This window comes from Ascaphus truei, chromosome 10 (assembly GCF_040206685.1).
Source record: "Ascaphus truei isolate aAscTru1 chromosome 10, aAscTru1.hap1, whole genome shotgun sequence".
In the NCBI taxonomy this organism is placed as follows: domain Eukaryota; kingdom Metazoa; phylum Chordata; class Amphibia; order Anura; family Ascaphidae; genus Ascaphus; species Ascaphus truei.
The window spans coordinates 35,867,335-35,932,130 of record NC_134492.1 but is presented as its reverse complement, the minus strand read 5'-3'; the positions used below and the strand labels follow the sequence as shown (position 1 = coordinate 35,932,130).

The following is a 64,796-nucleotide window of genomic DNA, read 5'->3' as shown; positions in this document are numbered from 1 at the left end:
CCGTGATTAAGGGGCCATTAGATTGTATAATGTATTGTGTTCTTTCTGGCAACGGACGACATGGACAAGGACGCCCTTCATGGTGGCAGGGGTAAGTAGAAAGGTTTACTTTATTTATGCTGCCTGGCTAATGTTTGATTTTATAATGGGCAAATGAGCTATAATCCATAGCTGGATAGTAGTAATTGTGCCCATTACTGTTTTGTATGTGTTGGGGGGAAGGGGGAGGTGTATTTATTGCAATGTATTCCACATTTTTTTTTTGCAACAGGATTGGTACCGCAGGACAGCAGGGACCCCCGAGGACCCCTAGACACCCATGAGTACCACTCGGGGACCCCTGGACACTCACGGGACCACCCAGCCTCTGGCATCAGTCCTGTGCAGAAAAAAATACAAATGTTTTTATGTGAGGGCACAGGGTGTGGGTGGGTTGTGTATTGGTGGGTAGTACATATTGTAATGTTTATTGGGGGCAGAAGGGGTGAGTGAAGGACCATGTACCCCCTTCTCTCACCCCCTCAATAAACCTGCTATTGTGCCTTAACCCCTTCATTGCCTTAGCGGCTATCTGCTAAGGTAATGAATCTGCTTTAATGAAACTGTATTAATAGTGTTCGGGAGCAGGGGGTCTCCTGAGCTGAAGCGCTTTGATTTCTGCCTCAGGGACCCCCTGCTTCCCGAGTTGCAGGCCCTGGTATGGGACATCAGGTGCCAGTTTCGCCACCATTTTTAAATCGTCTGCGTCACGTGACCAGGGGATTTAAATAATGAAGGAGATAAAAATTACATTAAAGCAGCTTCATTTCCATAGCGGACAGCCGCTACGGTAAAGAATTTGCTCAATTTGTTTTTTAATACTACTGTATTGTAGCAGGGGGTCCCCAGAGCAGAACCCCGTTAATTTGAGGTCCAGGGATCCCTTGCTTCCCGAGATACAGGACCCTTTATGGGGTGCCGGTATCTCCTATGCATTTAAATGTCCCGCGTCACGTGACCGTGGGAATAAAATGCATAGGAGATACCGGCATCCCATAAAGGCGCCTGTATCTCGGGAAGCAGGGGGTCCCCCGACCTCAAATCAACGCGGTTCTGCTCCGGGGACCCGCTGCTACAATACAGTAGTATTACATTTTATATTTAAAACTTTTGATCTATTTCGAGATTTGCGCAGAGAGAGGCGGCTCTCTCTCTCTCTCTGCAGCAGAAAGAAATCGCCGGGTGAGTCCTTTTCAGAGGGGCGATCACCACGTCGCCGGCAACTCGACAGTTTTGCAAATGTTGCCATCACAGGTATTCGGGGCTTTCTACATACCGTGATTGTAACGCTGTAAAAACTGGCGATTTAAACAGCCCGGCGATTTTTCTTTTTGGCGCTTAGTGCATAGGCCCCTATGCACCTAGGCGCCTGCTGTGATTCCTGTTTGCAGTTCTGCCGGTCTTTGATCCCTGCCTTTGGACTACTCAGTCACCCTCCACTGAATCCGGAACTGGACCGCACTATTCATACTTGTTTAGGATCCACATCCTGGGTATGGGTCGGTCTATACTCGCCACCTCTGCCTAGTGGGTCTGTCTCCTGGACAACAACTAGCAACATACACAAACGTAACAATGGGCCCCCTTTGTTAAATGCTGCACTTCACAATATCTTTGTAATGCTAAAGGTTATTTGCTCTATTTTAGTACTGTCTGGATTGTGACGGTAGGAGTACTGTAGCATGCATCACAAAATAAAGGTGAAGTCCAGCTAGCTACCCCTAAAACCGTGTAAACTGTATGTCTCAGTAATATTTAATTCAGCCAGATGTATTTAATATCTGGGGGAGAACAGGGAATGTATAAATTTAACCCATGTATGTAAGAAGGTATTTCAAGCACGGTATTCCCTGTAAATGCAAACCCCCAGTCTAGAGAGCAAGCCATACAACGTAAGTGATTTGTAATCTATGTATATGTACTGCAATGTATTTGGGAGGGTCAGCCCTGCAAAGTGTAAATTAGGTTATGTGACTGTAAGTATAATTTCTATGGAAAGAGACTCAGCAATTCACTTAGCTGAGCTGTTCCATGGAAATGATATGCTCAGGACAAAGATGGGATGGCTGAGGTGCCAAGACGTATGGTGAGTGGGGAAGGGCAGCCGATCAGACCTGGAAGTAGAGTCCATTGTATTCTGAAGCGCCTACCCAGCGGGAGGTAGACACTGGCTAATAGAATCAGTGGCCGGGTCTGAACCCCGCAGGCAATGTTTCTCTTGGACAGTTTCTCCCCGAGTCTTGTGTCCCTAAGCCTGCTCCCCTCCTCCCATTGTCTGTTTGCTTGCCGGTTCGCGCTGGGATTGGCTGACAGCCCGGCTCAATGTTAAAGATAGCCCACGGGAACTATGTATGGAACCAGGCGGCACAGCAGCTTAGATTCACCCAGCTTCAGCAGCAGATTGTGTTGAGTAGGATCCTGAGAGATCCCCCTTGCCTGATGGAGCTACAACCGGCGGACTAATTGGGCAGTGATTATCTTAAATTTCTTTCACATGGTTATTTCACTACATATACTGGACATTATCAGACTTTCATATGCCAGTCACTTGAAAAAGTCCTCTGAGAAGGACGAAACGTCGTATTTGGTGCTATTTTGATAATGAAATCTTTTGAAAATCCGCATTGTGCCCTGGATCATCAATTTTCACTATCTCAGGATTTATTGGCAGTTTGCCCTGAACCAGGAGCACCGGTTGTTGCAAGTATATATTATACCTTATTGTACTGGTGTGCAGCTTTACCATCTTCTGTTCTTAATAAATAGGCCTGACATAGTTCTCCCAAAAAGATGTTTGTGGTGTTTGTTAGGAATGTAGCTGGAAAATGCATGACGCCTATTTTATATTTGTTGGATCTGAACTGCTGCCTATACAGAGATTTGTCTGGCTGACGTGGATAGACAAAGCCCAATTAAGACTTACAGTAATTTGTCAAAGTGTCCCTTTACTTCCAGAAGCTCACTATATATAATATATATATATATATATATATATATATATATATATATATATATATATACATACATACATACATACATACATACATACATACATACATATATATATATATATATATATACATATACACATGTAACGGCTGGACCCCCCTTGTCTGACCCACCCAATCTCACATTGGCCCGTGTGGTCTAACCGGTCCCCATTACAAGGTCGTGTGTGGTGGTGCACCTGCAAGTAACAGGACTCCTGAGTCTCCCGCTTGGTGAAATAGAGGATATCATCAGGACAGGTATCTGAGGTAGTGGTTACGAGTCCAACTTACTTCACGTGCAGTGCCTCCACCTCATCAGGATCTATGCTTCCGCAGGGAGATGGTCCTGGTGAGGAACTCCTTCTCGGTGGTGACTGCCACTGTTGAGTAATCTCCCACTCACACAGTGGGGGTTTCTTTGAACAAGGCATCTTTATTATAGATTTGGATGTAGCAGACTGCCCCATGCAGCTGCCGGCTCTAGCCGCACATCTCTCCGTGCTGTCCCTTTGCCAGGTACGCCCTCCCGTATTGAAGTGGGATTCCCTTTCTCCTGGGGAGATCACCACTGCACCAGGTCCCTGGACACAGTGTGGCTTAGACAGACTTGATTGGTCACTCTGCTACCCTAGTTACAGCACTAGGGTCACAAAAGTATTCCTCCAACCGCTTCACACAACTGCTGGCTAACACTTGCAACTACTTTGCCAGCCTTGCAACAACACCAACTGACAGTGTTGTGCCCTTTATACTTCAGGGGGCAGGCGCATCTCTGATGTCACTTTCCAGGGACCCAGAGCACACAGCCACTCCCTTCCTTACACAGGGCACCACACCAGGGTGTGAGGGAAAACCTCCATAACTACTGCTGGCAGGCCTGTACTTACCAGGACTTACTGCCAACAGGGAAGATGTATGCAGTCATTATTATGCATGGCTACACACATATATATATATCTATAAAAACACAGAAAAAACAGGCGCACTCATAGCGTAAAATTGTATAACAATAAAGTTTATGGAATGAAGGATTTAAAAATACACACTCACAATCATAGCTGAATATAAAGCCTTTTTGAGTAAAACTCAGCCCGTCAGACGCAGGAACCCAGTATGGAGGACTTCGATGTGATGTCCGTGGTATGTCCTACTGCAGTAGCCCCTCTGTGTCCTTGCAGGGACCGAAGAGCACGAGGGACGCCGCCTTCCCCTTGCTCCGGCGTCACACAGTGAGTTCTCTGATCCAAATCTCGTGAGAACTCGGTGACGTCAGTGAGTTTCAACCGGAGAGAGTTCACAATGGAAAACGGTCTGGACGGCTGGGCGGCTGAGATAAATGCTATCAGCACAGCAAAAATATGCTGTAGCACATGAGTGAATGTAATAGAGATAAAAACTGGACAGTAACCTCCACAGCACTCTCTACGCGTTTCGTCTCGAACGAGACTTCATCAGGAGTTGTATAGCATTAGCTATATATTTTTTATCTGTTCCACTGTGCATAGTATAGTTTTACATATATGTTTTAGACTAGAGGGTATATATATAGTGTTTTAGGTTGGCGCCAATTTTTTCTTTTGTTGTGTTACATATATATATATATATATATACATATATACACATATATATATACATATATACACACACACACATACACACAGTATATATATATATACTGTATATATATATTCATATACAAAAGGCTTAGCTTGTGTATATGTACACAGCTACACACCACTTAGCAATGTGTTTTTGGACCCTCTGGTTGGGAAGGATAATAGCCAGTCCTGTTTCTATCTCAATGTGTACAGGTTCTTCATAGAGCTCATCCTGATTTTTGGAGGCATTAAGGCACCCCACAAATTATTTTGAAACTGAGTGCCTAATTGCATGGTATAACAGGATTTTAGGTTCTAAGCAAACATCAGCGTGGCTCCTTTGACCATGCATCTCTTAATTATATTTGCATTAAAAATGTATGAAAGGATTTTACTGCACGGAACCAAATTAAACCCCCCGACAAATGACAGACACTGAGCAGCTGCTCTGTTCAACTCCGCTATCGAAAAAATACCGTCTGGAGCCTCTTCTTGCCAAGACATGAGAATAAACATAACTTGGACCTGGTGGAAGAGAATAGAAACAGAACTGTCTGAAAAGCTCGTCTGAGTTTCCCCCTTTAGTTCTTGTACTGGAGGGGCTCATCCCCAGTTTCCTTCAGCAGGCAGGTCCGGATCAGTACCTCTGTCACGGCATAAGGGTCGCAGTTGGCTGAAGGACGGCGGTCCTCAAAGTAACCTTTCTGCTCCTGCCCCACAGTGCGGGGAATGCGGATGCTTGTATTGCGGTTCGCCACGCCGGCGGAAAACTCGTTGATATTGCAGGTTGCGTGGAAGCCGGTGAGACGGCGTTTGTTGTCTGAACCCCCTTTGGGGTCGTAGATTCGGATGTGGTACTCGTGACGCTTGCCTAAAAGCTCAATGGCTTCCTCTATGTGCCTGGAAAAATGAATCTCTGATTAACACAACAGTTTTTTTTCATCCCTTTAAGCAATTTCTATCCTCCCTTCACTTTACCCCCACTGTTTGCGCTTCCATCATTTTCTCTATTTCTTGTCAATTTTTTTTTTAATTCTCTCTCCCCTCCATTTTTTTCACTTCTACATTCATTCATATTTTCCACCTCTTCTCCAATCTACCTACCTTTCTCTTCCTCTTGTCATTTACGCTTTCTGTCCCTCTCCTTATTTCACTAATTTCTCTAATGTCACATTATATCCAGTTTTCTTGCATTCTACAGTACTTTCTCTCTTTTGTCTCTCTGGCTTTGTTTCCATGTCTCTCTCTCTCCCTGGTGTCCCTTCTCCCCTTGTGTTCTTGTTCCACTCACTTGAGGCCTCCCTCCTCACGCATGGGCTTGGTACTGAAGTTTGTGTGGCACCCGGCTCCATTCCAGTTTCCAGTGACGGGTTTGGGGTCGAATGAGACAACAATCCCGAAGTCCTCACAGACGCGATGCAGAATAAAGCGAGCGATCCAGAGGTGGTCCCCCATATTAATACCTTCGCATGGTCCCACCTGGAACTCCCACTATTAAGGAAACACCGTTTATAACAGTCCTTGCAATATAGTACTTGGTCACAGCGTAAGGTTTCCCATGACAATGTCAGTCATAGTAAGCTTTCCTAAGCAGTGACTTGTTATAGCTTGTGTTCCCCCTGTCAGGGTCAAAGTCCACTTGGGAAATAGCAACCTTGTGTCAAGGTGCTGCTAAGTGCCCAAATACCTTGGCTACTCCCCCAGCAGTTCAGTATTGTTACCTGTGCTGGCATAACTTCGGCATTGGTTCCTGCAATCTTTAAGCCGGCATAGAGGCATGCCCGATAATGAGCCTCCACAATATCCCGGCCGTATGCCTTATCTGCACCTACTCCACAGTAATATGGACCTGAAGGGAAACAGAGGTGTTAGGCATTGAGAGAGACAGAAAGAAGGAGTGAAAACAGTATAGATAAATAGGAGGGGAGCAAGTACTTATTATTATTATTATATGATAGACTTTGTATTTTTATGAATTTTTGGAACATAATAGTGTTCTTTTCAGCTTTGCCACAGAGGTACTGTTTTTTTTTCTCATTGAGGGATATGGTAATTTATTTAATTAACCATCTCCAGTGTTTTAACAATATTCCTTTTTTCTTTCCCCTTTTCTTATTATATATGATATTCTCACATTACTGTTTTGTGTTTCTCTGTAGCCATTAGTGCTTTGTGTTAGGTGGTGCCTTGATTATCTATATGAGAGAGATAGCTAGTGCTTTTTTTCTCTCATTTTTAAGCCTGATTATACAACAGATGGGTCCGTGGTGACGCACCAATTGTGTGTAACCAATCCGATGACAGGCGCCACCATATAGGAATCACTTGGTGCATATACCAGTTACTCTTTGACAAAGTCCTAGTTACAGGACGAAATGCGTCAGAGTTTCCTTGTGGCATTTTTGTAAATGTTTAGTGCACATTAAAAGCTACTTTTTAAAATTCATTGATTGCGCTCTATCCTTACCCATTCGGACGGCTGTGAACCGCCATACCTGCTGTTTTTTTCATTTGGATCTCCCGGGCTGGAGCACGCCGACACTCCACATGGATTAAGCCTCGGGATTACAGCGTTGGATCGGCGGCATCGACGTGTCAAGTTTGTGAGTACTACACCTTCAGGGGCTTATGGGGTGTGCATAGGACGCCAGGATTTGTGAGGGTAGTGGCCGGAGTAGTATTCATTACTGGGAGTGTCTCTCATTGTACCCTTGCTCCCTACCACTTTTTAGCCCCCCTCCTGAGGCTAAACCCATATTGCACGCAGCAAGCCCTTTTAATACGGTTATTGTTACTGTATATGGAGTTGATCTGTGGCAGGACTTATACAATTATATTTCATCGTTACAGTGCCTTTGCATGTTATTTTGGAGCACCGGTTTTCAAAGTTCATTCTCCACTCTACACTTGCTGCCAAGGGGACCTGCAATGCATTGCACGGCAGGGTTAAATAAATGAAAAGAGAGGGTAGAAGGGGATGTTAATACTAGATATACAAACCAAAGGAAGTAACATTAGATTACAATCAATCTAACTGTTTAGTCACTTGTTTGTCCTGGACATACCTTGGGGTTCTGGGAAGCCATTGGACGGCCAACCGAAGGGCTGTCCATCCATCCCCAGCAGTGTGTATTCTTGCTCCATCCCAAACCACGGTTGCTCATTGGATACCATGCTCATTATCTGATTACATGTGTGCCGCAGGTTCGTTTCTAGGGAGGGAAGAGTCAGGGGAGAGGTTTTAAATGTATCCAGATGCCTTGTGTTTCTCTGTTAAGTTAAATATCATTAAAGAAGGACTTTATGTGTTAAATCACCAGTTCACATACACACAAGACAGCAGTCAACACAGCCACAAAAATAATTCCATGAACATTTAATACATATACCTGGAAAACAGCACAGAGCAATTTCTTGCACTGACCTGCATGATTTCTTTAATTATATTACATGCTTTTCCTCAACAAACACAGATTGTCACACGAATATATCAACACAAATTTTGTAATGATTACAAATATTAATTATTCAAAATTATAAAGTAATTTTTTATTTATTTAGGAATAACTACATGGTTAGAGCATTGGACTTCAGGTACTAATAGGGCTGGGTAAAAATACAGCATGCCCGCCCTGGTCTATGGCAGGCTTCATAAAAGTTAAGGGCAGCATAAGGGCAAATCATACTGCCTGATTCTCCTGACTATCTTAATTGTTGCGTGTGTCCACAGGCGAGACAATGTAGAAGCTAGCTACAGCTTACACTTGGATAACTTTGACCTCTCTCGAACACAGCATAGTATATAAAAGCCGATACTAAGGAGAGTAGAGTGTAGGACTAGGACGGAGGGGAGGGTGGTGGTTGTGCCTGCAGGAAATGAGAGCAAATGCCTATATAAAAGCAGAGCATTGGGTGCAATCAGCTGCACAGAAAAAGGAGGAGTTGCTGATGCGCTACTGCACCTCCTACATCTGTAGTTTGCTGCAGCAGAGGGTGGAAAACCTAGTCCATCGAATGACAAACACAGGCTTACACTTGTATCATGGAGAAATATGTTTTTCTTGTACTTTCTTCTTACAACCCAATGCTCGCGACTAAAGAACAAATCTTATTTAAGAATGAAATGGTGGTACAAGGCCTGACCTGCTGTCTTTCGATTGTATTTTAGCACTTCACAGAGCACCAGTTTGTTGGGGTCCTTCCGGAAGGGGTCTCTAAACATGGCGATGGGTATCAGGAACATGTCACTGTTTGACCCCTGTGATTGGTATGTGCCGGCGCCACCAAAGTTCCACTCGGGTAGATCTGCACAGGGTTAGAGCCACATTGTATGGGAGGGAATATCTATTAGAAAGGGGTGGTCTTCATTTAAATTAAATGACTTTTTGAAGTGAAACGTCTTTTCTGACACCTACAAAAATGTCGCTGGCACAAATGACCTTCATGGTGACGGAAGTGACGTCACTGTGAGCAAAAGAGACTGTGCGCATGCGCAGGAGTAGCAGCAACCCTGGCACACTTTTGGAGTTGGAGACACACACACCGAGAGAGACACACACACAGTGACACAGAGAGAGTGACACACACACAGTAAAAGAGACACACACACAGAGAGACACACAGTCAGAGACACACACACAAAGATACACGCGCATACACACAGATTCACAGAATTCACAGTTAGTATAAATATACATATGCAAATAGCTAAAACAGGGGGGGGGGGGGGGGCGAGCACGCGCATTCTAAGTCAAACTTCTTTGCGTTTTGTCACTGAAATTGGGTTTTTGATTGTTTTTTATTAAAAACATCACCATCACAAATACAACTTCTGTGACCAAACAGTGACAAAAGACAAGAAGTTTCACGTAAAATGCACGTTCTCGGCACGCCCATTTTTTTATTGAGGGGGTATGTGTGTGTATTTGATATTCTAAGGAAAAATTTTATTTTGGGAAAGTGAGTTCTGATCATTCTTCTAAATAGCTTAAAGTAAGGTGCGTTTAAGACGGAGACGTTTCTCAAAGTAAATTTTGTTTATTAGCACAGCAAACAATTAGGATAATAGTACCGTGTTGCCTCAGCGTGAAGAGAGCAAACACCTGGGCAAGGCAACTGATTTCTCCTTAAACACTGCATTGTATACCTGAAGGAATCAGTACTTCTACTTCATTCTTACATCATGCATACAGGCATACCCCGCATTAACGTACACAATGGGACCGGAGAATGTATGTAACTATGTAACACAGGCATACCCCGCATTAACGTACTCAATGGGACCGGAGAATGTATGTAACTATGTAACACAGGCATACCCCGCATTAACGTACTCAATGGGACCGGAGAATGTATGTAACTATGTAACACAGGCATACCCCGCATTAACGTACACAATGGGACCGGAGAATGTATGTAACTATGTAACACAGGCATACCCCGCATTAACGTACTCAATGGGACCGGAGAATGTATGTAACTATGTAACACAGGCATACCCCGCATTAACGTACTCAATGGGACCGGAGAATGTATGTAACTATGTAACACAGGCATACCCCGCATTAACGTACTCAATGGGACCGGAGAATGTATGTAACTATGTAACACAGGCATACCCCGCATTAACGTACACAATGGGACCGGAGAATGTATGTAACTATGTAACACAGGCATACCCCGCATTAATGTACTCAATGGGACCGGAGAATGTATGTAACTATGTAACACAGGCATACCCCGCATTAACGTACTCAATGGGACCGGAGAATGTATGTAACTATGTAACACAGGCATACCCCGCATTAACGTACACAATGGAACCGGAGAATGTATGTTAAGCAAAATTTACTTAAAGTGAAGCACTACCACCACTTATCGATGCATGTACTGTACTGCAAATGTCATATACGTGCATAACTGATGTAAATAAAGCATTTGTAACAGGCTCTATAGTCTCCCCGCTTGCGCACAGCTTTGGTACAGGTAGGGAGCTGGTATTGCTGTTGAGGACGTGCTGACAGGCGCATGCGCGAGCTGCCATTTACCTACTGGGCGATATGTACTTACTCGCGAGTGTACTTAAAACGAGTGTCCTTAAACCGGGGTATGCCTGTACTCCATTTCCCCCCACCCTAGCTATACTTTTCAGCATTTTCCAGTTATCTCCTTTCTGTGGCTTAGTGTAGGGGATGGGTATTTGATGTGTTTTAGCAGACTTGGGTTAGTCAACATAAACATGTTGCAAAAGTCTAATCTTCAGGGAAGGTCAATTGTACATAGACCTAATTCAATTCTTCATTGTTGCCTGCAGCTGTATTTTTCTGGAGGTTGTTAAAATAATCTTGCTGACCTTCTTCAAACTAACCCTATTCTGCATTCAAACCTGAACCCATCCCTTGCAGGTTAATGCTTGCACAGTTTAATTATTTTATTCAGTCGCTATGGTGGTCTCTTTTGGGGGGTATTATAGTTCAAAGTCCAACATAGCTTTAGGTTACTGGGGCACATAAGCCAACAGTTGGGAGATATAGTCTTCCTAAACTTGCTAGTCAGATATGGTATAGCTGTATATTTGGGGGTATAGGAGGTTATGTTTCTAACAGGGAAAATAAAGGGGAGAAAGAGGGGTGAAGTCACACCTTCGATGGTCTTGGGCTCGTTGTCCAGAGTGCGAGTCTTGCAGCGCAGACACTGCCCTGTCCCGTCAATCCAGATATACATGGCCTGGACCTTCTCTCCCTGTGGCAGATCCAGGTACATCTGCTTTACCGCCTTACTCAGCTGTGCGCTGGCTGAGGTCGCCATGTTTGTACAGAGAGAGGACACTACGGAGTAAAGAACACAGAAAAGGAAAGATTACATTGCCAAACACTAAAACATGCACTTTAAACTATAAGCATAAGGTCCCTACTTACACATTCTTAATGTACAGCAGACATGCCCAGCAAGGGAGGTGTGACATCAAAACAAATATGTTATAAATAGACAAAAATGTTAGAGGAAAATATAAAATACAATTCACCAAGTATGTGTGTGTGTGTGTGTGTGTGTGTGTGTGTGTCTATATATATATATAATATATATATATCAACTGTAAATATTACTGTATGTTCATTTGCATGTCTTAGACAGGTCTGCAACCCTGTCTTTCCCCATTATCGCCCAGCATACAGCGCTTCCACTGCAGCAAGGGATTGTGGGAAATGACATGCAAATGAGCACTCAGCGCCACCTTTTGTCTCAAGCTCGTATTACACAAGCAAATCCTCAAGCCAAGATATATATCTATCTTAATATATAAAATCGAAAGGTTGGTACTAGCTGCGGTGAATCTGATTGGTCCTCAGCCTCTGGCCAATCAGATTGGTGGCTCTATGACGTCACCCGGCTCTATGACCACCCAACTCTCTCTCCCTCTCCCTCCCCCCCACCAGCTCGCGGACGGAGGGGAAGCGCGGCGCGGCCCTCCTGCCCCAGCCGCGAATGCTCACTTCCCTCCCTCCCCGGCGGGGGGACAGGCAGTGGGCAGGCAGCCTCCGGAAGGACCCCCTTCCTCCTGCAGCTGCCCCCGGTAAGAAGGCGGCGCACAGCGGACAGGCGGGGGGTGGTATTCAGTCAGGAGAGAGGGGGGGGGGAGTTAGTCAGGAGAGAGGGGGGGAGGGAGTCAGGAGAGAGGGGGGGAGGGAGTCAGGAGAGAGGGGGGGGGAGAGAGGGAGTCAGGAGAGAGGGGGGGAGAGAGGGAGTCAGGAGAGGGGGGGAGAGGGAGTCAGGAGAGAGGGGGGGAGAGAGGGAGTCAGGAGAGAGGGGGGGAGAGGGAGTCAGGAGAGAGGGGGGGAGAGAGGGAGTCAGGAGAGAGAGGGGGGGGAGGGAGTCAGGAGAGAAGGGGGGGAAGCCTGAACAGCTGTGAAGAGGGGGGAAGGGAGTTGAGAGGGAGGATGGGGGAGGCAGAACATTACATCACGGGCAACGCCAGGTATATCAGCTAGTATATATATATATATATATATATATATATATATATATATATATATATATATATATATATATATAGACCATACGATACCGGTTGCAACACGACATCAAGGGACAGCACACAGGTAAGTAAATCATACATTTTCTATATTTGATAGAAGACACAAAAACCGACGTTTCGGTCCCCCAGTGGGACCTTTCTCAAGGTGGTGCAATTGACTGCAGTGCACAATACATATATATACCGCAAACCCCAGTGCAATTCAACAAAACCAATCACAGTTAATAAGCCTCACCTGCCTATGTGACATGCATCCACAGTATCAGCAGGTAAAGAGCAGCCATTTTGAATATATTAACTCTATATTTGTTTACCTGATATGTGTTTAGGCATGCGCAAAAGGCTCAGGAATTGCATAATGTTACAGCTCAGAGACTGCATAAGTCTACCGGACCCAGCCATATCTTGGATAACCGGAGAGAGTGCGCATGGGCTAAACTGATCTGGAGCTGATAACTGGATAGATTAACTATTTTAGGGACGTGCAAAATACACATTGTCACTGCAAGTGAAGCGAAACATGTGAAACACCTGATGTGCTCACCGTAAATGTGCAAAAAAAATGTGAGGGAATAAAACATATATACACACGTGTGGATGACGTGGCTGACTGGAATCTAGGTCAGTATATAAATGCTGAAAGCACTCAGCCATATAACGCCTAATGCATAGTGTAAGAAATAATAATGCAATGATGACTCTATGCATCCTGTCAGGAAGCGACACCTTAAATACCAACATAAATACATAATGCAGACACTGTCACATAGAGAAACTGGTAATAAATTAGAATAAATGCTGTGTCACACTCTCAGCAAACATTGCCACAGGTGGCTCTTGACTAAAAGGGACCTGAGGTATCTGACACACTGTAATGCACCAAATACGTATGGTTAATGCAACAGCATACATAGAAAGTGAAACAGTGCATCAAAGCATAATAATTTGCACAAACAAAAAAGTCAGTATATAAATGCTGAAAGCACTCAGCCATAGAACGCATAATGCGTAGTGTAAGAAATGATAATGCATTGATTACTATGTATCTTTTCAGGAGCGACACCTTAAATACCAACATAAACACATAATGCAGACACTGTCACATGGAGAAACCAGTGATAAATTGAAGGCACCTCTGGTGGTGCTGGGGGAAAGTGCTGGGACTGCCGGCGCCTCACTCCTGCCTCCTCCCTCTACCCAATATGCCTGGGGATCATGGTGGGGCTGCTGGGTGATCATGGTGGGGCTGCTGGGGGAAGTGCTAAGGCATTGTGGTGGGGATCGTGGTTGAGCTGCTGGGGGAAGTGCTGGGGCATCGTGGTGGGGATTGTCGTGGGGCTACTGGTGGATTAAAAGGTTTTTCTGAATGCCTTGAACATATATTTCCTGTACTCTGACTCATAGGGGACTGTGTATATATATTTACACACATACATACACACATACTGTATACATACATATATACATATAAATATAATATATCATATAATAATATAATAAACACTTACCCCTTGTGCTTGTCTGATGCATTAAACCCCTGCTACGCATTTTCTTTACTAGAGAGTGTGGGTTAAGATGCATAGCCAGTAAACCCACCCACAGTCAGCCATTTCGACCTTAATGGGTCTCCTCAATGTGGGGTTGGTTATACTGGCTTTGCAAAATTAAGCAGGGATAGGTTTCACTTAGTTAAGTTATTGTGGGTAAAAAAAGTGACAAAAACCCTCCACAGTAAAGCATATAGCAAATGGAAATATTACTGTATGCTCATTTGCATGTCTTAGACAGGTCTGCAACCCTGCCTTACACCATTATCACCGGGCAAACAGCACTTCCACTGCAGCATATATAATCATATCTATTGGCATTATATGCACGGATACAGTATATGGATTGGAGTCTCTCAATAAATTTTAATTGCTCTCTACTACCATCTTGTGTCATTTTAGCCAATTACATTGTGTATATATAATTTACTGAACTTCAATTATTTCTGGTGTGTGAATTTTTCAAAACATTTTATAATGATCTAAAAAGTTTTTTATTGTGTCCATTAATGGTTAGCATTATGTTTTATATGTTAATAATGATTGTGTAAAGCTGTTATAGCAACTTTCAATATTGGAGATGGACTTGTGACATCATAAAGCAATGGGTATACAAAGAAGCTTTACACATGACATCCCATAATCCCAGAGGAAGCTCAATCACTGAGTGAAACGTGTTGGATTGATGCCAGTAATCTTTGGTCCCCTGGTGTCCTTCAGCTTTGCGCACTTTCTGTCCGTCCTCCTCCACTGCACAAGCACCATCTGGGTTCCGAGTGACGCTGCGTACTGAGGTCACGTTTCCAAGCAGCCGATGCGAAGGAGTGGAGCCAAGCGGCAGAGGTTTTTCTACGCACAGAAAGACACCGGGCTAACTGGCGAGATACCGCTGCGAACTCTGGCTAGAAGCCAGGAAACATTGCGGACTTTCAGCGAACTTCATACCAAGGGCCAGGAGGGATTTAATACCATACCTCTCCTGGGTGATACTACCTTGATGCCAATATTCATTCTTCGTTTGTGAGTTGCCATTTTTGTCAATACAATCTATGTTATTTGATGGTGTCACACTATTGTGTTTTTTTCCCTTTTTCTCCCTCTTCCTTTTTGCAAGTCCATGCAGTGTTGTGGATCCAGAGGTTCAAACTTATACTATGTAAGCCATTCCTCCCTATTTTTCACTTATTGAATCACTCCACACTCTCCTGATATCTGTTTGCACTCCCAATTTTGTGTTGTTTTTCTATCAGGGGAAGGGCCTGAAATGATTGACCTCTGCCTAACAAATTACACTATTCTCTGCTCGCGACTGCTCCAAATCTTAAAAGCTTATTCTTAGATAAAGTGCCCACTAGTGGGCAGGGTCACAGACAGATTTCCTGGGGCCCAGGACTAGAGTTATGACCAGTCCCCTCCCCGTGTTGGTGGTCTTGCGAGACACCTCCCACCCCCCCCCCCATTTCACACCTTGCAAGCCCCTTCTATTTCCCTCCCTCTTCACATGTATTTCTCTCCCCTCCATCTCACCTCTCCCCCCTCCTTCAATTACCCCACTCTCACTCAATCCCTGCCCCCCGCCTCACATGTATTTCTTGCCCCTGCGTCCCATTCTTACTCCCTCCCTCGCTCCTCTCACTCGCTATGGAACGGGACAGAAAAACAGCTGAAAGATTTCATTGATAGGCTTGACACTAATGATATCAACTTGACACTTACGTATCAGGTTGATATCAAAAACAATGGCGGCTATGCACTAAGCAGTGATAAGTCATTTTAAGAGCGCAAAGTGCTTTTAGAACGTGAAGTTCCGCCGAGCGCTATGCACTAAGCCGCGCAAACAGGCACTTTGCGCTCTAAAATTGGCTTTTTCTTGAAATTTTTTCAAAGTCCAACTTTGCTCGTAAGATCAGCTGTTTGCGCTGAATCCTGCCCTTCTGCGGGATTCACTAAGCAACGCAAACTGATCGTACGTGAAAGTTGCGCTGAATAAAGCTCACCAGCTAAAGGCAGGTGATAAAAAAAGCTGGACTTAGAAAAAATTATTTGTTTACCTTTTTGCAGGCGCAAAACCAATACAACAGGCCGGCAGGTGTCCCCGGCTGACCCCGCAGGGGTCTCCGAGGGAGGCTGGGGGTCGCGAGGGTGTCCCCAGCTGACCTCGCGGCCGTCCCGGGGTCCCCGCGGGAGTCCTGGGGTACCCGCGGGCCTGCGGTACCAATGTTGTGCCAACAAAAATACTAAACAATTTTTCTAACTAAATACACCCCCCTAACACATACAGTACAATAATGTGCAAAATAACTATTATCCAGATATGGATAATAGATTGTTTGCCCGTTATTAAACACTGCATTAGCATACCTAAATAAAGTCAATAAAAACAGTAGCCAGCTAATCCAATCAATACAAGCAGTAACAACATCAACAATTATTTAATTAAACCATTAACCAATTAAACCAATTAATTCCTAAACCAACTCAAAATGAATAGTAACACTAACCAATCAAACCAATTAATTACAACAACATTAATGAATGTTAACATTAAAAGACAAATAAATACATTCAAACAATCTCTGAAAGAACCATAAAACGCATTAGCTAACATAATACAACATTAACTACAAACGAACACCAATCGCAAACATTTTATTACATTAAGCATTAAAAAAACAAACAATGACATCCACATAAGAAACTGAGATTAAAAAAAACAACAGCAATACCAAGCCAGAAATGCCCCCCAAATATTGTAATAATAATATATTAATCTGTACCCTAAAGTGGTACAGATTTCAGTCAATGTGCTGGCTTCGTGACGTCATCTTAAAGGCAAATGAAGCACAGCCATTCTGATTGGCTGGCATCATTCCCTTTAAGTGACGTCATGTCAAAAAAAAATAATTAAAGTCGGAACATGGTTTGAACAGCCAATCAGGTGGCTGTTAACCATTTTGAGGCTAAATGTGACGTCACAAGCCCTATTTAAGGCCGTGACGCCTCATTTGAGCTTATGAAGCCGATGAGACAGCATCGGCTGGGATTTAACATGGGGTATTTTGGATTGACAGATGAAGAAAGAAGATAAAGAAAAACAAGAAATGGTAACAGATGAAGATAGAAGAAGGTGATTAAAGAAAGAAAAAAGAAGATTTGGGTACCTGATCCGGATCTTCATAGCGGATGGCATCGGATGCTGTTGGAGGCCTTCAAGGTACGTGAGCTTCCTGTTTCCCCGGGAGTCGAAGGGCCACCGCTTCTAATGGTAAGTAATATATTGAATGTTTGTAAATGTCTTTTTTTTACAGGTTTTTTCATTGGATGTGATTTTTGATTTTTTGGGGGCGGCACATTGACTGATAATATATTAATCTGTACCACTTTAGGGTACAGATGAATACATTATTATTACAATATTTGGAGGGCATTTCTGGCTTGGTATTGCTGTTGGTTTTTTTAATGTCAGTTTCTTATGTGGATGTCATTGTTTGTTTTTTTCATGCTTAATGTAATAAAATGTTTGCGATTGGTGTTCGTTTGTAGTTAATGTTGTATTATGTTAGCTAATGTGTTTTATGGTTCTTTCAGAGATTGTTAGAATTATTTATTTGTCTTTTAATGTTTACATTCATTAATGTTGTTGTAATTAATTGGTTTGATTGGTTAGTGTTACTATTCATTTTGAGTTGGTTTAGGAATTAATTGGTTTAATTGGTTAATGGTTTAATTAAATAATTGTTGATGTTGTTACTGCTTGTATTGATTGGATTAGCTGGCTACTGTTTTTATTGACTTTATTTAGGTATGCTAATGCAGTGTTTAATAATGGGCAAATAATCTATTATCCATATCTGGATAATAGTTATTTTGCACATTATTGTACTGTATGTGTTAGGGCGGATGGGGGGAGGGGGGTCGTGTATTGATGTTTGTTAATTCTTTTTTTAATATACATTTTAATTATAGTATAGATGTGCAGGGGGTCTCTGGAGCTGACCCGCGTTGGTTTCAGGTCCGAGGACCCCCTACTTCAGGAGATACAGGCCCCATTATGGGGTGCCGGTATCCCCTGCACTTTCAAGCGTCCGCGTCACGTGACCGGGACATTGAAATTCTGCAGGGGATACCGGCACCCCATAACAGGGCCTGTATCTCCTGAAGTAGGGGGTCCTCGGACCTGAAACCAACGCTGTTCAGCTCCGGGGACCCCCTGCTCATGTACACTATAATTAAAATGTATTTATTTAGTGCAGGATCGCCTGTAACAGCCTTGCATGGAGATGGCAAATCTCCATGCAAATGTTACAAGCGGCTTTTTTTTCTATCAGCTAGCTAAAGGTTAAGAACGCTAGCAGGGGGAAAAAACATTGCACGCACGAAAAGCCAGTTTTGGGCACGTCCGATAAAAAATGGGCTGAGGTCCTTAGTGAATCGCGCCGCCGGCTTCATTTTTTATCGGACGTGCTAATTTTTTTCAGGCCGGCGCGAAAGCTCGGAGCTTAGTGCATAGCCCCCATAGACTTTCTGGATTTAACTATTACAAAAAGGGATGATGGAAGATTGGAGAGTACGATTTTTCGTAAGCCAACATCGACGAACAGTCTACTTATGGCCACCAACCATCACCCATCACATTTGATCACCAATATAGCTACAGGCCAGTTTTTGCGCTTACGACGCAATTGTTCAAGCATCAATGAATTTAAGTCACAATCTGCCGACATGACAAATCGCTTTCTGGCACGGGGACACAGTAGAGGAACGGTCAAAAGAGCATATCAACATGCACTCCACACACATAGAACCAATCTTCTTTTACAAAAACAAGAGATTGGTATCCCCGTGGAGAAGACCATTAGATTCATTAGTACTTTTAATGAACAATGGGGACCCATACGCTAAAGCCTTCAAAAACATTGATATATTCTAACACAAGATAGTGACTTATCACAGGTCCTTAAGTCCTCACCTAATATGGTGAGCAGACGTTCACGCAATTTGAAAGATTGTCTTGTCCAGAGTCATTTTATGGAAAGAAGCAAGCACACGTGGTTGGGTCCTAAACCTATAGGATTTTACACCTGTGGCAGATGCAAGGCATGTTCATCAATGATGGTTACCAAGGAATTCACAGATATACATGGAACAATCCCCTTTCAGATCAAAACATTCATTAATTGCCTGACAACGGGTGCTATTTATCAGATTGTATGTATATGTAAGAAACAATACATCGGTAAAACCCACAGACCCCTTAAAATCAGGGTTCTCGAACATTTTGGTTCAATTCGCAACCATCGCGACACACTCGTTGCCAGGCATGTGAATAATGAACATGGGGGTAACACCAATGTCCTTGTCTTCATAGGCATTGAACATGTCCCGTGGGGCCCTAGACATGGGGATTGGGGTCGCAAATTATTACAGAGGGAGTGCAGGTGGATTCACACCCTAGGGACACTTACACCTAATGGTATGAATGAGGGTTTTATTTATACTCTGTTTATTTGAACCCACCATGGCATTATCCCATTTATCCCTCCCCTTTTCATCATTTATCCACCCATGTTATGGATTCTTGATGAAGTGGATTGTTGGATATCTGTGGTTTATGGCAGTGGCAGTACCCATACTTTCATGCTAGCTAATATACCATGCCTTTGGTGAGTCAGTAAATGACACTATCCTAATATATGCATAGGTGTGCAAGCACACGTGTATGCAAATGTGGGTACACATATTTTAATGTGTGCATATGCCTTTAATTACATCTTGCCATTTTTCTGTGATCCTTGGAGTGATATATAGGTGTATACTAGCTGAGAGACCCGGCGTTGCCCGGGATGTAATGTTCCTGCTCTCCTCTCTCTCCTCCCCCTCTCTCTCTGTCCCTGTCTCCCCCTCCCTCTCCCCTCTCTCTCTCTCATCCCCCCTCTCTCTTTCTTCCTCTGTCTCCCCCCTCTCTGTTTGTCCCCCGTTCCCATCAATCCAGCCCCCCCCCTTTACAGGTCCGGTCCCTCCCCCCCATTTACCGGTCCGGTCCCCCGACCCCTTTCCAGCTCCGTTCCCCCCTCCTTTACAGCTTCATGCAGTGTGTGTGTGTGTGCGCACGCGTCAGTCAGTGTGTGTGCGTCAGTCAGTGTGTGTGCACGCGTGTGTGTGTGTGTGCGTCAGTCAGTGTGTGTGTGTGTGTGTGTGCGTCAGTCAGTGTGTGTGTGTGTGTCAGTCAGTCAGTCAGTCAGTCAGTGTGTGTATGTGTGTGTGTGTGTGTGTGTGTGCGCGCGTCAGTCAGTGTGTGTGCGCGTCAGTCAGTGTGTGTGTGTGTGCGTCAGTCAGTGTGTGTGTGTGCGTGTGTGTGTGCGTCAGTCAGTGTGTGTGTTCGTCAGTCAGTGTGTGTGTGCGTCAGTCAGTGTGTGTGCGTCAGTCTGTGTGTGTGCGTCAGTCTGTGTGTGTGCGTCAGTCAGTGTGTGAGCGTCAGTCAGTGTGTGTGCATCAGTCAGTGTGTGTGCGTCAGTCAGTGTGTGTGCGTGTCAGTCAGTGTATGTGTGTGTGCGTCAGTCAGTGTATGTGTGTGTGCATCAGTCAGTGTGTGTGTGTGTGTGTGTGTGTGTGCGTCAGTCTGTGTGTGTGTGCGTCAGTCAGTGTGTGTGCGCGTCAGTCAGTGTGTGTGGGCGTCAGTCTGTGTGTGTGTGCGTCAGTCAGTGTGTGTGTGTGTGCGTCAGTCAGTGTGTGTGTGTGCGTCAGTCAGTGGTGTGTGTGTGTGCGTCAGTCAGTGTGTGTGCGCATCAGTCAGTGTGTGTGTGTGTGTGCGTCAGTCAGTGTGTGTGTGTGTGTGTGTGCGCGTCAGTCAGTGTGTGTGTGTGTGCGCGTCAGTCAGTGTGTGTGTGTGCGCGTCAGTCAGTGTGGGTGTGTGGGTGCGTCAGTCAGTGTGTGTGTGTGTGTGCGTCAGTCAGTGTGTGTGTGTGTGTGCGTCAGTCAGTGTGTGTGTGTGTGTGCGCGTCAGTCAGTGTGTGTGTGTGTGTGTGTGTGTGTGTGTGTGTGTGTGTGTGTGTGTGTGTGTGCGTCAGTCAGTGTGTGTGTGTGTGTGTGTGTGTGTGCGTCAGTCAGTGTGTGTGTGTGTGTGTGTGTGTGTGTGCGTCAGTCAGTGTGTGTGTGTGTGTGTGTGTGTGCGTCAGTCAGTGTGTGTGTATGAGTGCATCAGTCAGTGTGTGTGTGTGTGTGTGCGTCAGTCAGTGTGTGTGCGTCAGTCAGAGTGTGTGTGTGTCAGTCAGTGTGTGTGTGTGTGCGCGTCAGTCAGAGTGTGTGTGTGTGCGCGTCAGTCAGAGTGTGTGTGTGTGTGTGTGCGTCAGTCAGAATGTGTATGTGTGCGTCAGTCAGTGTGTGTGTGCGCCAGTCAGTGTGTGAGTGTGTGCGTCAGTCAGTGTGTGTGTGTGTGTGTGCGTCAGTCAGTGTGTGTGTGTGTGTGTGTGCGTCAGTCAGTGTGTTTGTGTGTGTGTGCGTCAGTCAGTGTGTGTGTGCGTCAGTCTGTGTGTGTGTGCGTCAGTCTGTGTGTGTGTGTGTGTGTCTGTGTGTGTATGTGTATGTGTGCGTCAGTCTGTGTGTGTGTGTGCGCGTCAGTCAGTGTGTGCGTGTGATTAAAGTTCTATATAGAACTTTATAGGCGTTTTCTTTAATCTGCGTACAAATGGCGCTTGTGGCTGCAGCTTCAAATATTTCCCCCCATGTTTCTGGTTCCAGAGTTTGGCCTAAATCCTTCTCCCACTGTACTATAAAAGGGAGTTCTTTTCCCAGAGGAGGGAGAAAGATTGTGGATGAAATAGTCGATATCGACCCTCTTTGGGATGGGTCTTTGCGGCACAATGTTTCGAAATATGTCAGGGGGATGGGTAGGCCACCACCCTGGATAAACCCCCGTATCTGTAAATACCTGAGAACTTCACCCCCTGGGAGATCGTATTGCTCCCTCCGGCAGTGTTTTTATCCTTTATGTGGCCTGAAATGGTGTTTTTGTGCGCATGGGCGAGCGTGACGTCACCCGCGTTACGGCTTTTCGTTACAAGGTAAGGATTTTTTCACATGAAAACCCGGTAGGCGCCAGCAAAGAAGTTTCACTCTAAAAAAAAAGTGTGTGTGATTTTTTTTTTTTTTCTTTAAAAAATCTATCTAGGACTTACATTCACTCACACAACCCATGCACGCACATATACTCACGCATACATACACACAGATATACCTTACCTGCAGCTCCCGGCACTATATACAGTACAGGAAAAGCATGCGGCACGTGCACGCGCGTTCGCATAGGAATGCGCGGCCGCATCCTGTATATAACAGGCCTTACTCATGTTATCATGCTGCGTCTTCCTGATCAATAGCACACTAGCTTAGACCACCCGAGCGGCAGCTCAAAAAATGCCCAAACTCGCATTTTCTTTTTTAAACTGCTATTCAGGTAGCTCTGATATGCACATTGCAGCTTTAACTCGCAGATTCAGATCTCGTAACCTGAAGGGTTGTGCATATGAAGGAGTAAAATGTATTGTTACTACATAGGATTGAAGCAGGGGGTCTCCGAAGCTGACCCAAATTCATTTTAGCTCCGGAGACACCTACTTAAATCCTATGTAATAAAAATAAATTTACAGCCCAGATTCATTACCTTAGCGGCTAAGTATAGTATACAATACAATAGTATACAATACAATAGTAGACAATAGTAGTGCTCGGTATGTTGATGGTAAAGGGGGTGGGTGAAGCCTGGGAGAAGTTTAACCCCTTCATTACCTTAGTGGTTACTACCTGTAAGGTAATGATGGGGTTAACCATCACACTACCCACCCAGGAGGCCTAGAAACCTGCCCTGGGCCAAATATCACCTTCATAATGTAGTTGCTCTAGTGGTGGTGGGGTTAGGCCTCCCGGGAGGGATTAACCACTCCCTTACCTTAGTGGTTAAAACCGCTAAGGTAATGAAGGGGTTAAAAACTCCTACAAGGCCTAAACACCCACCCCAGGGCAACTACCCCCGTCACCCACCCCCTCTACCAGCAACACCACACAGGAATTGGGAAATTTGTTATTAGCCAAAGATGGCTAATAGTGCTTTTGCCTGTTAAAATCAATACAGTGCAATACAATAAAATACATTACTATAACAAATACTCTAGCCATTTAATCCATTGATTGTAACGGTGGTAATCTATGCCCTCAACGCATCACGGATACCCACATTGGCAAGCAATGGCCACCCAACAACCCTCTCCCCTCTATCTCCAATCCTGCCCCCCATAACACACACTGTAAATAAAAGTTGGACTTACCCCTGCCAAGATGAAGGCCATCATCATCTTTGTCCTCCTAGTCTTCCTCGCCCTCCGCATCTTCAGTGGGCAGCAACAGTAAGAAAAACTAATTAATGGCAAGTAACCCATTAATTACCTTAGCGGTTATTAGCCAATGTGGTAATTAAAGGGTTAACCCTTCCACACCCCCCCCCCCCCAGCTACCCACCCTGGAGACCTAACCATCCTAGTTATCTATACTTTCAAAGGGGCATAGATAAACAAATTGCCAATCAATGGGCATCCTAAAAAAAATATACAGTTAAATAAAATACAATCGATTTGTATCTTACCCTTGCCATCCTCCTCCTCCAACTGCAGCACCAACTCTTGACCCACGAAACAATGATCCTCATCTTGAAGAACAGCATAATGCGCAGAAGTCCACAATGCTCAGTTGCTTGAAGAGGAGTCCCTGGTGAGTATTTCTTTTTTTTTTTTATCTTCATTCTGTTCTTTAACAGCTCGAGGAGATGTTAATCCACCGTCTTCTTGGACTCAAATGTTTTTTTCAGGTTGCCCATTGATTGCCATTGTGGTTATGTATGCCCCCATTGTGGGTATAGGTTACCACAGTGACAATCAATTGGTTTATTGCCTACTGTGTATTGTAAAGTATTCTAATGTAATTATATTTTATTGCGTTTTTATATTTTTTTCATCACAAATGGGCAAAAGCGCTATTGGCCGAATTTGGCTACTAGTGCTTTGCCCATTTGTATGTGTGGTGGTGGGGGATGGAGGTGGTTGCCCCAGAGAGGGTGGTTAGGCCTGTATTGATTATTTGAATTGGCAAAAGCGCTATTAGCCATCTTTGGCTAATAGCACTTTTGCCCATTCCTGAGTGGTGAGGGTGGACGATTGTTGGTGGTAGATGGTGAGGGTGAAGGGGGTAGTTGCCCCAGAGAGGGTGGTTAGGCCTCAAAGTGGGGATTATCCCCATCGTAAGGGAGGGTTTAATCAATTCTGGGAGGCCTAACTATTCACCCCCTCTACCACCAACAAACCGGGTAGTGGCGGTTAATCCATTCATTACCTTAGCAGTTAGTCGCTAAGGTAATGAAGCTCTGTTGTTTTTTTTAAATTTTAATAACATATTATTGAAGCAGGGGGTCTCTGGACCTGACCCCCTTCATTTCAGGTCCGGAGACCCGCTGCTTCCTAAGGTACAGGCCCCATTACGGGGTGCTGGTATCTTCTGTAAGTTTGACACGGGACATGTAAAAACAAGTTCAGGCAGCGCGCTAACATGTGCCTGCCCAATGAGGTAGGGGGATTTTTTCTTTGGGTGGTCCTCAGGTCCCCGTGGGGACCAAAATGGGGCTCTTGTTGCTTGTCCTTTCCCCCCCTTTTTTTGGGGGGGAGGGGCAAACTTTAATAACAAATCACGAGGCTCTGTCAGTTGGGCTAGTGCTTTTATTTAATTGGTTGGCTAATGCTTGTGTATCTTTTATTATTGTGTATTTTTGGCCTTCATGCTTTTTTATTAGGGTGACCATTGACTGCTGTAGGGGCTTATCATGCCCATATTGTACTATGCCAATCAATGCGTAGAGGGTGGGTATAGTGATCCCGGGGTGGGTTGTTAGGCCACCCGGGTCGGTAGCGGGAGACAGGGGGTTAACTCCTTAATTACTATAGCGGTAATTAACCACTAAGGTGATTAAGGGGTTAGGGGCCATTAGATTGTATTTTTTCTTGTATTCTTTCTAGCAATGGAGGACATGGACCTGGAGTATGCTGATGAGGACACCCTTCATAACGGCAAGGGTAAGTAGAAAGTTTTATTTACTTATTTATTCTGGCTGGCTAATGTTTGATTTTATAATGGGCAAATGAGCTATTATCCATATCTGGATAATAGTTATTTTGCCCATTACTGTACAGTGTGCGTTGGAGGGGGGGGGGTGTATTTATTTAAATGTATTGAAAACAAAATTTGCCACAGGATTGGTACCGCAGGCCAGTGGGGACCACCCTAGGGCTCACAGATACCCGTGGGGACCACTTGAGAACCCCGGACACCCGCTGGGAACACCTGAGGGCCCAAAGACACCCACAGGGACAACTTGGAGGCCCATGGCCCCACAGACACCCGTGGGGACCACCTGAGGACCCCATGACACCCGCGACTTCTGGTATCGATCATGTAAGGGTAGAGGTGGGAATTAGTGTTTATTGTGGGTAGCGAGGGTGGGTGAAGGGGGTATTTGGCCCTTGGTGGGTAGCGGGAGGGGTTAACCGATAAAAGGAAAGAGCAGTGAAATCAGCGCTAATGCAATAGATATAAAACAGTGACAATATAAGTGACAGAAGTTAATATAATAAACTTTAAACTTAAAGTAGGGGCTGCCTAGGCAAAATATGGTTAACACAGACCAATACAAACAATAAATACAAAGAACCAGCGCCTCCAAAGTGAAAATAATATAAATCTGACCAAATGTAAAGTCCAATACGAATGGCAAGCAATCCTGAGGGGAATCTTCAATGAAGTCTCATAGAAGGACAAACAAACATGTAAAACAAAAACAAAAAAGACAAAAGGAAAAGATCATAGTGCAACTCAAATAACAAAACAAATGTTAACCACTTCCTTCCTTACCGGTTAGCCACTAAGGTAATGAAGTTGCCTGTAAATGCATTTTTATTGCATGGGATTCATGCCGGGGGTCTCTGTTGCTGATATTAATGGATATCAGCTCCAGAGACCCCCGGCATCAATCCGATGCAGGGAAAATGCATTTTTTTTCTCTAAGTCCTGTCTCGCTGCCTCTCAGCAGCTTCTCACCAGCCTCACGCCATCTTTTCCTGGCGTGAGATTTTTGGGAGAAACTCGCCATTCTAGAGCCGTGATAGGCCTCGATAACCTAATCGCGGATACTAGAATTGCATGAGTTTCAGAACCTGCCGATAAGTGGCTTATCGCCGCTCACCTGGCGATGTTTTTTATGACGGCCGAAATTTTTGGCGATTCATGCCTCTGTCGCCCACTTATCGAGGCTTACTGAATAGCAGTAGGCATTTTGGCCTATAAGTGTTCGATAAGTGTCTTATTGATGCTTATAGCATAGACCCCTGTGTGTTATCAGTCAAGAGTGTGTCTGTGAGCAGTTCTGTGCATTGATAAACAGCACAAGACATTCCCAGCCCTGGGCTAAAACGCACAAACAAACTGCAGTGTGGGCATTTGGACACCAGATGGAAGCCTTTCCCAAGACTCCCTCCTCTATTCTCACTTTCATATATTCCACCTTGTCCTGTAAACAAGCTCCTATTATATCTGAGAGAAATCTTTGTAGTGTTGGGAGGAGAGTCAGCACACTGTGTTCTGTGTGCTCTGCCAAGGCCTGTTACATAAACCCACATGGGCGCACCCAGTGAATTCACAAAGCTGCTCTGCATTATGTGGGGTGTCCTTCCTCTTGCACTAAAACTGCAAACTCACCTCCCCCCCCCCCATCCAGATCTCATAATGTCACAATAAACAAAACAATGCTAGTGAGTGAATTAAATTACAGCTACAGGCCTCATGTATATGCAGTAGAGATATGGTTAATGATGACGCTGGCAAAATCTGTGCAAAACTGTGGCAAAAAAACAGCACTAGATTAATAGAAAAATGGGAGTTTTGTTGTTAACTAGTATTGGTCCAATTGTGTTCAGCAGCATTTCCTTAATCACTGTTTCTCTGTCCCTGCTGTGAGGTCTGGCACTGTATAAACGTTGAGGAAAGTGTGTTAAGACGCACTGCTCTGTTTTTTGGAGCAGAGCTGCGGCATGTGTAAGAGCAGTTTCTTACGTCTGATGCAGAATGTTAGGCTTACATTACTTTAGGTATGGAGTATTTGTTGGGGCAAATAAAAGGGCAACAGAATGACACACAGAGACGCAGACTGTGATACATCTCATTATAATCTGTGTACCATGCAACTCATCTCCAAATCTACCTAATGACACTTCCCAAGGTGCAGGCTGGGGCAAAAGGGGAGCAAATTGTTTTGATACATAGGTGCAGGATGATTATGCCCTAGTTGAGCGGCAAAATTGCCTTGATACATAACCCAAGAGATGGAATGTTTTTAATGTCAAGGATTTATCCTTACCTAGTTTATTGTTCAATATCAACGTGCTTAGCCAAATCTCTATCTCTTTTTCTCTGTGGTAGTCTCTCTCTCTCTCTCTCTCTCTCTCTCTCTCTCTCTCTCTCTCTCTCTCTCTCTCTCTCTCTCTCTCTCCGACTGTCTTGTTTTGTCACTTCTTTAGCTGATGATCTCTCTCACTTTGTCTCTTTCCCTCTGGCTGTCTCTTTCTCTCTGGTCTTCTCTCTCACTTTTGGGCTTACTCAATAAAGTGTGATAGCGCCAATTCTGCACTACCGCATGAAAAGCCCTGTTGGCTTAAATGGGACTTATCGTGTGTCACCGTCAGATCTGGGCTATCACACTTTATTGAATACACTCCTTAGTCTCTTTCTCTCTGGCTGTCTCTCTATATATGATTGTCTCTCTCGCTTTGTCTCTTTTTCTCTGGTTGTATCTCTTGCGTTCTCTCTCTCTAATTTATATTCTCGCTTTGTCTCTCTCTATATGATTGTATCTGGCTATCTCTATGATTGTCTCTTTCGCTTTGTCTCTGTCTCTCTTTCTGACTGTCTTTCTCTAAATGATTGACTCTCTGGCTGTCTCTCTCTATATGATTGTATCTCTATGATTGTCTCTTTCGCTTTGTCTCTGTCTCTCTTTTTCTGACTGTCTTTCTCTAAATGATTGACTCTCTGGCTGTCTCTCTCTATATGATTGTCTCTCTTGCTTTGTCTCTTTGTCTCTCTGGCTGTCTCTCTCCCTTTGTTTCTCTTTCCCTGGCATTGTTCATACCCTGTCTCTCTGATCCTGTTCCTGAATGTCTTTCTCTACCTGGCTGCTTCTCTCTTTCTCTCTCTCTCCATGGTCCCTATTCAATATGCAGAGAAGTGAAGCAGTCTTCTGCTTGTGCTGGAACACTGAAGCTCTGCTCATTTCAATGGAGTTGAAACTATTATTAAACATCATCTGTAAAAGAGAGCATTGTCATTTCACCTCGTTTATCCCTGTAGCTGACATTGTCTTCCTTTTTACTCTTACTGTATCTTTCTCCCTGCATATCTACCTCACCATCTCTCATTTGCCTTTGTCCCTTTCTATCTGCCTTTATCTCATTTTCTCTAGCTTTGTCTTTGTATCCCTTTTCGCTTCCTCCTTCTGTCTCTCTCCCGTTCTTTGTTCCCCTCATCCTGACTCTTTCTTGTTATGTTTCTCCTTATCCCTCTTTCTCTTACAGTACAGTATGTCTTTCTCCCATTCTCTTGTCCTCCCCTGGCTGTCTCTCTCTCTCTCTCCCCCTCTCACCCCCCTCACACTTGTTTTTCTCTATGCTGGAGATGTGCTGAGGTTTCTCAGCATGGGACACCTCCTTCCCCCTTACATGCCCAATGGCAGAATGCCATGAGGGCGTCTCCAGCCTGGCATGTAGTGATCACGTCTGCACACAGCCAATCTCCAGCCTGTGGGCCGGCATTGAGCGACTGAATAAATGCAAGGAGATAACTGGCTCCTTGAAACCTGAGAATGGGAGCTACTAACAAACACTGAGAGACAACAACTAGCAGCAACCTGCTCTCTAACCCATCAGCATCCTTACATATACCTTCCTCTGCTACAGGTGACCAACCCTGCTTGTCTGATACTACCTAGAACCTCCACTGCTTCACTCCGCTCATACTATTCATGGCTCTCCTGTGAATGAACCACTGACCGGGTTACGCTTCAACCTCTTATGCCTGCTCCTGTCTGGCTCTATTTAAATGAATGGGACTGAACTATTTTCAAGCCATTGGAAGACGGCCTGACAGCATATTTATTAGGGGTCTCTTCTGCTCTTATGTGTGCCTATTTACATATACTTTGATGTGTGTGCTGTACCTGCCTTTCCAGCTTTCTTTTATATACATCTCACTTGTGTATACCTATCTCTCTATGTGTGACTGTCTCACGTTCTCTCCAGTCTGTATACCTGTCTCTGTGTGCCTGTCTCACTTTCTCTCCCGTCTGTATACCTGTCTCTAGGTGTGCCTGTCTCACCTTCTCTCCAGTGTGTATTCAGTACCTGTCTCTTTAGCGTGCCCTTCACACACCTGTGATTGTTTCTCTCTTGTGTTTGTCTAATGCAGTTTTTGTTTGTCCAGGACGTTTAGAAGGTGCTGACAGAATGGTCATATACCTTAGGTGGAGATACAGACAGTGGCCAAGAAAAAAGGGACATATAGTAACATTTAGACAGAAGGCAGTTACAGTACCTTGCCCAACCACCTACCTTTAGTCATCTTGCTTTGTGCGCTGGATACAGAATGGCTAGAAAATCAATAGCTTTTTGGAAAGGGGGAGTTTAAAAGGATTTTGAACCACAGATTTAATAAGTGACCGTACCTCTTCTTGTATTCTTCCTGTGTGTTCCTGTTCCAGCTGTATGTATCTGGTCTGTACTGTATTTGTGTAGCTCTTTCAGCTGCATGCTCATGTCCATCTAATCATCTATACATGTTTCAGCTGCATGTATCTTTCCATCTACCATTCTTGTATGTATGTACTTGTTTTCTTTGTGTGTCCATCTGTCCCCCTATCTTCCATTGTGTTTCTATTTCTGCTGTGTGTATTTGTTTACCTCTCCCTTCTGTAAGTGCACACTTGTTTTTGTGTGTTTGGTTGATACCTCATTCATTAGCAGATTTCTAGAAGTGGGGGCAGTCATTGTATTAAGGGCATTGCTTGCTGTTTTGCATAACTGACTTCTTTCAAGCAACATTTCCATCATGTGATGGCTCCTTATTAATTCACATTTTAACAATGTGCTGACTGCTTTTTTATTTAAAATATTATTTTCCTATGTTTTCTTGCCCATTATTATTATTGTTATACTTTGAATTTCATTTTGTATTATCCTCCAACATTTTTGCCTATTTGTGACATATTTGGGTTGATGTCACATCTCCCTTGCTGGGCATATCTGCTGTACATTAGGAATGTGTAATTAGGGACCTTAATAATAATAATTACAGTGTTATAATAATGTCTTGTGCTGCATGCTGTAGTTCTAACCCCTAATGATTTTCTGGAGATTGAGCAGTATGGCGATCACTGCAGTCTTCCTCTGTTATCATTATGAAATGCACTGCACGCTGGCCCCAAGAGAGCAGGATTTTTTAAATTATGATCATTGGGTTTTATTGCAGTTCATGTGAGTCCTATTTATTAATAATGAAGTAAACATTGCAGCTGTTCCTTATAGTCTTATGTAATGATCCTATTTTGATGTAATATCTTTGGAATGTGTGATACAGAAATAATCCAGGATTCACATTAGCCTGTAACATAGGGATGATCTGCAGCAAAAAGGAAATAAATGTGTCGTCAGGTCTCCTTTTGAGTCTGACAAATGTTTATTTCCTTTGCACTCTAACTTCTCTGGCCTTGAAATATATGTAGATCCTACCAAATCCAGAACAAATTAGAGGACAGCTACTATAATCCACCCCAAAAGGATTCAACCCCATCCTGCTGGATATTTGCATGGCACTCATTTTCTAATCAAATGTTGCCTATGGTCTGCAGAACAACAGCCCCATAACATAGTTACATAGTTACATAGTAGATGAGGTTGAAAAAAGACGTACGTCCATCAAGTTCAACCTGTATGCTAAATTTAGACTACAGATACTTTATCCTATATCTATACTTACTCATTGATCCAGAGGAAGGCAAACAAAAAACCCCAGTGACATATCATCCAATGATATCTCTTAAGGGGAAAAATAAATTCCTTCCTGACTCCAAGAATTGGCAATCGGATGAATCCCTGGATCAACATCCTTCCCATGTATACTTATTTGGTATATCCCTGTATACCTTTCCCATCTAAAAAGATGTCCAACCTTTTTTTGAATGAATCTATTGTATCTCCATGGGTAATGAATTCCACATTTTAACTGCCCTTACTGTAAAGAACCCTTTCCTTTGTTGCTGGTGACATCTCCTTTCCTCCAACCTTAAGGGATGGCCCAGAGTCCTTTGTACTGCCCGTGGGATGAACAGTTCTTTTGAAAGCTCCTTGTACTGTCCCCAAATATATTTGTATATAGTTATCATATCCCCTCTTAGACGCCTCTTTTCTAATGTAAATAAATCTAATTTAGCTAGCCTCTCCTCATAAGTTAGATTGTCCATCCCATTTATTAATTTGGTGGCTCTTCTCTGCACTCTCTCTAGTTCCATAATGTCTTTTCTTAGTATTGGTGCCCAAAATTGTACTCCATATTCAAGGTGTGGTCTTACTAATGCTTTGTAAAGGGGCACAATTATGTTTACTTCCCTTCCATCCATTGCCCGTTTGATGCAAGATAAGATCTTGTTTCCTTGTGGAGGCCTGCTGAACATTGCTCTTTAATTAATTCTTTCAGCATTACTATGTCCAATTGTTCCCCTGATATTTGCCATTCACATCTCTACAGAACACTGCACTGTGACTCCTCCAGCAGTATATTCCATTTTAGCACACAGTTACAATACTAATGCCCAATGGGATTTTTCCTGTGCATTTACCTGTTCTGTGTTCTTTACTCCGTAGTGACCTCTCTCAGCTCAAGCATGGCGACCTCAGCCAGCGCACAGCTGAGTAAGGCGGTAAAGCAGATGTACCTAGATCTGCCACAGGGAGAGAAGGTCCAGGCCATGTATATCTGGATTGACGGCACAGGGGAGGGCCTGCGCTGCAAAACTCGCACTCTGGACAACGAGCCCAAGACCATCGAAGGTGTGACTTCACCCCTCTTTCTACCCTTTATTTTCCCTGCTAGAAACATAACCTCCCATCCCCCAAAATATACAGTTATACCATATCTGACTAGCAAGACTATATCTCCCAACTGTTGGCTTATGTGTCCCAGTAACCTAAAGCTATTTAGAAGTATCAGAGCTCACTTTCTCAAATTAACATTTTTGCTTAGCATATCATATACACATGCATATCCCCTCCAATAAAAAAAAGATTGAAATGAAATGAAGACCACCCCTTTCTAGGAGAGGTCTTAGATATTCCCTCCCATACAATGTGGCTCTAACCCTGTGCAGATCTACCTGAGTGGAACTTTGATGGCTCCAGCACATACCAATCAGAGGGGTCAAACAGTGACATGTTCCTGATACCCGTCGCCATGTTTAGAGATCCCTTCCGGAAGGACCCCAACAAACTGGTGCTCTGTGAAGTTCTAAAATACAACCGAAAGACAGCAGGTGAGGCCTTGTACTACCGTTTAATACAAATATAAGATTTCTTCTTTAGTGGGCAACTTGTACATTTCCATCAGGGAGACTTGGAAGGGAAATTACAGGGACCTAATTATACTGCCTTGTATTAGGTTGTGAGAAGAAAGTAGAAGAAATACATATTTCTGAAAAAATAAACACAGAAGCGCACCAAGGGTCAAGATTTATGTAAAACAATAGAATAAAATAACAAGTAAAAACTTACATATAGGAATATATAAGTCCAGTAGATCAGTGCTCAGGTATCAGTTCAGATGGGTTCCTAGGCACAGGGGGTAGGTGCTTAGGCTCACAGATCAGTCCTGCGCGCTGGGGCTGGCTTGCTCTGCACCACTCTATTGTTACTTCCGGGTTGCGGCTTCTCGCAGGACCCGTGTATAGTAGCCCACCACAATCGCCGGTCCTCCAACACAAATCTCACTCGAGCGAAGAGAAAGAGTCTCTAACTGCTTGTGGGAGAGCTGGAGCTTGTTCTGCCAAGTGTCTGAATACCAGTATGCACTGTGTGAACTCCGCAACGCGTTTCACACGATACAGTGCTTCATCAGGATACATATATTTCTCCCTAATAAAAGTGTAAGCCTGTATTTGTCATTCGATGGACTACGTTTTCCATCCTCTCTGCTGCAGCAAACTACAGATGTAGGAGGTGTGCAAGCAGGTGCAGTAGCGCATCAGCAACTCCTCCTTTTTCTGTGCAGCTGATTGCCCCTGATACTCTGCCTTTATTTATATGGACATTTGCTCTCACTTCCTGCAGGCACAACCACCACCCTCCCCTCCGTCCTAGTCCTTGTCCAGCACTTTACTCTTCTTCAGTATAGGCTTTTATATACTATGGTGTGTTAGAGAAAAGCCAATGTTATCCTAATTTTACATTTATTTAAGCTCTACATTGTCTCACCTATGGACACACGCGACATAAGATAGGACAATCAGGCAGTATGATTATTTTGTATGATGCTACCCCAAAAACGTTTAAGAAGCCAGCCATCCACCAAGACTGGCTTACTGTATTTTGATCCAGTCCTATTAGTGCCTGAAGCCCAAGGCCAATGCTTTAACCATGGAGTTACTCACTAAGAAAAAGTAATTACTCTATCATTCTGAATAATTAATATTTTGAATAATTAAAAAGTAGTGTTGCAATGTGACACGGCCTGTATCTTTTGAAGAAAAACATGTAATGTAATTAAAGAAATCAGCAGATCAACGTAAAACATTATATTGCTCTGTGCTGTTTTCCAGGTATCTGTTAAACGTTCATGGAATGATTTTTGTGGCTGTGTTGGCTACTGTCCTTGTGTGTATGTGAACTGGTGATTTAACACAAAGTCCTTCTTTATTGATATTTAACTCAACAGAGAAACACAAGGCTCTGGATACATTTAAAACCTCTCTCCTGCCTCTTCCCTCCCCAGAAACGAACCTGCGGCACACATGTAATCAGATAATGAGCATGGTATCCAATGAGGAACCGTGGTTTGGGATGGAGCAAGAATACACACTGCTGGGGATGGATGGACACCCCTTCGGTTGGCCATCCAATGGCTTCCCAGGACCCCAAGGTATGTCCAGGACAAACAAGTGACTAAACAGTTAGATTTATTTAAATCTGATGTTACTTCCTTTGGGTTGTATCTCTAGTATTAACATCCCCTTCTAACCACTTTCTTTTCATTTATTTAATCCTGATGTGCAATGCATTGCTGGCCCCCCTAGCAGCAGTGAGGTTAAGACACTGAAACAATGCAGGAGTTGGTTTTATCACTAGCCCACGTATGTGACATAATGCAAACCCTGAGGTGCTTCATAACCCCATTCAGAGAATCCCTCCAGCAATGGTCAAAGTGCATTTATTAAACTTACTCCATTGGGCTTGACTTAAAGGAATGAATGGGGAGAAAACTTAGAACAGGTTGAGAAAATTACAGTATCTCTCTTCTTAATAAATATATATATACTCCCTTAAGGCCACCTACTTCAACCTGGTACAAAAATAACTCCTCCTGACATCACATATAAACATTAGAGATAAAGGCATCACAATTATTGACAGTATGAGAAGATCCGAGGAAAGATTTATTCACCATGTGACAAATATTGTTTTTATCAGTAATATATACATCCTTAGTCACAGTATTTCTGTTTTGAATGAAGAAGAACATAATCTTAGTACACAAACTGAATAGTTCTCTTTACTTAGAATATTTTGGCTTCAAAAGTGGACCTCTACATTTGGGAATACAGAAAAGTGGTGGTTCTATGTAAGACTGCTCTGTTCTGTTAGCAACATTACATTTCTAGCCCTCTCCTCCAACTTTAAAACTCCCAGTGTGACAAAGATTATAATTATTTACATAGAGCATTTACATTTTTTTACATAATCTCTTGTTCAGTTTACTGTGAGCGTCCCTGTGCTGGAGAACATTTTAGGTCTCATTCATCTGAATGGAACTGATGTCTTCTCCAGCACTTGGACGTGGCTTCACAGCATATTGAATAAGTGGCAAAAACTTCTATCCTATTGATCGATACTATAACTTATCTATCATCGCTTACTCTTGGCTCTCCTCATCTTGCTTCCTTCCTCTTCTTCCTAACTCTTTGCACTCCTCCTTTCTGTCTCTCTCAATGCCTAAGGCCGGGTCCAGACTGATTGCACTCGCGCTCAAGCGTCATGCGATGATGTAGCTGGGGTGATTCCTAGTCTGTTGCGCGTGTGGTGGGGGGGTGTTTTCAGGGTGTGTGATCGTGACGTCATGGAGCTGGTTCGCCCTCATTGGGCGATCCACTCACATGACCCGGTCGTCGCACGGCACATATGAAATAATTTGGCTCCTCATCTGCTCTCCGGGTAACGCTTGTGCACATGCACGCACTATACACAATCACATTACCCGTAATGTGTTTGATCGCGCAGCTCGAGCGCGAGCGCCATCAGTCTGGACGCGGCCTAACACCTCTGTCTCCCTTCAGGTCCATATTACTGTGGAGTGGGTGCAGATAAGGCATACGGCCGGGATATTGTGGAGGCTCATTATCGGGCATGCCTATATGCCGGCGTAAAGGTTGCAGGAACCAATGCCGAAGTTATGCCTGCACAGGTAACAATACTGAACTGCTGGGGGTGTAGCCAAGGTATTTGGGCACTTAGCAGCACCTTGACACAGTCAATGCTTATTATGACTGACATTGTTATGGGAAACCTTACGCTGTGACCAAGTACTATATTGCAAAGACTGTAATAAACTGTGTTTCCTTAATAGTGGGAGTTCCAGGTGGGACCATGCGAAGGTATTAATATGGGGGACCACCTCTGGATCGCTCGCTTTATTCTGCATCGCGTCTGTGAGGACTTCGGGATTGTTGTCTCATTCGACCCCAAACCCATCACTGGAAACTGGAATGGAGCCGGGTGCCACACAAACTTCAGTACCAAGCCCATGCGTGAGGAGGGAGGCCTCAAGTGAGTGGAACAAGAACACAAGGGGAGAAGGGACACCAGGGAGAGAGAGAGACATGGAAACAAAGCCAGAGAGACAAAAGAGAAGGAGATTATTGTAGAGGGGAAGGAAACTGGACATAATGGAAAAAGATTAAGAAAAGAAGAGGGAGAGAGCAAATTACAAGAGGAAGAGAAAGGTAGATGGGTGAAGAGGAGGAAGTTATGAATAGATGTGGAAGAGAAAAAATGGAGGGGAGAGAGAATAACAAAAATTGTTAGACAAGAAATAGGGAAAATGATGGAAGAGCAAATATTGGGGATAGAGTGATGGCAGGATAGCAATTGCTTAAGGGGGTGAAAATACAGTTGTGTTAATCAGAGATTCATTTTTCCAGGCACATAGAGGAAGCCATTGAGCATTTAGGCAAGCGTCATGAGTACCACATCCGAAGCTACGACCCGAAAGGTGGCTCAGACAACGCACGGCGTCTCACCGGCTTCCACGAAACCTCCAACATCCACGACTTCTCCGCTGGTGTGGCGAACCGTGGTGCGAGCATCCGCATTCCCCGCACTGTGGGGCAGGAGCAGAAAGGTTACTTTGAGGATCGCCGTCCTTCCGCCAACTGCGACCCTTATGCCGTGACAGAGGTACTGATCCGGACCTGCCTGCTGAAGGAAACTGGAGATGAGCCCCTCCAATACAAGAACTAACGAGGAAACTTGGCCAGCGTGGGCTATCTTTATATACCTGCTGAGCTTTTCAGCCAGTTCTGTTTCTATTCTCTTAACACAGGTCCAAGTCATCTCTATTCTCATGTCTTGGCAATAAGATTCTCCAGACAGGTCATTTCAGACAGTCTTTTTTAGATAGTCGAGTTGAACTGAGCAGCTGCTCAGTGTGTCTCATTTGTTGGGGGGTTTAATTTTGGTTCTGTGGAGTAATATCCTTTTATACATTTTTAATGCAAATATAATTAAGAACCTAAAATGTTTAAAACCTAAAATCCTGTTATACCATGCAATTAGGCACTCAGGGTTAAAATAGTCTGTGGAGTGCCTTAATGCCCCCCCAAAAATCAGGATGAACTCTATGAAGAACCTGTACTTATTGCGATAGAAGGGATAGAGATTTGTGCACTCCCAAACAGAAGTTCCTGCCACAGGTGCAATGTAAACCACTGGTGTGGTATATGTAAAAAAATACAGAAAAGTAACACAGGCACTCCAGTGGGCTTCTTAAAAAAAAACTAGGGTATCACTTTATTCAAGGGATCAATGTTTTGGTCCTCACACATCTTGACAAAGGTCCGTGTGAGGACCGAAATGTCGATTTCTTGAATAACGGTATAACCTAGTTTTTTTTTAAGAAGCCCACTGGAGTGCCTGTGTTACTTTTGTGTATTTTTTATATTGAGATAGAAACAAGACTGGCTACAACCCTTCTCGGCCAGAGAGGCCAACAACACATTGCTAAGTGGTGTGTTGCTGTGGACAAGCTAAGCCTTTGTATATGGACTTGTTGTAGGCGCCTCTGGCAGTAAATGGACAATTTGATACATGAAGTCTTAATGGGGCTGTCTCTATCTACATCAGCCAGAAAATCTCTGGTCCAACCCTAATTTACCATACTTTTAAGGCAAAAGGGCAACAGGAGCATGAATGCACCTAGAACAAGATTTGCAGTAACAAGGTCAGAGAACAACTAGACTGACTTGGATTTTCAGAGCTAGCCTGGGGGCAGCTTAACCCTGTGAATGGGACATGATGGAATGGGCAGAGAGTGGAGAAGGGGTTCAAAGGAAGATGAGGTGGAAAACTACAAATAGCACCCTACCAACTCATTCTACCTCCCAATAACCACTAAATAGAAACAGGGAGTGCTCCCTCCACTCTCAACCCAACTTCTGCCAGGTACTTCCAGTCATCTGATGTGTTCTAGGCCATTCCTGCTACTCATATGTATGATTATTAAAAGCAGGATATGGTCTAAGCTGTCAAGAGACCCAGGAGTCATATAGTGGTGACAGATGCTTTTAGACTTCAAGGTATTCTTTACATGGACACCCATGTTTAAAACTATGTTGTCACTTGGGTCCAGTTGGGTAGTATTTTTATATTTAAATGTAAAATAGTCTAGTGAAAGGAAATAAAAAAAAACAAGATGATGATATATATCAAGTGTTTGGAATAAAAAATATATCTTCAGCAACGTCTATGTTGGTGCTAAGCTATGGAGGTGGGAGAGAGACACAGGTGTTACAGGTCAGAGTATGATGACTTGGTGCCATTGAGTTTAAAACATTGTTTTAAGTGAAGAGCTAACAGAGCAGCATTCAGCATTTTTTTCAGTAAGTCAGAGGTTCATGGGACAATGCTGTGCAAATGTGGACTGTAGCAAGTTAATATTCTGTTGCCCTCTGAGGAACATAGGAACCAATGCTCTGAAAATGTCTCCAGCAGGGAAAGAATTAAGAAGCCGTATTCTGCCTTTCTGTTGATCAGGGAGAGTGTCAGTGGAGCAATACTCTGTAGACAGGTTCCCTAAATTTGAGGGGCCTAAGAGCTATCAGAACCTACAAAACAAAATCTACAAGAGGCTAACGGCTCCGCAGCTCTGACAGATCAATATTCAAAAGGCGTCTACTAGATTAAGGATTAAGAGAGTATCAGTTTGAGTTTTATCAGAAAGGGAAGCTCTTATAAATGGGGCATACTACCAGGAAACACTTGGGCTTTATGTCTTATGGCATTAAGGGGTAAATTATATATACTGAATTACAAAGTGGCTGTTTGAGCTGTTTCCGGACGACATTACCCATCGAAGTCCTAAAAAACTGCCCGAATGGCCGCTTTGGCAGATTCTGTATAGAATAAGGCCCTAAAATGGAAACAGGATATCCGTGTCAGCCTGTGATGTTTTTAAATTGTTCTGTTCTTTTTATCTTTGTCATTTGAGCTCTTCCTGTCCAGTATCTTTTTGTAAGGGAGATATGTGAAGTCTGTATGTCCATTTAATCGTTTACTATTCTTCAACGCCTGAAACTCTTTGGTGTATTAAGAGGCACATCCAAAAGTTTTGGAGGGGTAGGACCTGGACTAATATTTCATCTTTGTTCTTAGTTTACTGCCACAGCCACTACCAAGGTAATGCCCAATCAGGGTTAGCACAACTGTCAAATGACAAAACTGTCACAATGATGACACAAAGTTCAGCATTAAAAAATAGTTTTTTCCACATACATTTTACAGAGCCAAAATAAGCCACTTCCTCCTTCTCTATGGATGGGTCTCAGGTGTTAATAGCAGGTTAGGATCTACTGCTTCTAACTCGCATCTTACTCTTACATAGTATGGGTTTTTTTAATAGATTTTGTTTTCTTTTTATAATAAAAAAACTAAATCTGAAAGTATGTGTCTGTGTCGGCATTGATCCTTTCACTTGGAAAGACAGCTCTGATAGCAGAGGTAGGATTTGTATGTGGCTGGTTCCACATGTTTATACAGCTGCCCAGGTGCAAGAATCCCCATGAGTTACATTTTGTCCATAGTTACAATAATGATGTTGTGTTTACATAATTCTGTTCATGAAGAGATCCCCGACCAACGGGGAGTCATACATGCTGCACATTCCAATGAGTATGGTGCGACAATGTGTCCATAATTGCAGTTAAAGCTGCAGTTCAAGCTCCCGTATTTTTTTAGTTTTTTTTTTTACTTCAATAGTTTCATGTGGGCAATCTCTACTTACCTAAAGAACTGCATAGCTGCCGGTCAATTTGTTCTCCGTCTATTGATCGGCAAAGTTTGGCGACATCTTTAGATCTGGGGAATGTAAATGGTGGCTATAGGAACAAACATGCTTGTTAAAATAGAATACAAGAAAATTGGTCTTTCAAAGTTGTTTTTTTTTTTTTTTTTTTAAACAGAAAATGCTAAAGTATTTTTTCTTACTACAGAACTGATTTATTTAAAAAAAAACACACATGCAGGATATTGACTGAACTGCAGCTTTAACAACACCTGTCTTGCCGTTAAATATCAAAGGATTCTAGTTCTAAAGCAAAGGAAGCTATAGTAAACATCACAGGAAAACCATCACACCTTACATGAGGATTCAAGACGGGTATTAGCTCAAAACTCCATGTACTGAATTGCAAGGAAAATAGCAGGAAAGGGTCGAAAAACAAAGTAGACGTCTGGCCTTATGAAAGGTCCTGTGTGGACCTGAAACGCTGTTGTTCCTTAATGTAACTCGAAATTAATGTTAAATCAACTGTACTGTAAGTAGAGTTCTACTCTATTTTTCTGGGGAAACTACCTTTTTCTGCTATTTTTTTATGTATATTGTGTTGGCTACACATTTAGTTTTTTTTCCTCTGCTGAAGCATTCCCCCCCCCCCCCCCACATACTTTCTCATACTGTATTGCAAGAGCCAGATCCACGGAGATCCGTTAAGTCAAGGCACATAATGTCACATTACCTTAATGGAAGTTATTTTCTTTCTTTTTTTTAAGAAAACGGTTTTAATTTGGGGGGATACAGAGATAAAAAGGGTACATGAAAGGGGAGTGGGGAAGGGTATCTCGGTATACAGAAATCTAAATCATGGGGTTAGAACTCAGAGGGGTAGGGGTTGAAGGAGGAGAAATATTTGCAGACAGCAAGCAAAAAGGTTACAATGTTATAAGGTACATATACAGTTCAAAAAGCTTGTTTGACACTTTAATTAGAATTAGCAGATCTCTGGTTGGTAACATGGAGAATTTGTCAATGGTGGAGTGTTCCCATTTCCGGACCCATGGGTTCCATGATGCCATACATTTGTTTGAGGAGTCATTAAGCCAAGCTGTGACATTTTCTAGGACCATAATAGTGCATACTTTTTGTAATAATTGTGTGGAGGCCGGAAGCTGGTCCCTTCAAGGCTGCTGCAATGGTACATCTGGTCACTGATAAGATGTGATTTATGAGCTTCCTCTGTCTACTGTTAGGCTGCGCTTATAGTGCCGGCGACAGCGACGCCGCGGCAAAACAAAGGCATTGCCGACGGAGCGACGGATTGGTCGCGATCGCTGGAAGTCATCTCTATTTGATTTTCCAGCGACTGTCGTCTGACCGTCGCGTTGCCGTCGCCGGCACTATAAGTGTAGCCTTAGTCTTACAAGGTCTTTTATGGAGGACTGCTCCTCATGTTGAGGGGATAAGTGATTTCCCCAGCGCAGTGTTTGTCAACCAGGGTTCCTAGGAACCCTTGGGTTCCCGGGGCATCCCGAAAGGGTTCCCTGCAATTTTCAGGTAATTTTAAAATTGTACCAAATACAAAAGAATTTAGAATACACCTGATCTCAGACGCGCTATTAGAGAGGGTTGGGGTTCCTTACAATGCATCTGATCTCAGACACCCTGTTAGAGAGGGATGGGGTTCCTCAGAATTTCACATTGGGTTCATTAACCAAAAAAAAATTTGAAACCACTGCCTTAGCGTGTCATTGAGGAGTCTATACACCTTCGCCAGAGCTTTTTAAATACCGGGCACTCTATGAATGAATGTTGTTCTTTGGTCACATCCCCAGAAGTTTAAGGGAGAGGTTTGATTGTGTTAATTATGTATGCGGTCTGGGGTCAAATACAACCTGTATAGAAGTTTGTAGCTATTTTCTTTCACTAGTGTATTTAGGAAAATCCGCAATCTAGTATCCCATATTACTGGCCATTCCTGCATTTCTAGCTGTTCTCCAGTATCTTCCTCCTATTGTCTAATATGTCATCTTTTGCAATCCCCTGTAATTAGTAGGAGCTCCCGATATAATAATGAAATCGTCTGCTTAGCAAACGGGGTAGAGGAACAAGTCTCCTCAAAAACTATACTTTGCAGCATCAGGCGTTCAGAGTACCGAAATGAGAGATAGCGTTTGATCTGAGCATTTCTTATAAATTTCCGTGTTCGGAATCTGTTTTGATTCTCTAAGATCTGAAAAAGTTCTAACACCAATATCTGTCATTAAATCTTGTGCTCTGGAAGGTGTATTTTTTAGCCAACCACTAGAACTGCTCTACAGTCAGTACAGGGGAGAAGTCAGGGTTGACGAAAATAGGTAACTGTGTGGGTAGTGGTGAGACCTCTCTCTAGGCCAACCTTATCCCATGTTTTCAAGGAGTGAAAGATAGTTGGCAGGATGTTATCCATACAGACATCCCCTGTAAGCTCAATTCCAAACCCACCTCAACATATATTTTTATGTCAAAAGGAGGGCTACTGGGTATGTGACAATGTACAGTATAAACAAAAGGCAAAGAACCCCAATGGGAAATCCAACATGACAAATCATATGGTTAAATGAGGGACACTTAGTTAAATTCTTTGGCCAAAGCATTTGTAAGCTGGCAGACTATTGGAATCCTTCTGGCTGTTCTACACACACCAGCAAACCAATAGACTATCATCTAACTGTCCTTTGGGCCAATTACAGTATATTCCCTTCATTAAAAAAAAATGGTACAGTATACTGTAGGCAGCAGTTCACAGAGCCAACAAATATAAAATAGGCTGCATGCATTTTCCAGTTATATTTATTAGCAAACACCACAAACATATTTTTGGGAGAACTACAGTATGTCAGGCTTATTTATTAAGTTGTGTTGCTTATGTTTGCTTTTGGGCAGTTTTTAAGCATGAACTTGGCATGCAAGGGCACACACACTGAACATCGCCATCCTACTGGTCTGTACAAATGTAGCCAGATTTACTGATTTCAGTGCCACAAAAAAACCAAGTGTAAATCCCCAACATTTATTTTCAGATGTACGGCTCCCTTACGGATGCTGAGTATTATACTGTAGGCAACAATATTCAGTGCGCCTTCTGCCGGACACACATGCTGAATTGCAATTACATAAATAACCCCACAAAAATATTGCAGTCTGACCATAGCCAAGACGCGGACGATCCACGGTGAACTAAGTGCTCAAACGGCTGTAATCTCACACCATGCCGCAGTCAAGGGGACAGTAAATATGGCTACATCTGTACTGAGTCATATTTAATTAGATTGTAAGCTCTTTGGTGGCAGGGACTTTTTTCCCTAAATGTCCCTTTTATGTCTGAAAGCACTTCTCCCTATTATGTGTTATTTGTAGTATTTGTTATTTATATTATTATGTCACGTGTATTACTGCTGTGAAGCGCTATGTAGATGAATGGCGCTATATAAATAAAGATATACATACATACATATTTAACATATAATCCAGACAGAACTAAGATAGAGCAAATAACCTTTAGCATTACATTGAAACATTATAAAATGCAGCGTTTAACAAGAACATTTTGTGCAACAGTAGTAAATATAAAGTACTAGGGAATAACATTTATAACAGCCATACTGGGAAAATAATACATTTTGTTGTCCTATATCAGGGGTGCGCAAACTTTTTTCCGTGCGCACCCCTGCCTGCTCTCCTCAGCACCTCGCCCTCCCCCCCCCCTGCTCGACCCCGGCGTCAAATTACATTGCCATGGTAACGTGACATCACGTGACCCCGCGGCTTCATTTGACGCAGTGTTACCAGGACGAAGCATCGCTGGAAGGGAAGGTAAGTGTGTTATAGAGGCCTCGTCCTGTCCCCGGCATTTAATTTAAATGCCTCGGGGGAGAGCATGGGACCTCTATAACTGTGGCGCCCCCTCAGAAAATCTAGCGCCCCCAGTTTGCGCACCACTCCTATATCATGAAGCATCCGTCGCTACGTCACATACATTTTTGGTTGATAAATACAATAGCAGCTTAATTTTGTGCTAATAATATAAGCAGCATTTCTAGGGTTTATACCAAGTTGAACTTAATGGACAATTTTGACTCACTTCCCACTTGTATTTTGGCGCACCGAAACATTATTATTTTTAGTACATACCAATAACAATAACATAAAAAAGAACTTTTAACTCGGATGGTGCAGATTGAGAGACTTCAGTTAGTACATAGGAACACACAGGCACAATTTAAAATGAGATTTTACTGTGTCAGTTTTGAGCCAAAGCTGTTTCCAACGCTTAGTACATAGGCCCCTTAATCTCTTGAGAATGCCTGCAGAGCATTACAAAGTTGGCACAATGATAATGATATCAAATTGGGGGTATGTCTAACAATCAACAGTCACTTCTCATTGGTTATGGAAACAACCAATGGAAACGTGCCATGTTATATAAGTGAAGAAAGGGTGACACGTACATTAAGCAGCCTGCCAAAATGTGTTATTGCTCCTGTGTAACTCCACTAAAGTGATTTACATACAATGAATGAGTCAGAACCAGCAAACACCTTCCAATTTCAGCTCTCAATAATGAGGTCAAGATCTATTCCAGTGCTGGATGGGCTTTTATGCAATATATCAATTATTTTATATGCAAATTAGGTGTGATGCTATCCACATAATTATATGTATGGAGTTAACCTGAAAGATTTTGTTTAGGTTAGTCGGATACAGTGTCTAGTCACCAATTGTTTTTTTTTTCTTTCTAAACATTCTCTCTCTCTCTCTCTCTCTCTCTCTCTCTCTCTCTCTCTCTCTCTCTCTCTCTCTCTCTCTCTCTCTCTCTCTCTCTCTCTCTCTCTCTCTCTCTCTTTCATCAAAGTCTCTCGGTTGAAAAATTGCACCATATTTACTTAAGAGATACATTACAGGAGGACTTCCGGTGACGTCATCCAAGATGGTGGGTTAAATAGGGAGCTCTAACAACCCTCACGAAGCAAACGATAAAAAAAGCCGTTTCCACCCCTCGAATCGCACAGCAAACAGCTCTACAGAGTGTCTGAACCCCACACCATGCCACAGAAGGCAAAAGCCCCAACCTCCAAAGGCGCCTCCAAATTCTTTCAGCCGCAACAAAAACGCGGCCTAGCGAGCATGCAGAGTCCCCAAGATGGCGTCGGACGCCACGCGGCCGCATCCCCGCAAAGGGAGGGAAGCACGCAGGCAGAAGAACCCGCCCTGGACAGAGAAATTACACGCTCATATCTTGAGGACCTCCTATCTAAAATGCATGACAGACTGCAAAAGACCCTCAGACAGGAACTCAAAGACATGATGGCAGGAATGCGGGAAGAGATAAGCGGCCTTACGCAGAGAACAGAGGACCTCGAGAGTAAGCTGGAAGAATCCCTGCAGGCACAGGTCATGGCGGACGACGAGATTATGCGCCTGGGGGAGGAGGTCAGACTACTGAAAGACAGTATCGAGGACCAGGAGAACCGGGACCGGCGACAGAATCTCAGGATTCGAAATGTCCCGGAAACGGTTCTCCCCGAACAAATAAAACCATATCTGGTCGACCTTTTCAATAATTTATGTGAAGGACTTGATAACAGGGATCTGGAAATTGACAGGGCGCACCGTGCGCTAGGCCCTCGCTCCAATGACCCGAAGCGGAGGCGAGACATCATAGTCCGCCTCCATAGCTACTCCACGAAGGAGAAAGTGATGGCGGCAAGCAGGGAGAATAGCAATCTTACCTTCAAAAATGAGCCGGTGCAGATCTTCAGTGATCTGGCTAAAATCACGATCGAACGCCGCCGGGAGCTCAAGCCGCTTACCCAAGCACTCAGAGAGAACAACATCCCCTACCGCTGGGGCTTTCCGTTCCGACTGGTGGTCAACAGGAACGGAAAACAAAGATCCATCAGGCTCCCTGAGGAGATGCAGGGATTCGCCCGCGAACTGGGCCTGACGCTGCCTCCAATGAGAAACACCATACGGAGAGAGCCGCGAGACACAAGCCAGGAGCGGAGAACCACACGAGCTTCTGAAAGATTGGCGGGCCACCAGGAACATCAACCCTGAACACCCAGACGACCAGCCCGAAATCCTGAGAGGAGCAGCCCAGAGACCGGCAACCCAAGTCGCCCTTCCAGAGGAACACACGTCGGAGCAGTACCGCATGCCGCTGCTTTTACAACCGGCTAACCGCAGCGATCCCAGTACCTCAGAGCGTTATCCGCAAAAGCCATCCCTGCACCTGGATAAACAGCACAGGCGAGTCGAGAGGCGCGGTGGCGGGAGAGGGGAAACCCGATCCACTGGTCACTTCACCGACCAGGCCCCGCTGGGAACTCCTCGACCTGCCTGTGAACAACGCCCAGATCAGGTTTGACTGCCCCACCCTACCCCCCCCCCCCAGACAAACGTTAAGTCTGGACTCCATACGAGAGTGCTAGCCACGTTCCCCCCCTCCCCCTCCCCCCCTTTTTTTTTTTTTTTTCCTCTCATCGATCGGATCGCTGCCGAAGCTGCAACCCTGGTAACGGGACTAACACTTCGCCCAGGCCAAACGCCTCACAACTCTGCATCCCCCCCCTCCCCTACTAGCATTGCACAAATGCAGCCCAGACCCCTGTCACAGCTCAAGTCACAACCAACGCACAGCACCCCTCACTGCCACGATATAAAATAGACCAACTCACCCCCCCCATTCGGCCACCCCCCCCTCACTAGCAAATTAACTTATACCATACAAACTCTGCAACACCCCCAACCTCAAACAACCACATAGGAGTCACACCAAGGCTACCATCAAATCATACAGGAATCTACCATTAGACCCCCCTCTTTCCTACCCCCCCTCCCTCCCTTCCATCACCACACCAAACTACCATCCCCCCCCTCCCTTGCTCCCCCCCCTAAAAAACCCAGCCCCCGCTTACCTCCGCCCACGTACAAACAAACCCACACGACAATCCAGACGTTCAGAAGAATCCAACACCTGAAACACACCAAAACAGAGAACCGGGTGGAGCGCACACACATGAGGTCGCCCAAGCACCAAACAGTGGTACGCAGACCCCAGCACACTGCACATACAGCTGACACGCGACCATAGCCCCACTACAACCCCCCACACAGACCTATCCTGGTAGTCCATCCCCCCGACCCGTCACCTATCCTCCGCTGTCACCCCGACCTTCCCCCCCCCCCCTACATAGAACAAACAAATACTAGTATAAAAATTAATAAATGCTAACCAAATAAACACAATTGGAAACTCTGTACTCGCACATAAAAGTCCCCAACCTACTCAAAGCAAGCAGAGGCTATACCCACCCCTAAGTGTAAAACACATAAGGGGAAACCAACAAATACCAAGCATGCAAATGCTCCACACTGGGGGGCGGCTGAGGCTGGGGCTGCTGTGGTTGTGATTGCTGTGCTACCGAAAGCAAATAGCTCTCATGACAGGGAATCCCAGCCTACGCAAGACATATGGGTCCCTAACCCAATTGTCACACCATCCCCCCCCCCCCCTGTCCCACCCCCTATTCCACCCCCCTGACCGCCCACCCCCACCCCCCTCCCAAGACCCCACCCCCCTTAGAACCACCCAAGTGAACAACTCTCTCACCTGCTGCCCAGAACTCCCAGCTAGCCGCGCCTCTGACACACGCTGACACGAGCGTAAGAGCGGAGCAACGCCCAGAACTGATCACATGACACTAGGACGTAGCGGCTCGCCACAGAACGGAACGAGCCCATTAGACCTAGCGACACACACCTCCCCCCCAAAAAATAAAGCAATCCCCCCCCCCTCATGACATCCCTGGTCACCCCCCCCCCCACCTGCCCCCCCCACCCTGGGCACAGCCCACTATGCCACAAAGATCCCACAGACCCCACATACACACCTGTGAACAGGCCCACCTTAGCGTGGATGAAAGAGACATAAGACCTAGTTGAGACACAAATGTCTCATACTCGGACTCCTACGAAGAAAGAACAACTGTGATCTCCCTTCCAACTTCCTCTGTGGCTGTATAATACCACTGTGATTGTGTCCATCTCATATGTATATGTATCTGCTTGCCAATTTATTTTCCTTGTCACAACACCCGTACACTACCCCCCCGCCCAAAACCAAAACCCCCAATGATCCCACCCCCCCCTCTCCCCCCCGCGCCCCCCCTCCCTCCCCCCTCCTCCCTGTGTCTCCCCCCTCCACCTCACCCCCCACCCCCCCCATAGAATAACCCCCCCCCCACACCCCCCCTTCCCACCAGCTCTCCTCACCCCCCCTCCCCACCCCCCCCCCCACCCTACCCCTTCCCCCCCCCTCCCCTCACCCACCCGAGACCGACAAAAGAAATAATTGTACAAACGGGCTACTAGAAAAATAGACTATGTGCCCACCATTCAAGAGTTACCTATATACGTGACATGTATGATATGAACCATGGGTAGGAGGCTAGCACAAAACAAAACGCCGAAATCTTCTCCCTCTATTCCCCCTGTCCCCCTCCCCCCCCCCCCCCACATCCGTCCCGGGTGTGCCAAAAGAAACAAATACACAAACAATTAATTGAGGAAATAGTTTGTATACCTCACATGCTAGACCTACCTATACGTATGAAATGCTCTATATACACCATGTGTAAGCGGCCTCAACAAAACTAAACAAAACGCCGAAACCTTCCCCCCCCACTCCCCCTGCCCCCCTCACCCACCCTCCCCAAGGCTGACAAAAGAGATAAACGTACAAATGGTTTATTAGGGAGAAATAGATGGTATACCTAGCATTCAAGTGACACCTGTATGCATGACATGCTCTATATGCACCCTCCTCTCCCCCTGTCCCCTCCCCCCCCCTTCCCTCCCCCCCCCCCCGCTTCTTACCACACTTCCCACCCCTCCCCCCTCCCCCCTCCTCACCTGCCTCCCCTCCACCCCATCTCACCTTAAAAGCTCGGTAATGACCCATTCCTATCTGGTCCCTCCCCCCCCCTATACACCCCCCCCCCCACTCCCCCCCTTTTTGCCCCATACCCCCCCCCCCCTCCTCCCCTCCCCCCCCGCTCTCCCCCCCTATCAAAGAGCTAAGGATATAACTGAGATATTTGAGCGGCGGAAGAACACAGAACCAGAGGGTTCGGCCCCCTATCCCCCCCACACTCCCCCACTGGATGCCGACGCCGGAGTCAATCCCGTTGGGCTCGTTAGCCCACAAGCCGGTCGCCCACGGACCAGGCAAATACTTGTTAGGTTCAAGCCTGAACCTCATCCTACTTCTCTCTCTGCCGCTGACTCTGTCCCAGCGGCACTACCCCCCCGCCCCTGCTGCCCCCTACCCGCCCCCTTCCCCCCTTGGCCCATCCAACCAACCCTCCGACAAAGCAAGCCACCTACAAAAGTTTCGTACCTACGAATCTACCAAAAGAGCAGGACCCCCCCAGATGGGAAGGGAGGATCCCTAAAAACCAGATACACTAACATCACATATGGCTCTAACGCCCCAGTAAAAATAGTATCGATCAACGTAAAGGCCTTCAAAATAATAGGAAAAGGAGGCTCGCCCTCCAAGACATAAAACGGACATGGGGGAGACATCGTATTCCTGCAGGAAACCCACTTCACATCAGATGGCCCCCCAAATTTATTCGAAATAGTGTTCCCAACATGCTTTTATGCATCATTTAGTAGTAAAAAGCGAGGAGTGGCTATCCTAATCAGACAAGGCACTCCATTCAATCATATCAAAACGACAATAGACCCAGAGGGTAGATTTCTCATGGTATATGGCTCTTTAGCGGGCTCAGCAATCGCCTTAATCAATGTATATGCCCCAAACGAAAATCAAATAGACTTCCTGAAAACAGTACTTGAGGGCATAGACCCGGGATATCTGTCCTCGATGATAGTGGGCGGAGATCTGAATATGGTCTTTAATCCCACCGAGGACAGATCGACCGTAACGGGTCACCCCCGTACAACCCACTCCCAAATCACCGGGAAAAGGTTCAGGGACTTAGCGGAGGAGTTCTCTCTAGTGGACGTTTGGAGATCACAACATCAGGGCCAGAGAGACTATACCTTCTACTCGGCGCCTCACCAGACCTACTCACGCATAGATTACTTTCTGCTGACCAAGAACGTCCTAGAGGCTGCCACGAAATCAGACATCGGCCCCATACCGTGGTCAGACCATGCCCCAATCACCTTGACCCTATCTACACCATTTGAAAAGACGTTTTCATACTCCTGGAGATTGAACGACTCCCTATTGAACCATCCCGAGATAGAGAGAGAGATCAGAGCCTCCCTTAAGGACTACTTCTTCTTTAACTCGGGGTCGGTGTCATCTCCGGCGATCCTATGGGAAGCCCATAAGGCGGCAATTAGAGGCAAATTTATCTCTATTGCCTCTCACAGGAAGAAAGTGAAACACAAACTAATTCTAGACCTCACCGATAGCATCTCAAAACTTGAGCAGTCTCATAAAGCCAACCCCATAAAGAAAACCTATAAAGCCTTAACAATAGCCAGCAAAAGCTCAAAGAGACCCAAATGGAGAATGTTGAAAAAGCCCTTAATGGACTAATCAACATTATTATGATAAGGGCAACAAGGCGGATAAGCTCCTGGCCAGCAGACTGCGTGGAATACAAAAACGGTCCCAAATCACAGCGATTAAGAATAGATCTGGTGAAATACAATATAACGATAAAAAAATAGCGGCGGAGTTCACAAAGTACTATACGGATCTGTATAACCTGCGATCCAAAACTGGTCGTGTAGATAAAAAAAAAGCTTCAGAAGCGATCAAAACTTACTTAGACAAATGCCAACTCCCCACCTTGACTGATGAGGAAAATGAGATCCTCAACGCAGAGATCACGAAAGAAGAATTGGAAGAAGCGGTAAAAGCATTAAAGATCTCCAAGTCACCTGGCCCTGATGGCTTCACTAACGTCTACTACAAGCGATTCCTGCCTATATTATCCGCGCATCTACTAAAAATGTTCAATCATTTTATGGAAGGAAATGCGATCCCCACTTCCATGTCCCTGGCCAACCTAGCTATAATTCATAAGGAAGGCAGAGACCCGATGCAATGCGGAAGCTATCGTCCAATCTCCCTACTTAACAACGACCTCAAATTATATAGCAAAATTCTAGCCAACAGATTGAACCCCATACTGCCGAGGCTGATTAACATTGACCAAGTCGGATTCATATCAGGCCGACAGGCCTCAGACAATACGCGGAAAATAATCAATATTATTGAGCATATCCACCTAACAGGTACCAAAGCAATACTACTCAGCCTAGACGCAGAGAAGGCGTTCGATAGGATAGACTGGCTATTTTTAGACCATACTATGCGCAAATTTGGCTTCCGTGACGCATATTTAGAAGGGGTCCGCAGACTCTACCAAGACCCATCCGCGACGGTTAAACTACCGGGTGGTGACACCCAGAGCTTTGGCATCCAAAATGGCACAAGGCAGGGGTGCCCCCTGTCCCCCCTCCTCTTCTCGCTAACAATAGAGCCATTAGCAGCAACGATTAGAAATAACATAGACATTCAAGGGATAAATATTGGACGTTCCCACTATAAAATCTCCCTGTTCGCGGATGATATAATTTTAACACTCTCGAGACCCCAAATTTCCCTCCCGAATTTACAAAAAGAGCTTTCAGACTTCGGAGCGATATCGGGTTATAAAATTAACAACGATAAGTCCGAAGCACTGAATCTCACCCTGCCAGAGCCAGAGATGAAACTTCTCAAACTAAATTTTAACTATACACTGGCGACACACTTTATTCGAGCTAGGCTAGTCCCACGAATTCGGGTATACCCGGGTGTATTGAGGTTTGTGACTGTTTTCTGCCCGAGTGCATTGGGTTATTTTCCAAGAAGGGATTGAAGCATTTTATTCCCACTGGCTGCAATACTGCACAGTATATATATATATACTGCATTACAATTCATGAATTTATGCCATCTGGTAGACACGCGAAGCATTGCAGCCTATTAAATCCTAATCATTATCATTTAACAGATCAGCCGCCCGTCAGCCAGGCATGAACCCAGGCTGGGAAGGCAAACGCAACGGGGCTTGTCAGAGGTGAGGAGTGGCGCATTCCAGGTATCTGCCAGGTACATACTGGGTATTTGCTCGAATAAAGTGTGTCGGTGCAGTAGATGGTGCTCCTCCTATATCAAATATTTGGGAGTAAAGATATCGAAGAACTACCATTCCCTCTACCAAAACAACTACCCCGCCCTCTTACACAAAATAAAATCCGACCTCGATAAATGGGGTTCGTATCAAATTTCATGGATCGGGAGGATGATCTCGGTGAAAATGAACATCCTCCCCAGGTTATTATATTACTTCCAGACACTCCCGATCCACATCCCTGGCACTGAATTAAAAAACATCCAGAAGCAAATTTTCCACTTTATCTGGCAGGGGAAAAAACCAAGAGTCCCACGTACGGTCCTGTTGGCTTCGAGGGGGAGGGGGGGCCTTGGGGTCCCCGACATTACGCGGTATTACCAAGCCGCCCAACTAAGACAGGTAGTAGTGTGGAATGCGGACCCCGGCCAATATTGCTGGCTAGATATAGAGATGCAATACGCCGGCACGCCTTCCCTGCCGACATGCCTTTGGTCACTGAACAAGGAGGATTTGCAGAAAAATAAATTCCAATTAGGACCAACGAGGCTCACATGGGAGATATGGACGAAATGCAAATTAAAATTTAAGCTCACAACCGCCAAATCTCAACTTATACCAATCACTCAAAATCCAAAATTCCCACCAGGTTGCGAGCCCAGACAATTTGATCAATTTACAACCAAAAACATTCGGACGATTGCTGACCTCCTGAGCCTTGGAGAGTTCCTTTAGCTTTCAAAGGCTACGAAGCAAATACGAAATAAGAGGACTAAATGTCTTCAAATATCTCCAAATTCGGCACTACGCACAATCAATTTCCCCAACGTTGGAATTTCCCCCTCTCACAAGATTCGAAAGATTATGCAAAGAGACAGCACACCAAAAAGGTCTCATAACGCAAATATACTCAGAACTAGAACGAGCAACTGATGCTCCGGTTCATGACTACATGCTCCATTGGGCAGCAGAATTGGGCACAGTTATAGACCAAGAGGATTGGGAAAGTATTTGGGAAGCAGCCTTAGGAACCTCCATATGTACCACAATCAAAGAAAATGTTTATAAAATAATGTTCCGCTGGTATCTTACCCCAGTTAGACTAAATCAAATCTACCCTCTGGCCTCCGATCTATGCTGGAGAGGCTGCGGACAAAAGGGAGACATGGCCCATATATGGTGGTCATGTCCAGAAATCCAGAAATACTGGGAAACTATACAAACTCTAATCACAGAGGTCACAGACCTCACAATACCCACTGATCCGTTGACCTACTTGCTGGCCAGGCCAATCGAGCATATTGACCGCCCAACAAGTAAATTGATCTCCTTCATTCTCACGGCGGCTAGGTGTGCGGTGGCCGCCTCGTGGAAGAAAGTGTCTCCCCCCCCTAAGCAAACGGTCATAAAAAGGCTACAAGAAGTCATGCTAATGGAAAGGCTATCAGCCTTCCTCAAAAGGAAGACGGAGCCGTTCTATAAGATATGGGACCCGTGGATAACCCACATGCGGGACTAAAAAGGATCGCCCTGTACCACAAAAATAGGGATTACATAGCTGACTCCCATGTAAGACTACCAATTGCTACTCCACGCTAAAGAAAACAACGAAGATGGATGGGCAACGCGCAATGGACCAAGGGGGTAGGATCTCCTTCCCCCCCACCCCGCAGCCCCACCTCCCCCCCCCTTTTTTCTCTCTCCTTTCCCCCCCCATCCCCCCACATTCTGTTTCCACCCTCACGCCAACCCTACCGACCCATGTTTGAAGGTCGGGGGCGCGTTGAGCCTTTCCTTCTCTCTGTCCTTAAAAAAACAAAGAAAACCTGTATTAGGCTACTTGATGTCTATTTTGTGTACAACGTATTATGAACAATGCCTAATAAAAAAACTTTGGAAAAAAAAAGAGATACATTACATACACTAGTTTCTCCTGAGACTGCTTTTTTTTTATAAATCTGGTGCAGTTTCCTTGTTTCACTTTTGACCTGAAGAAGTAGTATGGGGATTAATGGGCTGACCCAATGATGAACGAAGCAGATTAAGTGTTGAGCAGGGGGGTCTACATATCAAGGCAGTTTTGGAACAAAGCCGGGGCATTTTCCCCCTGCACCTACAGATGTGTCAAGACTTACTGTCTTCGGTGCCACTGCCACGTGACCGCCGCCAAAACAACCATAACATTAAGGGGGTGCCATTCAGAAGCATGGACCCCCTACATATGCATTGCAGCAGACACTATCCCGAGCACCACGGACATTTCCTTGTTTGTCCGTGACGCCGATAACAGTAAGTCTTGCTTCATCTGTATGTATCAAAGCATTTTGAGGAGTGTCAGTACGAGGAGATGGGGAGGAGTTACATTGTGAACAGATTCTAATGAGGCATATCAAATTCTGCACCATACTTTGTGCCTGTTATTTGTCCCTCTAAATCCTCCATACCTGAAGTTGCTTACATTTAACATTCTGCTTTTACATATGCTGCAGCCCAGAAACAGAGCAGGTATCCTTTCCTCACATCTGACCCTAACTAACCTCATAAAGATGCTGGCTTAGAATGTGTAAACCGGTGTGTTCCTGGAACTGGTTTTCACGTCACCTATTTCCTGTTGAATGGGATGATAAATTCTGCCAGGCCGACATTAGACACTTGTCTTAATGTCAAAATGTATGTAACACACTGGTCTGTCCCCACCACCTGCTAAATAATCTATGGTAGAGTAAATATCATTAGATTACCTCCTATATGACATGATTTACACACCATGCCAGGAAAATGGTTTTAAATCTTTTCACCGTAGCCAGGAAATAGTTAATAGAATAATACTGTGTAGGTCTCTATCAATGGTTAATGGGTGATACTCTGTTGGTCTCTCTAATAACAAGGATATGGTTCAAGGAGCAACATTCTGCAAGGTCCTTAAGCAAAGATACTGTCAATTGGTGATGCAAACAGATCATAAACAAATGATCTTTACATGCCTGTTAATAAATCTGCAGATCACTTTCTTTTAGGACATGTTTCAAAGAGCAATGTTCTGCAGGTTTCGTTGACTGGTAAATGGCTAATAATGATGGGATAATAATCCTAATGCACTCAATGCAAGGGAGGTTTTCCAAAAGGGAGAGAAGGCAAAAGGGCATTATTCTGTATGCAATCCTGCTTTTCTGGCTCTAAAGGAGATCACATGAGATTGACTACATTACATTGGCAGTGCTCAGTCTCTCAGGCTTTTGCAAGGGTGCTGGGTAAGTGCAGGCGGCAATAATTCTTCACAGACACTGACATACTGGGTACTTTACAGAAACTCGTATCAAACAATATAATTCTGGACTTCATTTTCTCCCCAGCTCTTCATTCTCTCCCCGGCTCCCATTCATACACTGGTACTTAAACTTGTTACCCATAGTCAGGGCCGCCAACAGGATGGGTCTGCCGGGGTTGGCGCCCCGGGCCCACTGAGTCGGGGGGCCCGACTAGCCGGCACTGCAAGTTGGGCCCAACCACTGACCAGGCCTGTCCTCTCGTGGCCAGGCCCCGGCTCTCCCTTAGCAGCAGCCTGCATGACTCTATCCCTCTGTCCCACACCGACGGGCCTCTCTGATGTCAGCGCGCCGGGAGCGTTCTGACGTCAATGCTCAGCAGTCTCTGCTTTCGGCGCGACGGCAGAGAGGGAGGCCTGTCAGAAGCTCGGCGTTGGACAGGGGCATGCAGGCTGCTGCTAAGGGGAGAGTCGGGGTCCGGCTGCGAGATCACCGGTAGCCGGGCCTGGCCAGAGGTCGAGCCCAACCAGCAGTGCCGGCCTCCGGGCCCCCACATCCACTGGAAACAGCCTGATCATCAACAAGGTAAGTCATTTTTTTATATGTATTGTGGGGGTCTTTTTAATATGTATTGGGAGGGGGGTGGGAGTCTTTTTTTTATATATATTGGGGGTGAGCTTTTTAAAATATGTATTGGAGAGGTGGGGGTCTTTTTAATATGTATGGGGGTCTTTTTAATATGTATTTGGGGTTGAGGGTCTTTTTTAAATGTATTGGGGTTGGGGCTCTTTTTTATATGTATTGGGGTGGGGGTCTTTAAATATGTATTGGGTAGGTGGGGGTCTTTTTAATATGCATTGGGGGGGTGGGTGTCTTTAAATTGCATTGGGGGTATATTTTTTAATATGGGGTAGGGGTGTATTTTTTTATATGGGGGGGTGTATTTTTTAATATGCATTGTGGATGGGGGGGTGCATTTTGTAATATGGGATGGGGGTGTATTTTTTTTATAATGCATTGGGGGAGGGGGTGTATTTTTATTATGTATTTAGGTGGGTGGGATTTTTTGGTATGTATTTTGTGGGGGGGATTGAGTGAGAGTGGGTTAATTGACGGAAGGTGGGGGCGAGTGAGAGGGGGGGAGGGAGTAAGTGAGGAAAAGAGGGAGTAAGAGTGAGACAGAGGGGAGATAAATACCTGGGAAGAGGGTGGGAAATAGTGGGCTCGTGAGGTGTTAAATGGGGGGGCTTGCAATACCGCCGGGGGTGGGGGGGGGGGGGGGGGGAGGCAGTCATAACTCTAGTCCTGGGCCCAGGGAAATCTGTTGGGTGCCCTGCCCATAGTTAAGGATAAATTGACAGTCTATAGCATGGGATTAGTAATTCTCCACGACTTGATGAGTGGACCTTTCTGGTATACACTTTAGGCTTCTGATTTAGCAACCCGCTACTGTGTACTGCATACTTTCTCCATACCTATTTGATCAGGGAGGAACAAGGAATTTCTGGTTGGGCCAGTCCAAACATACTCCTGGGTTACTATGCTGAGAACTCCTTACCATGAGCATGCTGCACCCTTATCAATAGCGAGAACAATTGAGGGCCTTTACTACTGGCGCTTACTTAATGGTCATGCTCATACGTGAAAATAAAAACCGGTGACTGGACACAATTTAGTACACTTAGCTACACACAAACCTATTTACAGGACTCACAGTGAAGAACCCCGCCAGAACTCTGACGAACCTGCTTTTAGAACATAGGGTGAAGCTATATATATACCCTCTATACAGTGTCCTCACGGGTCACAAGACATACAAGGGAATTGCAATCCCTTCTGCACCGTCATCCTACATCATATGATGGGGAGGGGAGTTACCTGAGTGAGCCCACACAGTTAACCCACTAAGGCCGTTAACCTCTTATCTGAAATAGTAGTCCCCAAAGAGGGGGCTCCATATATATTCCGAAGCAGACGTTCAGGCTGTTTTCGGCCGAAAATCCTCATTGCAGTCAATAAGGATATTCATCCCCAAATGGCCCTAACAACAGCTTCAGATTATATAATGCTACCCCCTGAATCCTTCACTTGAAACAATACAGCGCTTCATAGATAAGCAGGGATTTCTGTAATCTATTGTAGGTAACGCAGGAAGGATATAAAAGACACGCCAAAGGCATGAAATTATGCAGAAGGACATTTTAATAAGTACCACATGGGATGGGCACTACAGCAACTCAAATTAACAGTGTGTAGCATCAGATTAAAGGCTGTTCTCCAAATCCAAGAGCATACAATGATTTATGTGATCACAGAAAGCAGTTTCGAAAACAATCCCCTTCACCCTTTCACAGCAAAGGAGCCTTAGGGGCCTATGCACTAAGCGTTCGTAAAAAAAATCGCCGGGCCATTTAAATCGCCTGTTTTTTGAACGTTGCTTATACGGTATTCAGAAAGCCTGGATTACCTGTGATAGCAAAATTCCCAAAACGGGTGAGTAGCCGGCGACGTGAAGATCGCCTCTCTGAAAAGGCATTACCCGGCGATTTCTTTCTGCTGCTCAGAGAGGATCCGCCTCTCCCTGCGCAAATCTCGCCCGAAATGTATGTTTTAATATACATTTTATTACTAGTGTAGATGAGCAGGGGGTCTCCGGAGCAGAAACGCTTTGATTTCAGGTTCGGGGACCCCCTGCTTCCCGAGATACAGGCCCCGTTATGGGGTGCCAGTATCTCCTATGCATTTTATTCCTACAGTCACATGATGCGGGACATTTAAATGCATACACTGGCGACACACTTTATTCGAGCTCGGCTAGTCACACGAATTCGGGTATACCCGGGTGTATTGAGGTTTGTGACTGTTTTCTGCCCGAGTGCATTGAGGTATTTTCCAGGCAGGGATTGAAGCATTTTATTCCCGCTGGCTGCAATACTGCACAGTATATATATATATATATACTGCATTACAATTCATGAATTGATGCCATCTGGTAGACACGCGAAGCATTGCAGCCTATTAAATCCTAATCATTATCATTTAACAGATCAGCCGCCCGTCAGCCAGGCATGAACCCAGGCTGGGAAGGCAAACGCAACGGGGCTTGTCAGAGGTGAGGAGCGGCGCATTCCAGGTATCTGCCAGGTACATACTGGGTATTTGCTCGAATAAAGTGTGTCGGTGCAGTAGGACATGCCGGCACCCCGTAACGGGGGGCCTGTATCTCGAGAAGCAGGGGATCCCCAGACCTCAAATCAACAAGGTTCTGCTCCGGAGACCCCCTGCTACAATACACTTTTAATAAAACCCAAATAAAAAATTCAACAAATTCGTTACCGTAGCGGCTATCTTCTATGGTAATGACTCTGCTTTAATGTAATTTTTATTAATAGTGTGTGTGAGCAGGGTGTCTCGTGAGCTGAAGCGCTTTGATTTCAGTCTCAGCAACTCCCTACTTCTCGAGTTACAGGCCCTGTTATGGGGCATCAGTTGCGGGTATCGCCCCTATTTTTAAATCGTCAGCGTCACGTGACCGGGGGATTTAAATAATGAAGGAGATGCCGGCACATCATATCTGGGCCTGTAACTTGGCAAGCAGGGGTCCCTGAGGGGGAAATCAATGTGGTTCATCTCAGGAGACCCCCTGCTCCCACACACTAGTAATAAAAATTACATTAACGCAGCTTCATTACCTTAGCGGATAGCGGCTAAGGTAATGAAGGGATTAAGGAACAACAGCAGCTTTATTGTGGGCAGAAGGGGTGAGAGAAGTGGTTACTTGGCCCTTCACTCACCCCTTCTCTCCCCAATAAACATAACAATATGTACTAACCACCAATGCACAACCCACCCATCCCCTGTGCCCCCACATAAAACCATAAAACCTCCTTCCACATTACTGGGGGTAGCACTATCATTCACCCAGTAGCTCAAGCACGCTGCCTAGGGGTCACATTTGACTTCTCTCTCACATTCTCCTCTCGCATTCGAAACGTTTCTAAAACCTGTCGCTTTTTCCTCCGCAATATTACAAAGATACGCCCTTTCCTCTGTTGTTCGACTGCTAAAAGTGACTCAGGCCCTCATTCTCTCCCGTCTCGATTACTGTAACCTCCTGCTGTCCGGCCTTCCTGCCTCTCACCTGTCTCTCCTACAATCTATCCTAAACGCTGCTGCCAGAATAACTCTACTCTTTCCTAAATCTGTCTCGGCGTGTCCCCTGCTGAAATCCCTCTCCTGGCTTCCTATCAAATCCCGTATCACACACTCAATTCTCCTCTTCTGCTCCTCCTTACATCTCAGCCCTAATTCCTCGCTATGCTCCATCCCGACTCTTGCATTCTGCTCAAGGATGTCTTCTCTCTACCCCATTTGTATCTAAAGCCCTCTCCCACCTTAAACCTTTTTCACTGACTGCCCCACACCTCTGGGATGCCCTTCCCCTCAATACCCGACTAGCACCCTCTCTATCCACCTTTAAGACCCACCTGAAGGCTGAGTCCATGGTGACTCCAGCCGTGCGGAGGCACGCTGAGGCTGAGGGAAAGCGGGTGCTTTCCCTGGCCTTAGTTTGCGCGCCGTTCGGGGGCGTGTCAGGGGGGCGGGCCAGTGACGTCACGGAGCTGGTTCGCCCTCATTGGACGAACTGCTCACGTGACCGGCCCTGCGCTCCCGTGAGCGCCGAAACTAAAAAAAATGTAAGTGCCACGCCTCTGCACGCCTCCGGAAGCGTGCGTGAGCCCCTGGTAAAGCCGCTCTCATTGCGGTTGCAGGGGCCCACTGACAAGCATCAGCACGCCTCAGCATGGGTCAGCGCCTCAGCGCTGACCATGGACTCAGCCTAAGACACACTTGCTTAAAAAAGTATATGAGTAGCACCGTGGATAATACTAGACACATGATACATAAAGCTTGGCCCCCTGCAGACGCACTTACCAGAACTCCCTCCTACTGTCTTTGTACGTTCTTCCTACCTCCCAATTAGATTGTAAGCTCCTCGGAGCTGGGACTCCTCCTCCGAAATTTTACTTTTATGACTGAAGCACTTATTCCCATGATCTGTTATTTGTATTATGTGTTATTTATATGATTGTCACGTGTATTACTACTGTGAAGTGCTATGTACACTAATGGCGCTATATAAATAAAGACATACTGTACATATATGCATACATAATTAATTTTTTCATACACAGGATTGATACCAGAGGCCAGCGGGGGTCCCCGGGTGGTCCCTGCAGGTGTCCATGGGCCTCCAGGTGGTCCCTGTGGGTGTCCGGGGCCCCAACAGGGTCCCCGGCCGGTCCCCGCGGGTGTTTGGGGGCCCTCAGGTGCTCCCCATGTGTGTTCCCCGGGGGTGTCCGGGGGTCCACAGGTGGTCGCCATGGGTCCCCGCTGGCCTGCGGTACCAATCCTGTTGCAAAAAAAAAATGTTGGCATACATAGCAATAAATACACCCCTCCCCCCCGCCCCCCTCCCAACACATACAGTACAGTAATGGGCAAAATAACTATTATCCAGATATGGATCATAGCTAATTTGTCCATTATTAAATAAAACATTAGCCAGCCAGCAGAAATAAACTAAATAAACCTTTCTACTTACTCCTGCCATCATGAAGGGCGTCCTCGTCAGTATCCTGCAAGGCAATGTCCTCCATTTCCAGACCACCAGAGGGTCCCCAGAAATCCGTGGGAACCACCCAAGGGCCCCCAGACACCCACAGGGACCCCCCACAGGGACCCCCCTCAGGGACCACCTGAAGGCCCACAGACACCCTCGTGGACTACCTGGAGGCCCACAGACACCCGGGGACTACCTGAGGACACCCGTGGGGACCACCTGAGGACCCCTGAGGTCTCTGGTATCAATCATGTGGGGGTAGAGGAGGTGGGTATTAGTTTTTATTGTGGGTATCGGGGGTGGGTGAAGGGAGTATTTGGCCCTTGGTGGGTAGCAGGAGGGGTTAACCCCTTCCTTGCCTTAGCGGTTAGCTAAAATAATGATGTTGACTGTAAATGCATTTTTATTGCATGGGATTCATGCCGGGGGTCTCCGGTTCTGATATTAATGGGTATCAGCTCCGGAGGCCCCCGGCATCAATTCAATTCTAACTCCAGTCTTGCCGCTTCTCAACAGCTTCTCACCACCTTTACGCCAACTTTTTCTGACGTGAGGATTTTGTGAGAAACTCGCCATTCTAGAGCCGTGATTAGCCTCTATAAACTAATCGCTGCTACAAGAATTGCACGAGTTTCAGAACTTGCCGATAAGTGGCTTATCGCCACTCACTCAGTGATTTATTTTTTAACGCTGAAATTTTTGGAGATTCGTTATTTTATCGCCCACTTATCGACACTTACAGAATCGGAGTAGGCATTTTGGGCTTTAAGTGCTCGATAAGTGGCTTATGAATGCTTGGTGCATAGGCCCCTTAGAGAGACCTGCCCCCAGCAGTGAATGAATTAGTGCGTCATATGTTTTCACAAAGCAATGCATAGCTACCATGGTGCAGTGAACGGAGGGAGATTCCGATATTCAGGACTGTAAAACATGCATGAAAACAATTCTGAATAACATTCCATTGACATTTGTCAGAATAATTATGCTACAAAATAAACAAGACTGCCCAAAATTTAGAGTATTCTCAACCAACATGTAAAGTAGCATTCCGTGCTGCTCAATTTTTTTCGTAGTATATTTATATTTTCATTATGTTATCCTTCGGGGCCGATCTGTGGTTCCTCCGACCCTCAGGGACCCCCCCCCCCAACCCCCCAATTCCCTTTGTACCGGCAATAGGCAAGGATATTTCCTTTCCAAACACAAAATGGCTGTGCGGACAGGTGTTCAATAGAAATTTATATCCACAGACCGATAGAAAGTTCCAATGTAATCTGTTGTGGCTTCCTTTAGGGCAAGACCGGCAGCCATGTTTGATTTTCCACGAGGAGCACCAGCACCTAAAACTGTAATTATTTTGGGAACAGAGGGGTCCCCAGCACTGAAATAGCATGGTTCAGCACCAGAGGATCCCTTGGCTTGTGCAAAGTTTCCAGCTTCCACACACATATTTCTTAATTGACGAAAAAGAGTGTGAGAAACTTACAAAGTTTCATCATTGGTGTTGGAAAGTCCCTTTATGGTGTCATTAATAGACAACCAATAATTTGCTGGTCCTGTCTACTGACAACCGTAAGCCATAGATATATCCTTTTAAAAAGCTAGAAAAGGAAAGAAAACCTAACAAGGCAGGTGAAGAAACTCTAGGAGATGAGGAGGGTGCCTAAGGGTATACACAAAATACCAAAAAGCAATTTATTCAAACATGTCTCAAAACACAAATATAAAAACAATTAAAAAATAAACATCCCCAACAAGAACATCCAAAATCAAACACAGATAATATGAACACAGAGAATGGAACATTAAATATAAGCATGAGAGATCATACATCTTGAGGGGTAGTAACAAGGACCCCTTCAGGGTATGTGTAAGCACTTACCCGGGTACAGAAATGTAGAACAATTACATGCAAGTGTACAGTACATACTGTACTGTATATATGAGCAGCAAGGGGGAAAAAACAATATTTATAGGGTAATATGAAAATGTATTACACTGGCACACAGCACACAGCTAACTAGCCCAGATAATCTAAGTGGAGCCGCAGGAGTGAATATACATACACACAAAATATCCATGCTACAGTATGTGACGCTCAACAGTATGGTTGGAGCTGGCTGGGACAGTGGTACATAACAACTGGTGCAAACCATACACATGGTCACAAACCATGCAAAATTGGACTTTTTTTATTCGCGGAAAAGCTGCGGCTCAGTCAGGGTTCCCAGACGATTCGCCAAGCTTGAAGTCAATGCGCACTGCCATTTCATTTAACTTGCTAACGTGCGAAAATTCTCTCAAATCACTAGATTTGGTTGTGAAATTCTTTAAAATCACTAGGATTGGCTCAATGCAGACAATAAATAGGGCACGAAAAAGAAAGACACAGCGCACAACTCTCATAGTGTAAGACAGTAATTATATTGTTACAATCAAGTGAGATAATATACTGTATGCACGTACAAGACATCTCAGTTATAAAAGCAGGGCATGTTTACATGTTACCACCCGTGTACTCGCACAGGGGACAGCCTCCGCCGGCATCATCAACCTCCGGTCCAGAAGCACGGCGTCCCTCGGTCCAGGAATCAGCAGTCCAGAGTATCCTCCTCTGGTCACGGGTCCACACGAGCGTCCCACGGTCCCGGTACACAACTACCAAATGCTCCCCTTAGTACTTAGCCCTTTAAAGCTTGGTGACATGTTTTGTAGGGCATCGAAATCTGTATCAAAAAACCCTAAAGTTTCCCAAGTGCATTTTGGACAGTTTCGCACACCTCTGATAATGACTCAACATAGGCATCTTTTTTTTCCTTCTCATGGCAGCCATTACAACATGTGACAGCATCCAGTAGTGCAGAGTATCACTAGTTAATATTTAGTAACTATGGCATGGGGGCCAACTTCAGTCCTCAAGAGCCACCAACAGGTCATGTTTTCAGGATATCCTTGCTTCAGCACAGGTGGCTGAATCAGTAGCTGTCAATGACTGAGCCACTGATTGAGCCCTCTGTCCTGAAGCAGCGATATCTTGAAAACCTGACCTGTTGGTGGCCCTTCATGACTGGAGTTGACCACCCCTGAACTATGACATTACTTGATCATGACGGTGGTTATGCCTTTTAACCCCTCCAGCACCAGATGTGCCTGCAACTCCTTTTTACGCAATGTATTGTCAGCTTCTATGCCACTGAAAGGGTCAATACATGATAGTGACAGTTCTTAGATGTATTTTGCCCAGTGGTTACATAAATATTGCGTTGGTGCAGTTGCAGCACAGAGGCACTTGTAAAGAGCGAGTATGGAGGATGAACGTCCACCACGGTCAAAGCTTCATGTACGAGCTGGGAAGGTGGCGATGTGCACGGTTACCATGGTTACCCCTCGGCTGAAAAGACTTCCCCGTTGAGGCTTCTCCCCCTTCACATGTACATGTACAGGCGGGGTTGTCCGGATGTAGTGCAGTCAGGAAGCATGGAAATGTGAAGCATAAGACACATCACATGCTGCCACTGTCAAGAGCCTGCGGCGGCTGCAGGACGTTCTAAGATCCTCTGTGAGAACGGGTGTTACATTGCTTTAGCTACACAGACACTGCG

At 45.0% G+C, this 64,796-nt stretch overlaps 2 protein-coding genes and 1 long non-coding RNA gene across 3 annotated transcripts; 2 read left to right on the top strand and 1 right to left on the bottom strand.

Annotated features, from left to right (window-relative positions):
- Nucleotides 1–4,757: 4,757 nt before the first annotated feature.
- Nucleotides 4,758–11,454, bottom strand: LOC142503816 (glutamine synthetase-like). The gene is made up of 6 exons (XM_075616546.1): nucleotides 11,269–11,454; nucleotides 8,771–8,932; nucleotides 7,693–7,839; nucleotides 6,349–6,476; nucleotides 5,919–6,118; nucleotides 4,758–5,527 (listed from the first exon to the last, which is right to left on the bottom strand). Exons 1-6 carry the CDS (start codon nucleotides 11,432–11,434, stop codon nucleotides 5,209–5,211), a joined length of 1,122 nt encoding a protein of 373 aa, XP_075472661.1. The 5' UTR covers nucleotides 11,435–11,454; the 3' UTR covers nucleotides 4,758–5,208.
- A 3,577-nt stretch (nucleotides 11,455–15,031) lies between these two features.
- LOC142503381 (uncharacterized) lies at nucleotides 15,032–25,320 on the top strand. Its single transcript, XR_012803994.1, has 3 exons — nucleotides 15,032–15,229; nucleotides 23,872–23,968; nucleotides 25,264–25,320. It is a non-coding gene; the product is annotated as an uncharacterized LOC142503381 (long non-coding RNA).
- A 3,771-nt stretch (nucleotides 25,321–29,091) lies between these two features.
- On the top strand, nucleotides 29,092–39,767 carry LOC142503815 (glutamine synthetase). Its single transcript, XM_075616545.1, has 7 exons — nucleotides 29,092–29,250; nucleotides 32,209–32,394; nucleotides 32,712–32,873; nucleotides 34,328–34,474; nucleotides 35,886–36,013; nucleotides 36,176–36,375; nucleotides 36,750–39,767. Exons 2-7 carry the CDS (start codon nucleotides 32,229–32,231, stop codon nucleotides 37,066–37,068), a joined length of 1,122 nt encoding a protein of 373 aa, XP_075472660.1. The 5' UTR covers nucleotides 29,092–29,250; nucleotides 32,209–32,228; the 3' UTR covers nucleotides 37,069–39,767.
- The last annotated feature ends 25,029 nt before the right edge of the window (nucleotides 39,768–64,796 follow it).

Coding starts and splice junctions, on each gene's coding strand:
- LOC142503816 (XM_075616546.1), bottom strand. CDS start 11,434: ATGGCGACCTCAGCCAGCGCACAGCTGAGTAAGGCGGTAAAGCAGATG. Junction 6,119..6,348: donor CCGAAGTTATGCCAGCACAG/GTAACAATACTG, acceptor TTTCCTTAATAG/TGGGAGTTCCAGGTGGGACC. Junction 5,528..5,918: donor CGTGAGGAGGGAGGCCTCAA/GTGAGTGGAACA, acceptor TCATTTTTCCAG/GCACATAGAGGAAGCCATTG.
- LOC142503815 (XM_075616545.1), top strand. CDS start 32,229: ATGGCGACCTCAGCCAGCGCACAGCTGAGTAAGGCGGTAAAGCAGATG. Junction 32,395..32,711: donor CGAGCCCAAGACCATCGAAG/GTGTGACTTCAC, acceptor AACCCTGTGCAG/ATCTACCTGAGTGGAACTTT. Junction 34,475..35,885: donor TGGCTTCCCAGGACCCCAAG/GTATGTCCAGGA, acceptor GTCTCCCTTCAG/GTCCATATTACTGTGGAGTG.